The sequence below is a fragment of the Leptodactylus fuscus genome, chromosome 7 (genome assembly GCF_031893055.1).
Source record: "Leptodactylus fuscus isolate aLepFus1 chromosome 7, aLepFus1.hap2, whole genome shotgun sequence".
NCBI classification, from domain to species: domain Eukaryota; kingdom Metazoa; phylum Chordata; class Amphibia; order Anura; family Leptodactylidae; genus Leptodactylus; species Leptodactylus fuscus.
Window position 1 is genome coordinate 152,268,286 of NC_134271.1, and position 60,948 is coordinate 152,329,233.

The window sequence follows — 60,948 nt, forward strand, 5'->3', positions numbered from 1 at the left end:
TAGATCCCCATTCAAAAAAGGCTAAAATATTCTGTATTTGGTTTGATAATCAGCCCATTCAAAAGGCTCTGAAAATTTTAGCCTGGTGGGGGATACAATCTTCATACAGCCCATGGTAGTCTTTATCCATCCCTGAACACCCCTTAATCTACAATACAGTGAACCACATGGTCTCTTACACACCCACATCTCATCTTCTTATTTATACAGATTGGATAGTAATGCTCTACCAGACACTTCCTGCACCCAGTTGGCCTCTGTAATAAGGAATAACCAGTCCCTGAAGAGACTTGACCTGTCCTATAACTTTCTGTCCGGTCCTTACTTCAGTGACTTGATGGCCGCTCTGTCCAGTCCAGCCTGCAGGATAGAGGAATTACAGTGAGTATAAGAGATGTGTACAGGAGGAGACATGTGCGGACAAGTTATACATGGATTTTATTCTATTTTATGCTCCTCTGCACCATTGTTATGTCTCTTTACATCACTTCTTCTATTGTTACTCCACAACTGTATATAGAGTCTTATGACCATGGAAGAGCCACATTACATGGACACACAATGGGGACTTGTGTTCCAGTGATGTCTTTAAAATATTTTGTGTATTTAACCCCTTCCCGCCGATGGCATTTTTTGATTTTCATTTTTGACTCCCCTCCTTCTAAACCCCATAACTGTTTTTATTTCTCCGCTCCCAGAGCCATGTGAGGTCTTAATTTTTGCGGGACAAATTTTTCTTCATGATGCCGCCATTAATTATTCTGTATAATGCACTGGGAAGCTGGAAAAAAATTCAGAATGGGGGGGATTTGAAGAAAAAATGCATTTCTGCGACTTTCTTATGGGCTTCGGTTTTACGGCGTTCACTGTGCAGCCAAAATGACCTGTCCCCTGTATTCTGTGTTTCGGTACGGTTCCAGGGATACCAAATTTACATGGTTTTATTTACATTTTGACCCCTTAAAAAATCCAAAACTGTGTTAAAATATATTTTTTCTAAAAATCGCCATATTCCGACAGCCATAACTTTTTCATACGTCCGTGTACGGGGATGCATAGGGCGTCTTTTTGTGCGGGGTCGGGTGTACTTTTCAGTTCTACCATTTTTGGGAAATGCTTTTGCTTTGATCACTTTTTATTTAAATTTTTATCAGAATCAAAATCATGAAAAAACGGCGGTTTGGCAATTTTGACTATTTTTCCCGCTACGGCATTTACTGAACAGGAAAAATATTTTTATAGATTTGTAGAGCGGGCGATTTCGGACACGGGGATACCTAATATGTGTTCTAGGGAAAGGGGGGTGATTTTAATTTTTAATACTTTTTATATTTCTTTATAATTTTTTATTTTTTTGCATTTGTTGAACCCCAGGGGGTCTGATCACTAATGCAATGCATTACAATGCTAATGCATTGCAATAACTCATCATTTCTATTGCAGGCTGCATAGACCAGCCTGCAAAAGAAAGAGGCTGCAGACCGATCGGGGAGCCTTGGAAAGGCTCACGGCTGTCATGGCAACGTGACGTCGGCCCTGCCGCAAAATGGCGGCGCCCATGCGCCGCCGGGAAGATGGCGCTTCCGACCGTGGCGCCGGAGGGGTTAATGCCTCCAATCAGTCCAAGGACCGATCGGAGACCTTAGCGCCGGTTGTCTACTGCTTAAAACGGGCGGTCGCCATAGTTACACACCCGACATGCGCCGTACTATTACGGCGGATGTCGGGAAGGGGTTAAAGTTATCATTCTCCAAAAATGCAATAATTGTAATAACTGTGTAATCCGACTGCAGTCCACTCATCTTTCAGAACTTGAAGGAACTAGTCTCAATAATATTGCAGACAATCAGAGCATAGAAGCCATATTGAGGGGGGGGGGGTTCCCTAAAGAAATACAGGCAAAGAAAATAAATAATCCAGGCTCAGACAGAAATATCTCATACTGTAGATCAAAACCAAATTCATTCTAAATTTGTACACAGACAAGACAACACCTGAAAAAAAAACAAATTATGCTCCATATAACATTGTCACCCCTCGTGATCACCAACGTGGCTTACACCTGTGGGGGGCTAAAATTGTGTATTGGGTGATGCTATCTTACAAGGCATGGGGACAGATCGTCTGGAACCAGGGGCATTGTTAGGAAAGGATCAAAGACCAAAGACCCTTTTAAAGATAAAGGGACAAGAGAAGGGTAATTAAGCTAATTGTCTCCAACAAGGATGTCTATTGTCTTTAGAATACCATGAGATAGACATCTAGGGTGTGTATTTGAGACATGTGCTGATGGCTGCCATTTTGATTGATACCATGCGGCCACCATGTGGTCACTGACTCCATTTCAGAGTAGAGCTAGCCCTCAGGGGGGTGTGACCTCTCTCCAGTTTCTTATCCAATAGATATGCATCAGGGCTATTGTTACAAACTTCTCCACCAATAGATGTTAGGCTAATTATACTAGCCAATCCTGTTCTGTCTATGCCATGTGATATATACTTTGTTCTAGCCACCATTAAAGCAGAATCCATTTTAATACACCACCACCATGTGTCTTCGTGATTCTCCAGGTCAAAGATCGGCTGTAGCCAATCTTGGCCTGTTAATTAATTTTCCTTTATAGACAGCATATCTCTGGGGTATTATGATTCCCCCAACACACCCAAACACCAAAAATTAAGCAAAATAACTGCCATATAATGTGCCCCATACTACATGGTGCCTCTGACCCCTCTGCGTTGTGCTCTTTATAGATGAGGTCACCCTTCCCCTGTTCTGCTGGCTGCCTGGGTTGTGTAGAAGGCGCTCCCATACATGACAAGAAGGCTTGAGGTGCCCGACACCATATATGCCACTTATCCACCTCCATCGCGCCTGCGCTCCTTTCCAGAGTGCAATGTGTGGCTACTAAAGAGGCTGAGTTATGTAATAGTCACATGCTCCTCTAGCCGCCACTATATTATGGCTGTGGGCACCGTCCACACAACCTGGGCAGCCGAAAGAATGGGGCCGGGGTGGCGTCATCTATAAGAAAACGGTGCAGAGGAATTACGTGCATGAAGTGGCTGCTCCTACTCATATACAGACCTCAGTGCAAATTTAATTTAAGGGCCAAAAAATGTTTGTTTGTTTTTTGTAAATGTCTGTTAGTTCTACTATAGGATTAATAAAAACGCCCATATACCTTTAGCCGTCTTTTGAGTGATTTCTGGGTGTCTCTGGGAGTTCCTGGTGTCTCCTGCTTTTTACATGCTCAGCTACCTGCTATGTAACTTCCTCACTAAGCTCTCTCATCCTTCCTCACTCCTGCCCCCTCCCTGTCTCTCTAGCTATCCCGACCTTCCCTACCTAGTCAGCCCAACCCCCAACCCATATTATATACTTACCATCCACAATTCTTCCTGTGAGCGTCTCCTCCTCCTGTACTGATTCAGTCTTCCAGCGACGATCCATCTCCTGCGCATGCGTGGATTCCCAGTAGAGGTGAATTACTGGCAGCTGCGCGCACAGTGGAGAAGAGCGCCCGAAGGGTAAGTATAATGGGGAGGGGGGAGTAATGGTAATGATCCATTTCTGGAGATGGAGAAACAGGTCATCACCCAATAATCAGAAAATGTCCCCGAAGTAGTCACATGACCATGCCAGGGATATGGGTAACTATCCATTTTTGATAAATTATGTTATTTAGAACGTAGGTGGGGGGAGGGTGTTTAGATTAGTGTAGGGATTTCTAGTTATCCTGGACACCCTTTTAAAGAGGACAACCCCTCTTAGGCTATGTCTCTAAATAGCGAAACGCAGAAATATAATAATGCGGATAAAAATGTGGCCGATAATGCATCACATTTTTTTCCCCAGAGTTTTTCATTGTGTTTCGCAGAGTTTTCCTCTGTGTACTTTCTGACCTTATTATACCTATGATTGACAGATATCCAAAGACATGTGGCGAGAGAGGTGCAGAAGAGTGGACGTGGCACAAGAAAGCGCAATGTGCCACAGATGCACCCGAATTACACTACTACACCAGACTGGCATAGAAGGGTTGATAACGGTTTTTTTTTTTAGCCGGACACAAGTCCTGCATGTCCGACTTTATGTCCGGCTAAAAAAAAAACATTTTCCCCACGGACGGGCCGCAAGCGGTCACCTTTACAAACCCATTCAAGTGAATGGGTTTTAAAACTGACCGCCGGGTTTCCATCCCCTGTCCAGTTTTGTCGTGGCTGAAAACAGAAACCCGACACCGCAAGTGTGAACCTCTCCTAACAAGATATGTAGTAACAAGTAGTATGCGTTGTATTCCACGTGATAGTGAGGGGTCCTTCATGATCAAGCCGGCTCTACGTCAGCCCTTTGAAATGAATGACAGGAGTTGGCTCCTCACTGGCAGCTCACTTAGTTCTGCCCCCTTTATAAATAACCCCGCCTCCAAACGGGTCACTTAGTCTCCTTATAACCTAACAGCATGACGTCCTATGTCTGACAATTGCCAATGGGCATTAGGTTAATAAGAGGTGGATGGGGGTTTCTGAGTGTCTACATGTGGTAGGCAATAATAATTTATAAGGAGACCTTTGAGAGGCGAAGGAACCGAATCTTTTCAGTGAGTGAAACCAAATGATCTAAATCACTAAAAAGAGCCAAAGATCCCATCACTACCACATGATGGGGCACATTACTGATCTATGGCAGGCTGTACCTGGAAAACCCATGTAATTTACCTACATTATTATACCAAATACTATCTCTTCCCTGACAACTCCAGACGTGTGGTAGTTGTCAGAGGTATTATTATGAGCATAACTCACTGAATCACATTAGAGCGGTTGTCTACAGGATATACCATAAATGTTGCATATATGCGGGTCTCACCTGTCTCTAGGAATAATTCCCCCCCCCCATCCGACCTTATTCAATTCTACTGACAACCAATTCCAGGCTGCCAGCAGTTGTCGGCTTTGCAGTAACAGCCCAGCTTACTTGGTTCTGTTATTTCTGTAATGTCTATGGAAGTGACTGGAGAATGGAAGTTATAGACACAGCACAGGGAGCTACATGGATTCTGTCACTTGTGAGGCAGGAAACAGCGTAACTCACATTCACTTCTATGGGAATTAGGGAACAGCGTGACACGGTGAGCTCAGCTGTCTCTGTAACCCCGACCACCACTGGCAGCTTGTATATGGCCGTCAGCGGGATCAGATGAGGCTGAATGGGGCTGAGGGGTTTATTTCTGGATATAGGGGAGACTCTCATGGGACAATTTCCTGTAATAATATTCTAATAGTTGTAATAACATGAAACCTGGTCACACAAAATAAGAGGAAAATGCTGAAATGTGCAAAACAGTCAGTGCTGAAAGGGTTAACCATCCCCTGCCCCTTTATTACTCCTATGTGTGACACATAATACAGGGGCAGCAATGGCTGCTGGGATTTCTTCTCCCCTCACACATTATGTGACTGTATTCCTCCCCTCTGACTGCAGAGACATCATCTGCCCCATCAGCTTCTCCTCACATCTCCCCTCCATGTCTCCTCAGTCCTCTCCTCACATCTCCCCTCCATGTCTCCTCAGTCCTCTCCTCACATCTCACCTCCATGTCTCCTCAGTCCTCTCCTCACATCTCTCCTCCATGTCTCCTCAGTCCTCTCCTCACATCTCCCCTCCATGTCTCCTCAGTCCTCTCCTCACATCTCCCCTCCATGTCTCCTCAGTCCTCTCCTCACATCTCACCTCCATGTCTCCTCAGTCCTCTCCTCACATCTCACCTCCATGTCTCCTCAGTCCTCTACTTCCCTCCATGTCTCCTCAGTCCTCTCCTCACATCTCACCTCCATGTCTCCTCAGTCCTCTCCTCACATCTCCCCTCCATGTCTCCTCAGTCCTCTCCTCACATCTCCCCTCCATGTCTCCTCAGTCTTCTCCTCACATCTCCCCTCCATGTCTCCTCACATCTCCCCTCCATGTCTCCTCAGTCCTCTCCTCCATGTCTCCTCAGTCCTCTCCTCACATCTCCCCTCCATGTCTCCTCAGTCCTCTCCTCCATGTCTCCTCAGTCCTCTCCTCCATGTCTCCTCAGTCCTCTCATCACATCTCACCTCCGTGTCTCCTCAGTCCTCTCATCTCCCCTCCATGTCTCCTCAGTCCTCTCCTCCATGTCTCCTCAGTCCTCTCCTCAAATCTCCCCTCCATGTCTCCTCAGTCCTCTCCTCACATCTCCCCTCCATGTCTCCTCCTCTCCTCACGTCTCCCCTCCATGTCTCCTCAGTCCTCTCCTCACGTCTCCCCTCCATGTCTCCTCAGTCCTCTCCTCACATCTCCCCTCTATGTCTCCTCAGTCTTCTCCTCACATCTCCCCTCCATGTCTCCTCAGTCCTCTCCTCACATCTCCCCTCCATGTCTCCTCACACCTCCCCTCCATGTCTCCTCAGTCTTCTCCTCACATCTCACCTCTGTGTCTCCTCTCCTCCATGTCTCCTCAGTCCTCTCCTCACATCTCCCCTCCATGTCTCCTCAGTCTTCTCCTCACATCTCACCTCTGTGTCTCCTCTCCTCCATGTCTCCTCAGTCCTCTCCTCACATCTCTCCTCCATGTCTCCTCAGTCCTCTCCTCACACCTCCCCTCCGTGTCTCCTCAGTCCTCTCCTCACATCTCCCCTCCATGTCTCCTCAGTCCTCTCCTCACACCTCCCCTCCGTGTCTCCTCAGTCCTCTCCTCACATCTCCCCTCCATGTCTCCTCAGTCCTCTCCTCACATCTCACCTCCATGTCTCCTCAGTCCTCTCCTCACATCTCCCCTCCATGTCTCCTCAGTCCTCTCCTCACATATCCCCTCCATGTCTCCTCAGTCCTCTCCTCACATCTCACCTCCATGTCTCCTCAGTCCTCTCCTCACATCTCCCCTCCATGTCTCCTCAGTCTTCTCCGCACATCTCACCTCTGTGTCTCCTCTCCTCCATGTCTCCTCAGTCCTCTCCTCACATCTCTCCTCCATGTCTCCTCAGTCCTCTCCTCACATCTCCCCTCCATGTCTCCTCACATCTCTCCTCAGTCCTCTCCTCACATCTCACCTCCATATCTCCTCAGTCCTCCCCTCACATCTCCCCTCCGTGTCTCCTCAGTCTTCTCCTCACATCTCCCCTCCATGTCTCCTCAGTCCTCTCCTCACATCTCCCCTCCATGTCTCCTCAGTCTTCTCCTCACATCTCCCCTCAGTCCTCTCCTCACATCTCACCTCCATGTCTCCTCAGTCCTCTCCTCCATGTCTCCTCAGTCCTCTCCTCACATCTCCCCTCCATGTCTCCTCAGTCTTCTCCTCACATCTCACCTCCATGTCTCCTCAGTCCTCTCCTCACATCTCCCCTCCATGTCTCCTCAGTCTTCTCCTCACATCTCACCTCCATGTCTCCTCAGTCCTCTTCTCACATCTCACCTCCGTGTCTCCTCAGTCCTCTCCTCACATCTCCCCTCCATGTCTCCTCAGTCGTCTCCTCACATCTCCCCTCCATGTCTCCTCACATCTCCCCTCCATGTCTCCTCAGTCCTCTCCTCACATCTCACCTCCATCTCCCCTCCATGTCTCCTCACATCTCCCCTCCGTGTCTCCTCAGTCCTCTCCTCACATCTCCCCTCCGTGTCTCCTCAGTCCTCTCCTCACATCTCCCCTCCGTGTCTCCTCAGTCCTCTCCTCACATCTCCCCTCCGTGTCTCCTCAGTCCTCTCCTCACATCTCCCCTCCGTGTCTCCTCAGTCTTCTCCTCAGCGCTCCGCACATCACACACTCACTAGCCCCGCCCCTTCCTCTTTCCCGCGCTCTCCTCTCATTGGCTGGTTACACCCGGCGGCCATTTTCCTCTCCTCCCAGCCGGAACATAAAATGGCTGCTGTCCTCAGATCTCCTCCTAGTGCCTGGGATATGAGAACCTGTAGTAAAGAAGCCGCAGGACACCCAGAGGAGGAGACGGAGCCCTCTCTCCTCAGCAGGAAAGCCTCCCCGCGGTGCTGTCCTCTGACAGGAGGAGTTGTCATAGGAGGAGCTGACTGGCTGCAGTGCTGAGGAGGGAGATGAAGCTGATGAGAGCGCCCCGCACAGGACATACAGGTGACTGTGTATATAGGATTGTATATAGGACTGTGTATACATCTGTATATAGGACTATATATAGGACTGTGTATACCTGTGTATATAGGACTGTGTATACCTCTGTATATAGGACTGTGTATATAGGACTGTGTATACCTCTGTATATAGGACTGTGTATACCTCTGTATATAGGACTGTGTATACCTCTGTATATAGAACTGTGTATACCTGTGTATATAGGACTGTGTATAGGATTGTATATAGGACTGTGTATACCTCTGTGTATAGGATTGTATATAGGACTGTGTATACCTCTGTATATAGGACTGTGTATATAGGACTGTGTATATAGGATTGTATACAGAACTGTGTATACCTCTGTATATAGGACTGTGTATATAGAACTGTGTATAGGATTGTATATAGGACTGTGTATACCTCTGTATATAGGACTGTACTGCTGACAACTATTCACAAGCCGCTTCTTTTCTTGCACGTTTATTACCCCCATGACATATTTACTGTCCCGCCATCTCTTGTACTTCATTAACCCTTTATGACTGGGGGTATTATGGGGCAGGATGACAAGAGCACAATATTACGATTTAATAACTTTTATTATTATTTTCTTATTATTAATTATTATTTCTTCTTATTATTTTATTAATATATCTCATCTTTCCTTCCACTATTCTTATTCATCATTGTCGATGCTACAGCAGAAGACTCCAAGGAACCTGCAGGAGAGAAGACCAAGGTGAGAGGGGTCTTGTGGTGACCCCGGTGACTGGTGGTAGGAGGGGGATAGATCCTAGAGACATGAGATGGTAATGGGGTGTCCTGCTGCTGGGTCCCCCCGGAATCTGCCGGCATTACCTGAGGAAATATTTGGGAACATGAAGTGCTGACTGTAGGGGTGAGAATGTCCTGTAAGGTGAGAGCAGCTGCTGGAAATGTCTGTGTGTTATAGGTAATAGATGTCCTCATACTGATGGGGGGCCCCTCTACCATTACCTCTATATGGCCAGGAGTAAGGGGCTCATCCAAAGTCTTGTATTTACCTGCTCAGTTGTCCGGGCGCTCTGTTACTTCTGCTGTGGAAAGATAAGAAACGATTATAAATCCACTGCATGGCCAAGAATAGGGTGCACCTAATACCCAGAACACCCCCAGCCCTGAAGCAGTTCATTAAACCACCACTAGAGGGGACTAGACCGATCTATACTCTACAACAGGCTCTGTACAAACCCCTATGCAGAGAGCTCCCTCTAGTGGTGACTGCAGGTAGACTGAAGATAAACTGTCACTTACATGTTCCTCGCTTTTGGCCTTCTGAAGAATTTTGGAAGCCACCACTTTCTTCTTGTCCTAGGGGTGAGACCAATGTATGGACTGTGATGACATCACTGCATCTATGTACAATGTCTGTATATAATCAGATATCTGGACTCTGTACTCACCGGCTTGTGCTCTCCGATGTGTTTGCCTTCTCCAGCTGTTCAGACACTTCCTCCTCCTTCTCTTCATCCAGATGTTTCTCTGTTTCCTCCTCTTCCTCCAGATGTTTTTCTGCTTCCTCTTCCTCCTCCTCCATGATGGTACTCAACTCTAAGATATTGTCCACGTCCCTCATAATCTCCTCCTCTTCTTCCTCCTCCTCCACAATGATGTTTGTTTCCTCCAAAATCTTTTCCACCGCCATCCAAATCTCCTCCTCTTCTTCCTCCTCCTCCTTAATGATGTTTGTTTCCGCCAAAATCTTTTCCACCTCAATCCAAATCTTCTTCTCCTCTTCTTCCTCCTCCTCCTTAATGATGTTTGTTTCCGCCAAAATCTTTTCCACCTCAATCCAAATCTTCTTCTCCTCTTCTTCCTCCTCCTCCTTAATGATGTTTGTTTCCTCCAAAATCTTTTCCACCTCATTCCAAATCTTCTCCTCCTCTTCTTCCTCCTCCTCCACAATGATGTTTGTTTCCTCCAAAATCTTTTCCACCGCCATCCAAATCTCCTCCATGATGTTCTCAGTTATTTCCTCCACCTCCAACTCTATCAATCGCCTCTTTCTGCTCAGTCCTATGAGTAAATAACACAGTGTAGGTCACCATGTACACCATGACATCTCTACACGGAAACATATATACAATAGACATCTCTACATGGAAACATATATACAATAGACATCTCTACATGGAAACATATATACAATAGTGTGCCATGACAGGAAAGCCTAGGATGGGGCCTAGCATGTACCATAGTGGAAATCGGCCCTATAATGTTTGCATTGTAGTGCAGGATTTAGGATGATTTCAGATATGGCTCCCACTAGGGGGAGCTCTAACTATTTACATTTCCTTAGTAGGAGTAGACAATGACAAGTTTGTCAGCGTCATGTAGGCCACGCCCAGTTTTACAAGAAATTGCTTCAGAAAATGATGTAACAGGATAATCAATACAGACAATTATTGCAGGGGAAATAAGGCGAATATTACTTTAATTTTTTTATTTTATTTTTTGCACTTTTTATTGGATTTACCTCAATATCACTCGCTAACTCTCTCTCTCTCCAACCTGCAGAAGAAGAAAAGTAAAGAGGCGGCCATTACTGAAGAGGAGGAGACAAGATAGAAGAGAAGAACAGGAGCTGAAGACACAGACGACTTACCGCAACCGCAACTACAAACCCTCAACGGAATGTCAGCTCTGCAGCTCCGTATATAACATGGATGACGTCATAAGGTGAGGGGAGGAGCCAATAGTCTCAGCATTCCATGACATTGTAAGAGATCAGGTGATTCCGAGCAGCCAATCACATTCCATATAGAATATTCCTTTTTTTTTTTTCTTAAATAAACTTTATGTATCTTGTTATTTTTATTTTCAGTCTTTTACCATTTTTGATAAAATTTCTATTATTTTGTCCGGGGGCCTAATAGGCATCTAGTCATGGGGGACATAGGTGCCCCAGCTGCCAGGGCCACCCATGGGCGTCTCTTGGGGCCCCGGCTGCCAGCATCGAGAGCAGGGTAAGGCCACAGCGCCTAACATTGAACCCCAGAGAATATGTCACACCATAGACTCCAGTTCCCACAAGTCACCGAGACTAAACAAAAGCCTAAAAATAAAATATTAACTGTATTCCGAAAACCTAATAAATTTCCATAAACTGCCATACTGATAAAATAATGGCGACCTATGTGATTCCAGGTGAAATATGAGTCCATGTAAGATGTTTCACCGCCCACCTACATCGAGATCCATCGCCATTGTTTGCATATAGAGGATAGAAATCGTCCTATGGCTTAAAGGGGGGCTCTATCATTGGGAAAAGTTATTTTTAACTAATCACCTCCTTGCATAGGCTTTAGAAAGGCTATTCTACACCTACCTTTAGTATGTAAACTAGCTGGTACCCGCGACTTCATCTGCGGTGATTGTAGAAGAGGGTATATACAGGCGCGGGTAAGGTTTTCGTACTGTGTATAAGGTATGGGATGTGACATGTAACTGTGTATCTTGTTGTTGCTGTAATTCTGAGAATACGTGAGACTTTTGTGATGAATGTAATTTGTATTTGAGCTGCTATATATATGGTGTTGGTATAAACTTTACATAGTGACTTTGGGACAGAGGGATTACAAGTGAATATACCTCGATATACGACATTGTATGATTTGTTATTTTCTGCCACTAGTGTGTTGCCATATTCTGACAGCAGTCACTTTGTTATTTGTCTGTGTCGGGCGATGTCTTTTTTTTGCGGGGCCGGGTGTAGTTTTTAGTTGTTGCATTTTCGGGAAATGCTATTGGTTTGATCACTTTTGATTGATATTTGTATGATAATGAAAATAGTGAAAAAACAGGGGTTTTGGACTTTTCAGTATGTTTGCCGCTACGGGGTTAATCGTCCAGGCAAAATATTTGTATAGCTTTGTAGAGCGGGCGATTTCGGACACAGGGATACCTAACATGTATGTGTGTTTCACAAACTACTTTTATATGTGTTCTAGGGAAAGGGGGGTGATTTAAATTTGTAATACTTTTTATTTTTCATTTTTGTCCTTTTTTTGTTTTTGCATTTATTAGACCACCTAGGGGTGTTGACATGGGTGGGCGGTGTCGCGGATTGTCAGAGCGGTGGGAATCTGCAAACATGGCTGCTCCGGAGCGTTAAAGAGAGCCTCCTGGAGTATCGTTAAGGTGAGGGGCAAAGTGGTAAAGTATATGTATAAGTGATTGTGTGGGGTTAGGGCCGAGGCTGTAGAGGGCAATGTGAATTTTGGGGCTTGCTATGGTCCAAAGTGTGTGAGATTGCAGAGATGGTAATGTGAGTTTGGGTTATGTGGGGGTCCTGGCACAAACATATGTGCGCTATTGTGACGAAAAGTAGCCTATTGCGCAATCTTGTGTAGTAACTATGTTTGTGGAAAATTTCAGCCAAATCGGTGGAGTGGGTTTTGCGTGATTGAGGAACAAACATCCAAACCCACAAACTCACTTTATAACATTAATAGGATTCCCTCAGTGGTTTGTAAATAAGTCCGTTTTTATTCATATGCTAATGAGCTGCCAGCCAGCACAGGAAGTTCCCAGCAGCACTCGTCTCTGCTATTATCTCCTATGTGTGTCAGTAAACAGGAAGCTGAGTCAGCAGCAGCCTCTCATAGGAAACAATAGCAAAGGGTTGCACGATCTATTGTGCACCAGTCTAATTAGCATATGAATAAACGGACTTATTCAGAAACCACTGAGGCAATCTACATACTAAAGGTAGGTGTGGAATCGCCTTTCTAAAGCCAATGCAAGGATGTGATTAGTTAAAAATGACTTTTCCCAGTGATGGAGACCCTTTAAGCTGTGTTCACACCATGTCACAGATTCTGTCATAAACAGCTTGTGCACTTTGTGTAGTAAATTTCTGCGCTTCCTAATAAGAACACTCAGTGACTTATTACAGAGGTGTCTCCGCCATTGTGTCGTAAAACGTGACTGCATGGCGAGGGGCAGAGCGGAGGAGCGGAGCTAGCGGGGGAAGGGGGGCAAGAGGGATGGCGGCCCCGGGCCCACTGAGAAGGTGGGGCTCACTACCTATCAGTTACGTCACTATGCGCTGCTCGGCGTTCTGATGTTGAGCTGGTTCCTCACTTGGTTGCTACTAGCTGAGCAGGCCAGTGAGGAACCAGCCCAGGATATGGAGCCCTGAGCAGCAGCACATCGCAGACTGTCACAGCACTGGCCCTGCTAAGCCTCGCTTATTGATGGCTGACTGAGGCTGAGCAGGGAAAGGTACCAGCAGCTGATAGGAGCAGAGCGTGTCACATGACTCACAGCAGACTAAAGCTCCGCCCCTGGCCCCTCCTTCTGCTCCATGTGGTAGCTGATTAGAGCAGAGCGTGTCACATGACTCACTGCAGACTACAGCTCCGCCCCTGGCCTCTCCTTCTGCTCCATGTGGTAGCTGATTAGAGCAGAGCTTGTCACATGACTCACTGCAGACTACAGCTCCGCCCCTGGCCTCTCCTTCTGCTCCATGTGGTAGCTGATTAGAGCAGAGCGTGTCACATGACTCACTGTGGACTACAGCTCCGCCCCTGGCCCCTCCTTCTGCTCCATGTGGTAGCTGATTAGAGCAGAGCGTGTCACATGACTCACTGCAGACTACAGCTCCGCCCCTGGCCCCTCCTTCTGCTCCATGTGGTAGCTGATTAGAGCAGAACGTGTCACATGACTCACTGTAGACTACAGCTCCGCCCCTGGCCCCTCCTTCTGCTCCATGTGGTAGCTGATTAGAGCAGAGCGTGTCACATGACTCACTGCAGACTACAGCTCCGCCCCTGGTCCCTCCTTCTGCTCCATGTGGTAGCTGATTAGAGCAGAGTGTGTCACATGACTCACTGTAGACTACAGCTCCGCCCCTGGCCCCTCCTTCTGCTCCATGTGGTAGCTGATTAGAGCAGAGCATGTCACATGACTCACTGCAGACTACAGCTCCGCCCCTGGCCCCTCCTTCTGCTCCATGTGGTAGCTGATTAGAGCAGAGCGTGTCACATGACTCACAGCAGACTACAGCTCCGCCCCTGTCCCCTGCCTGTGCTCCATGTGGTAGCTGATTAGAGCAGAGCGTGTCACATGACTCACAGCAGACTAAAGCTCCGCCCCTGGTCCCTGTCTCCATGTGGCAGCTGATTCTGCAAGGAGCAGTAACAGGTCCTTCTGCAGCTATCCCTCACATCAGGTCCTTCTAGGCCCGGCTGCAGGATCACCAGTGGTCAGTAATAGTCTATTAGGATAGCTCATCAGTATCACATAGCTCAGGTCACAAAACTGAGCCCTCACTTTTTCACTGTTGCTCATTTTCACTTGAATAGGAACAGATCTTCTTTCGGGGGCCACATCAGTCAGAAAGTGGGGGTTCAGTTCTGGGACCTGACCTATCTGATATTGCTGAGTGATCCCAACAAATATCATCAGATCAGGAAAACCCCTTTAATGTACAGTAGATAAATGTATGTACACAGTAACTGTACCAGCAGAATAGTGCGTGCAGCTCTGGAGTATAATACAGGATGTAACTCAGGATCAGTACAGGATAAGTAATGCAATGTATGTACACAGTGACTGTACCAGCAGAATAGTGAGCGCAGCTCTGGAGTATAATACAGGATAAATAATGTAATGCATGTACACAGTGACTGCATCAGCAGAATAGTGAGCACAGCTCTGGAGTATAATACAGGATAAGTAATGTAATGTATGTACACAGTGACTGCACCAGCAGAATAGTGCGTGCAGCTCTGGAGTATAATACAGGATAAGTAATGTAATGTATGTACACAGTGACTGTACCAGCAGAATAGTGAGCGCAGCTCTGGAGTATAATACAGGATAAATAATGTAATGCATGTACACAGTGACTGCATCAGCAGAATAGTGAGCACAGCTCTGGAGTATAATACAGGATAAGTAATGTAATGTATGTACACAGTGACTGCACCAGCAGAATAGTGAGTGCAGCTCTGGAGTATAATATTAGAGATGGGCAAACCTATGAGACAACACTCTTAGGGCTCCTAGGAACCTATCTATAAAACATAGTTTGCAATGCCCTTAAGTGCTCCTAGGAAACTATAAAACAAATTGGAGATTACTCATGTTTATTTCTAATAATGAATGATGTGATATTGTCCACCACGTGCTAGGTGTAGAATGGATGTGGCCTGCCTACAAAGATGAAGGGAGGGAAGGAATGGAATCTGTTTGGAGATCTTGTATCTTCCCATTGATTTGCCATTTGATATTGTACAAAAATTTTTCCCATACAGGAGATGACTGCACATTACTGCTGCTGCCTAAACCAGAATCATGTCCACCCCAGGCAGGTCTTTTGGATGTTGGAGCTACACATTGGCTGGAACTACAGTCCTATGAAAAAGTTTGGGCACCCCTATTAATCTTAATCATTTTTTGTTCTAAATATTTTGGTGTTTGCAACAGCCATTTCAGTTTGATATATCTAATAACTGATGGACACAGTAATATTTCAGGATTGAAATGAGGTTTATTGTACTAACAGAAAATGTGCAATATGCATTAAACCAAAATTTGACCGGTGCAAAAGTATGGGCACCCTTATCATTTTATTGATTTGAATTCCCCTAACTACTTTTTACTGACTTACTGAAGCACAAAATTGGTTTTGTAACCTCAGTGAGCTTTGAACTTCATAGCCAGATGTATCCAATCATAAGAAAAGATATTTAAGGTGGCCAATTGCAAGTTGATCTCCTATTTGAATCTCCTCTGAAGAGTGGCATCATGGGCTACTCAAAACAACTCTCAAATGATCTGAAAACAAAGATTGTTCAACATAGTTGTTCAGGGGAAGGATACAAAAAGTTGTCTCAGAGATTTAACCTGTCAGTTTCCACTGTGAGGAACATAGTAAGGAAATGGAAGACTACAGGGACAGTTCTTGTTAAGCCCAGAAGTGGCAGGCCAAGAAAAATATCAGAAAGGCAGAGAAGAAGAATGGTGAGAACAGTCAAGGACAATCCACAGACCACCTCCAAAGAGCTGCAGCATCATCTTGCTGCAGATGGTGTCACTGTGCATCGGTAACAATACAGCGCACTTTGCACAAGGAGAAGCTGTATGGGAGAGTGATGAGAAAGAAGCCGTTTCTGCACGTACGCCACAAATAGAGTTGCCTGAGGTATGAAAAAGCACATTTGGACAAGGCAGCTTCATTTTGGAAACAAAAATTGAGTTGTTTGGTTATAAAAAAAGGCGTTATGCATGGCGTCCAAAAAGAAACAGCATTCCAAGAAAAACACATGCTACCCACTGTAAAATTTGGTGGAGGTTCCATCATGCTTTGGGGCTGTGTGGCCAATGCCGGCATCGGGAATCTTGTTAAAGTTGAGAGTCGCATGGATTCCACTCAGTATCAGCAGATTCTTGAGAATAATGTTCAAGAATCAGTGACGAAGTTGAAGTTACGCTGGGGATGGATATTTCAGCAAGACAATGATCCAAAACACCGCTCCAAATCCTCAGGCATTCATGCAGAGGAACAATTACAATGTTCTGGAATGGCCATCCCAGTCCCCAGACCTGAATATCATTGAACATCTGTGGGATGATTTGAAGCGGGCTGTCCATGCTCGGCGACCATCTAACTTAACTGAACTTGAATTGTTTGTCCAAAATACCTTCATCCAGGATCCAGGAACTGATTAAAAGCTACAGGAAGCGACTAGAGGCTGTTATCTTTGCAAAAGGAGGATCTTTATAAATAAATAAAATAAATATTAATGTCACTTTTCTGTTGAGGTGCCCATACTTTTGCACCGGTCAAATTTTGGTTTAATGCATATTGCACAATTTCTGTTAGTACAATAAACCTCATTTCAATCCTGAAATATTACTGTGTCCATCAGTTATTAGATATATCAAACTGAAATGGCTGTTATAAGCACCAAAATATTTAGAACTAAAAATGATTAAGATTAATAGGGGTGCCCAAACTTTTTCATAGGACTGTATTGCAGTTGCCACCACCCTCTTACTCATTTGGTCACCACATCTGTACTAGAATTATCATCGAAATTCTATAACACCATCCCTACTTTCTTGTGATTCCTCATGGCAACGTGATTTCTCTATGCCCTCTCAATTCATAACATATTCCCCCCTACAAGCACTACCCCCTGTAGCACACCCCTTGCCACTACTACCTCCACTGACATGCCTTCCACCTTTACATAAAAAAATAAATACATGTTCAGAAGGAACACCTAGAGCCCTTACTCCATGTTTGTGGTGCTCTGTTTTCAAAAAGGTCTCCTATTCTCAGGAGGTATAACAACACTGCAGCTACTGGGATTGTCAAGATCAGAAGTAGTGTTGCTGTTGCCTTACACATTCTCATTGTTAGTACTAACAAGTGTTTTATTCTTCCCCCTTTTTTCCTTTTCCATTCCTGTTTTTCCCTAGAAGAAATCCTGTTTCCCCCTGTTCTTTTTTTTATACTTCAGATTACAGCAGGAATGTTTTTCAGATTAGCAGATGTTAGACTGTATATTGAGTGGGCTCACAAAAAAGATTCTTTTTCACATTAGCTTAAGATCCATTACAAGTACCACTACTACTGTACTGATTGTAATGTATATCATGAATTATCTACATACAACATGCATACAGAGAAATACTTAAAATACCTTGTTGAAAATAACAATGCTTCTTCCCACTGTGGATGGGTCAGATACCAGACTAGAGCAGAAAAAAAATCTTAAGTTCTTTTTTTAAGATTTGTTTGGCTATTGTTTCTTTTAGATGAACTCAAGAAGCTGTCTGTATATAGCAGGGTTATCTTTTTGAGATTTGCACAGAGCTGTTTATTGGGTGTACAACAACAACAACAAGAAACTGCTTGTATATAACAGGTTTTTTTTTTTCAGATTTTCGCAGGGTGCTATAGTTGGTGAAAAAAAAAAACCCAGCTTGTATATAAGTTAACAGTTATTTTTTTAAGATTTGCGCAGGAAAAATCAGCAACACTTTTATGCTAAAACAGCAGCATGTATGTAATAAAGAACTTTAACTTGTGCCCCAAAAAAGTACTAAGCAAAACATTTTTCACTAACAGGATTGTCTTTAGTTAAAGAAAAGTATACACGATGATGTACATAGTCATAGAAAAAAGCAAAAAAGAAAGAAAAAAGCATCAAAACAGGTCATGTATGGCATATGATGCTATCTTTTCAAAAATACACCTCTATCGACAATATTAGATTATTAGCAATAAAAGGGTTAAGACCACAGATACCAGTCACTCACTGTATGAAGTGACTGTGTCCTATCTAAGTTACTAATCTGCCTGGGTATAATTGTTACATTCTCCAATAACTATTACTGGAATTCCTCAATCTTCTGACTTGTGTTTCCTATAGCCTAGCTATGGTGCAGTGAGAGAAATCACAGATCTGTCTGCATGTCCGCCATTGTACCAACTCAAACTGATCTGCAGTGTCCACATTTACACACCATATGTCATCAGCACTGTAAGGTCTGTCTATTGGCTGAGACTCTTAGATGTTGCTATCACTTGATGTGTCAGTTTTTGACATGCTTTGTATTTTCCGGTCAAAGACGTGGTGTCGGCTATTTTCTCAGACGGCGGCCATTATTGTTCATCTGTAGCGAATCGCTATTTGTTTGGTTTTGTTAAAAATTGAACAATTTGGAATATTCAGGATGAGCCCATCTCTAGTAACTACCTAGTGTTCATTTCAATGAGAAAAAGGTCAATGGCACAGTCACCTCTGCTACATCTATACAGACACACACAGTGATCTAGGTAATGGCGGTACATATGTGTACAGTATTACACACATCTATTATATTATCATTAGTCAGATGTTAGTGAGGATCTGTGATATTCTCAGCTGTGACGGTGTGGTAGATACAAGTAGAGCCTGACGTCTCCGGAGTCTCTTCACCCGGATCGATCTGTATAGTTTCTCCAGAACTTCTAACCGTAGAGTACAAAACCGTAACCTGGAGAGAAAAAACACAAAAACTCAACACAAATCTGTAGAGCACGTACAATGATACAAGGCTAAAATGTAGATGGAGATCTACTAGTGTCATAAAAAACAGTCAAGGTTGTACGGTATAGACAAGTGGTGGCCGTATTATCTCCCTGTATACTCACATTCTCTCTTGTGGCAGTGGCTGGACAAGAGGGAGGAGCTAAAAAGAGACACAAATAAGAGAAATATCAATGGTTGTCAGATTGTCCATGGCTTTCTCATTTTGTGTTCAGGGTTGGATTTACATTGGTGGGATCCATGGGCTTAGACCCCTGACACTCCGAGCCGTATCCCATCTAGTAGTCACAAGATTCCTTACATAGCTATAAATAAACACAAATGTATAGACACGACGAAAAGAAACAAATTCATAGAAAATTTACTTAAAATGAAACTGTATACAACAGAACACATCGTAACACTGACCTTGTACAGCTCTGACAGTGATGTAGGTGTAACCCTCGTCTTCCTCATATATATTCTCCTGTTGTCGGACTGTCAATAACAGTGATTTAGTTAACCCAGTATTTCTATACATGTATAAATTACTATGCCAGTATGTAATCTATAGGGTCACACTTAGTTCCATATAGCTTACACACCGATATTGAGTTGGCAACAGAAGGAAAAGATATGGAAATAGAAGAAGAGAAAGTGACGTGAAAGGAAGCAAAAGGGAAGGAAACAAAACAAAATGAAAGAAATATAAGAGAAAGTAAGACAGCGGGAAAAAAATTAACAAAAAGCAAGAAAATAAAAGAGAAAGGAATTAAAGAGAAAGTGAAAACTTTGGAATAGAAAGCGAAACAAATCTAAGAGAAAGTGAAAAAGATCGATGAATGGGTGAAAATAATGGAAGAAAAAGACAAAGGAACATACAAGACACTGGAAAGAATGGAAGAGAAAGTGAAAGGATTGGAGGAGAAAAAAATCAATAAAGAATTAACATTTTGCTATTTCTCTTACCATTTTCGTACACGACCTCAGTCCCGCTTGTAGTATTCGGTTTGTCTACATCTTGATTATTCTGCTGTGTGTTCACACCTGGAGATGAAACAATTGTGTCATCCTGTTCTAGGACCTAGTTCAGACTCCATCTATTGGTATTCTCAGCAGATTTACCCCAATAACCTGTTTACACCGCTGAATAGGTGGCTGGTTATAAAGATCCCCATATGTGTAATAATAAATGTCTCCATGTTCAGAAGAACAAGCAAACTGGAGACAATGATCTTTAATCCATTCACTCGCCTTGTGTTTATGACTCATTGAGTGTCCACTCACTCTGCTTCTACCTCTGAAGTATCTCTAGTTATCTGTGTCAGACCCTCCAAACCCCTTCCCCTTTCTCATGAGTGTCATTTTCCAGAATTGACATTAGATAAAGCCGTCTTTGGGGGTCACATCTGCTGACAGACTCCCTGTAATATACAGTGTAATAAACTACAACAGCTTATAGTGGAGAAGATGGGTCTGTGTCTGATGGCAAAAACATACAAACATAAAAACTGCCTAAAAAATAAAGCCCTATATATCACCGAAAAAGACACAAAAATTATTTGAATATCCTAAAGGAAAAATATCATAGCCCTCATAACCTCATGTACAAAAATCCCTAAAAATTATGACCAGTCCTGAGCCCGGGAAGATGGTCCAACCCTGAAATGGTTATGGATGAAGAGTTAGGTGCTGTGTCTTGTGGAGAACATAGATGAATATACAGTAGGTGGTGACGTGTTTGTACGGTTTGTGGTTTATATATTACATATATGTATAACAGAAGGTACAACCTGTAGGTGGAGGCTTCTTACAACGCCCGGCAGACACAACTTTGTCCCAGTAGGTGAAGATCAGGCCGACGGCAAGGATGATGAGAAGCAGCAGAATCCCGAGCATTACCCACTGAATACTACGGCCTTGGGAAACAAAGAAGTCACAAGGTGAGAAGAAAGTCAAAAGTGATAGTAATTGTAAGAGGGATAATGGGAAGTTTAGGAAAAAGTCAAAAAGGAAAATTGATGGGACCAGGAAACCACGGTAGGTGACGAGCTGTGGTGATAAAAGTGACCACAGCGAAGAGATCAATGGAGGAGACCAGGAAAAGAATATGTAGGAGACAAGAATCTAATGAAGAAGAAGACAGTGAAGGAGACTACAAAGTAGAGGTGAAATACAAAAAACCTACAAAGCTGCAAGAAGAAGGCAGACTCCTACAACATGTATTAACCTATAACCGGCCTTACCAATAGAGCTCAACTCCAAGATGTGGACCTTTCGGATCTCACTTTGCACAGAGAAATTCCTCTTGGCCGAGAGTTCATTGTTGGCATGACACCGGTATGTTCCTTCATGGTGGTATTGTAGGGAAGGTATGTACAAGACTTTCCCATCATCTTGCAGATGATAGATCTCAGAACTTTGCTCCACCATAGTCTCATTGTGCAGCCAGAAGAAAGAGATGGAAGTTCCTCGCTGGACGGAGCAGTTAAATGTTAAGGATTCTCCAAGCTCAAAATCTTCACCTTCTTTATCTGTGGTAATGGTAATGTCGGCTACCGGCTCTGTGGGAAGGGGAATGTGATACCGGACAATCACTAATAATATACAGGTAGGATTAGATAGTCTCGGGATCTTCAGCTGGTACCTGTGCATGCCGCAAGTACTTATCAACATCAGAAGGTGTCCATTGATTTCCATGGACTGGTGATCACTCATGGTCTCAGTCCTGACTTTTCTCCATGACAAACCCTTCTATTCTTTTTATGGGACAAACAACAAGCTGGTTCACCAAAGCTTTTTTCTGTGCTATTATCATTCTCGGGGGTCTCTTCAGATGTTAGAGTATAATAAATGGACCGCCAGGAGGGGCGTGCTAACATAATAAACACTTCTACTCATTGACTCCTTCGAAACATCCTTTGGCCTCTTCTAACCTTTTTAGTAATGTCACAGACCTTGGGATAGCGGTGATGTCTGTAATTGGGTCTCAGTGATCACATGGGGGGCATCACTAATACCAGGCATCTGTAGTCCTCTGGGGCCCATGACATTACCCAGGACTCCAGACGAGGGCTTCAAGATTGCCCAGGAGAGGAAGAAATATTTGAAGTTTTTGGAAGGTTCCTAGATAACATATTCATGATAAATTCTATAAACTTTACTCACATTTATACATAAACGTGTAGTGGCTACTTACCCATCACCAGCACACTGGCTTCATCACTATGTTGTGGTTGGGTTTGGATATCATTGTATGAAGCACAGTAGTAGGAACCACCCATGGTCAGTGATGTAATGGTCATTGGTAGCTCTGCTGCCTCCTTTTGGTGTACAGTAATATTACCTAACAATGTGTGACTGTGATAGAACTGGTAGTATATAGGGAGGGAGCCTTTAGTGGACTCACATCGAAGAACAATGTCATCTCCCACGGCCGCCATGTTTGGTGAGGGCATTAGGTGAGGTTTATTTACAACAGCACCTATGGACAAGGAATATATAGGTCACAACATACAGGGTTATAATATTCTTATCTACACAGGCTTGAGGTAATAAATAAAATAATTTTTCCAATATTTCCAACCCAATATCCTGAGGATCTGATGATATGTATTTACTTAAGACTGCAAGGGGGTCGACACACAACCATACCTCCTCTTCCAAAATGAGTGATAGATATACCAAACTGTGAGAGTCGCAACGGCTTGTGATAGAGTCTGCACCATCTTACACCCATTATTACGGGTACTAATAAGGAGGCCATGGCCACCATTCTGCTGGCTCAATACCGAATTAGCCTCAGAACTGATAGTATTAGATGGTTAGATATTTTCAGGAGTGAATCAATATACATATCAGTGTAAGTTTGTCTTATTTGGGCTTTGGTTTTATTTATTTTTTGAGATTTTACATTTTAGCTTTAATTTATGAAAAAGACACAAAAGTGCAAAAATTGACATCATCTCGGTAGTTACTGGATATCTCAGAAGGGTTGTATGAGATTACGGAAAAAGGTGTGCGTTTGTAAAAAAAAAAAAAAAAAACTGCAAAAAAATTACAAAAACAGACAACTCTATTATGGTTTAACTTCTTGAAGGGTCTTGATACAAGACAACAAGAGACACCTATGGATGGCTAGTACATAAAATAGTTTTTCCAATATTTCCAACCCAATATCCTGAGGATCTGATGATCCTCAAGGGACTGACGATTGACTTACATGGTAGCCACCTATCGATGGTGTTAGAGATGGGCCCATATATACAGATAGTTAGACAATGTAGAGATACTCCAGATTTAGCAATGGATGATGCTGGATGATAAATTTGGGATATCTCTAGACTGTCTAGTCTAAGTTTAAAGCAGTTCCTTGACTGTCCCGTGACTATTCAGGCATTAGGTCTTATGCTTTATAAGTTTGTAAGTTTTAGTTTGTGTCGGGTCTCAAAAAAAACAAAAGTAAGTGATAAGTTCAAATACAATGTGTGACCCCAGACCAAATCCCAGTGGTGGTTCGGCAGGGCACATGACCAATAATGTCCAGGGCCCCGATCACTCTCAGCTTCCTTGTACTAAAATAATTCTGAGAGCCAATTCATGAAAGAGTTGTCAAGGGGAGAATTTTCTCTTTTTCTAAATCTTTTATATTCATCCATCTTACAAGCGTACCAACCTGTTATACTGATATATGATGTGTCGCTCATCTTTATCACAGTGCCTGATGGAGTCCGCACCTCGCAGGTATAATACCCAGAATCCTCCAGCTGAGCGGACTGGACGGTGTATGTAGAAGATGATGAGATCTTCTGCACTATCTGCTCATTTCTGTAGAAGATGAACTTCAGGTCTGTGTCCTCTCTCAGGGGGCTACGTCTCGTGTCACACGTCACCGTCATGGTGTCGCCTTCTATTATATTGGAGGGCGCTTTTAATTTTGGACTTGTAAAGAGATCTGAAACATTATAAAAAAGGATCTTATTGTTGTGAACCCATAACTTATCTTTAGGACTTTACTTTGAAGGGTCAGACTTAGAAAACCTTGGGACATGTATTAATAGAGGACATTACCCAGTCCAGGTCATTGATATCACTGGGTGCCATGTAGGGCTTTATCTGGGTGGGGGTGGATGGTGGATACAGTTGCAGGACATAATGGGACCAGTTTACGGTCAGTGGAAAATTTGGTGTTTGGGACGTTGTTCTCAAGTTCCAGAGTTTTATTCTCATCACACAGCACAGAGACAGTGATATAGAGTAAGTCTAGCAGTGGTGTATATAGAGGGCTGGGGTAATATAAAGGTAAGAATAAGACTGGGTTCACATTTCAGGAGAAACATCCTGCACGGAAGTATTTGTGAGACTTCACTTATGGGTCAGATCCGGGGTCTAGATGAACCTGTGAATCTGATGTATTCTGGTGTCCAGTATGAAGTTTGATGCTTTCCTTGCCCCCATCTTCCATATTTACTTATGAAGTCTGCAGGATCACCAAGTTCTCATCAGTTTCTGTCACTTTTTAGCTACGCCCCTACTCTTTCCATTCTTCCCCTTTACAAAACCTTGTATCCTTCTACCTGGATCCTCTGAAGAACTGGGGGGTATTAGGACCCTGTAAGGAGAATATTTCTATGTTACCTTCATGTGGATTTACATCCTGGTAGTTCTTCCTGATCTTCTTTTATATGGTTAGTGTTCTGATCCCTTTCTCCTCTACTGGATTGGGGAATATTACTTTTACCCATGTTTGTATACACTGGGGTTTATAAGCTGTATACTGCATTATATCTACCATCTATGTGATCTGGCCTAAGAGGGGGAACATATATTGCATGATACTTTCTATTGTGTTACCGCCCTATACCCACACGTACACAACATATACTGTATATATTTATTATATTTTTTTATATTTTGGTTTTTTTTCTAGATTGGTACCTGTGACTCTATATTTGGCTTCCTTTACATAGACTGATACTCACCATGTACCAGGACCTCTATCTCGCTGCTGTACTTATCGAGACCTCGATATGTTAGTGAACATTTGTAGTTTCCGGCATGTTCCTCAGAGGCTTTAGGTATCACATACTTATCATTGTACGAGTAATATTGTACAACTTGTGAGTCTCTGTAGAACGTAAATGATGGACTGTAAAGTCTTTGGGTTTGCTGACACTCCATCGTCACTTTGTCTCCTTCATGAACTATTTCTGGATTGATTTGTATTTCCGGCCTCCTGAACAACTCTAGAAAATATTTTAGCACAATGAAGAATTGTAATGTCTAGTAATAAAATATTCCACAAATCTTCAAAAACCTGAATTACACAAATACGGCGCGACCATTCAGGTAGTAGGTCTTATTCTTTATACTCTAGTTTGTGTCGGGTCTGGAGAAACAAAAGAAATGAAAGTGACAAGTTCTCTTCAAATACAATTTGTGACCCCAGACCAAATGCCAGTAGTGGTTCGGCAAGGCCCATAACCGTTGATGTCCAGGTGCCAAGATCACTCTCAGCTTCCCCTGCACTAAAATAATTCAGAGAGCAAATCCTATAAAGAGTTGTCATGTGGATCTGGTGCAGACCAAGACTTACCATGCATTGCTACATTCGTGGACAGTCCTTATAACAGTAGTGACTTACTACTTATCAGTACAGTCATGACTGTAAGTGTTGGCACCCCTGAAATTTTTTCAGAAAATGAAGTAGTTATCCCAGAACATTATTGCAATTAGACATGTTTTCTTTTACATGTATTTATTTTCTTAGTATCAGAACACAAAAAATAGAGCAAAAAAAAGGCAAATAGGACAGAATTTCACACAAATCTCCAAAATGGACTGGACAAAATTGTAAACAGCTTTTCAAAGTGGTGGATAAATAACTTCGTTTCAAGCATGTGATGCTTGTACATACTCACCTGTGGCAAGTAACAGGTGTGGGCAATATAAAAATCTCACCTGAATCCAGGTAAAAAGCAGAGAAGTTGACTTAATGGTTGCATTGAGAACAGAAAAAGGAGAGAACTATCCAAGGCGACAAGTCCATCTCCAGAGATCTTGATGCACCTTTGTCCACGGTGCGTAACATAATCCAGAAGTTTACACCCCATGGCAATGTAGCTAATCTCCTTGGATTTGGATGGAAGGGGAAAATTGATGAAAGGTTGTAACGCAAGATAGTCCAGATGGTGGATAAGCAACTCCATTCAAGTTTCAAAGCAATTCCAGCTGTCCTGCAGGCTCTCACATCAGTGTCAGCGCCAACTATCTGTCCACATTTGTATGAAATGAAGCGCTATGGCAGGAGAGCGAGAAGGACCCCACTTCTGACACAGAAACATAAAAAGCTAGACTGCAGTTTGTCACAATGTTCATAAGTAAGTCAAAATTCTTCTGAGAAATCGTCTTCTACTATTCTGCTGTTTACCAAAAATTGAATGAGGCCTACAAAGAAAAGAACACAGGGCAACAGTGACATATGGTGGAGGTTTGCTACCTCTGGCACTGGGTGCTTTGACCGAGTGCAAGGTATTATGAACTCTGAAGATTCACAAACGATTTTGGGTCTCAATTTAGGGTCCCATGTCAGAAAGCTGTGTCCTAGGTCATGAGTCTTCCAGCAGGAAAATGACGCCAAACAATTCAAAAAGCCCCCAGAAATGGATGGAAACAAAGCTCTGGAGAGTTCTGAAGTAGCTAGAATTCCAGATCTAAATCCCATTGAAGACCTGTGGAGAGATCTTACAATTGCTGTTGGGAGAAGAGAAGGCGCCCCCCAAATATGAGGGACCTCGAGAAGTTTGTAACAGAAGAGGCTTATATAGGTTATGGTTATACGAAGCCATTAACCGCAGTTATTTTTTTCCAAAGGGTGTGCAGCCAAATATTAAGATGAGGGGCCAGTAACTGTACGGCCCATATTTGGAGTTTTGCATGAAATTATATCATTTTTGGCTTTTTTCTGTTTTTTTTTTTTGTGTATAACAAAACATGTGTAATTGCAATAATTTTCTGGAAAAATTGCAGGGGTGCCAACACTTATAGCCATGATTGTATTTGTTTTTACATTAAATTGACAGGCAATTGACTTAATTTGTTGAAGGTAAGCCCCATTTTGGTAAAAAAAAATACCCCAATGAACTCATGCCAGATATGAGCTGGGGTCAAGATAAAGAAAGGTATAACATGACTAATGATATAATATCCTGTATTATATCCTGTATTGTACTATATCCTGTGTTATATTCTGTACTATATCCTGTATTATATCCCATATTATATCCTGTATTATATGTTGCATTATATTCTATCCTGTATTCTATCCTGCATTATATTCTGTATTCTATTGTTTATTATATTCTGTATTATATCCTGTATTATATTCTGTATTCTATCCTGTACTATATCCTGTATTGTATCCTGTATTATATTCTATCCTGGATTGTACTATATCCTGTATTATATCCTGTATTATATTCTGTATTATATTTTGTATTATATTTTATCCTGTATTCTATACTGTATTATATTCTGTATTCTATCCTGTACTACATCCTGTATTATATCCTGTATTATATCCCATATTATATCCTGTATTATATCCTGTATTATATCCTGTATTATATCCCGTATTATATCCCGTATTATATCCTGTATTATATGTTGCTTTATATTCTATCCTGTATTCTATCCTGTATTATATTCTGTATTCTATCCTGTACTATATCCTGTATTATATCCCATATTATATTCTGTATTATATCCTGTATTATATTCTGTATTATATCCTGTATTCTATCCTGTATTATATTCTGTATTATATCCTGTATTCTATCCTGTATTATATTCTGTATTATATCCTGTATTATATCCTGTATTATATTCTGTATTCTATCCTGTATTATATTCTATCCTGTATTATATCTCATATTATATCCTGTATTATATTGTGTATTATATTCTGTATTCTATCCTGTATTATATTGTGTATTATATTCTGTATTCTATCCTGTATTATATTCTATATTCTATCCTGTATTCTATCCTGTATTATATCCTGTATTCTATCCTGTATTATATTCTATATTATATCCTGTATTCTATTCTGTATTCTATTCTATCCTGTATTATATCCTGTATTATATTCTATATTCTATCCTGTATTATATTCTATCCTGTATTATATCCTGTATTATATTCTGTATTCTATCCTGTATTATATTTTGTATTATATTCTATCCTGTATTATATTTTGTATTATATTCTATCCTGTATTATATCCTGTATTATATTCTATCCTGTATTATATCCTGTATTATATTCTATATTATATTCTGTATTCTCTCCTGTATTATATTCTGTATTCTATCCTGTATTATATCCTGTATTATATTATATCCTGTATTATATTCTATACTATATCCTGTATTATATCCTGGATTATATTCTGTATTATATCCTGTATTATATCCTGTATTATATTCTATATTATATCCTATATTGCATTCTGTATTATATCCTGTGTTATATTTTGTATTACATCCAGTATTATATTATGTATTATATCCTGTGTTATATTCTGTATTATATTCTATGTTATATCCGGGATTATATTCTGTATTATATCCTGTATTATATCTTGTATTATATTCTATATTATATCTTGTATTATATCCTGTGTTGTATTTTGTATTACATCCTGTATTGTATCCTGTACTATATTCTATATTATATCCTGTATTATATTCTATATTATATTCTGTATTCTCTCCTGTATTACATTCTGTATTATATTCTGTATTCTATCCTGTATTACATTCTGTATTCTATCCTGTATTGTATTCTATCCTGTATTCTATCCTGTATTCTATCCTGTATTATATTCTGTATTATATCCTGTATTATATTCTGTATTATATCCTGTATTATATTCTGTATTATATTCTGTATTATATTCTGTATTATATTATATCCTGTATTCTATCCTGTATTATATTCTGTATTCTATCCTGTATTATATTCTGTATTATATCCTGTATTATATTCTGTATTATATCTGTATTATATTCTGTATTATATTCTGTATTATATTCTGTATTATATTATATCCTGTATTCTATCCTGTATTATATTCTGTATTCTATCCTGTATTATATCCTGTATTATATTCTATATTATATCCTATATTGCATTCTGTATTATATCCTGTGTTATATTTTGTATTACATCCAGTATTATATTATGTATTATATCCTGTGTTATATTCTGTATTATATTCTATGTTATATCCGGGATTATATTCTGTATTATATCCTGTATTATATCTTGTATTATATTCTATATTATATCTTGTATTATATCCTGAGTTGTATTTTGTATTACATCCTGTATTGTATCCTGTACTATATTCTATATTATATCCTGTATTATATTCTATATTATATTCTGTATTCTATCCTGTATTACATTCTGTATGCTATCCTGTATTACATTCTGTATTATATTCTGTATTCTATCCTGTATTACATTCTGTATTCTATCCTGTATTGTATTCTATCCTGTATTCTATCCTGTATTATATTCTGTATTCTATCCTGTATTCTATCCTGTATTATATCCTGTATTATATTCTGTATTATATTCTGTATTATATTATATCCTGTATTCTATCCTGTATTATATTCTGTATTCTATCCTGTATTATATCCTGTATTATATACTATATTATATCCTGTATTATATCCTGTATTACATCCTGTATTATATCCTGTATTATATCCTGTATTATATTCTGTATTATATTTTATCCTGTATTCTATCCTGTATTATATTCTGTATTCTATCCTGTACTATATCCTGTATTATATCCTGCATTATATTCTATCCTGTATTCTATCCTGTATTATATTCTGTATTCTATCGTTTATTATATTCTGTATTATATCCTGTATTATATTCTGTATTCTATCCTGTACTATATCCTGTATTATATCTTGTATTATATCCTGTATTATATTCTGTATTATATTTTATCCTGTATTCTATCGTGGGTTGTACTATATCCTGTATTATATTCTGTATTATATCCTGTATTATATCCCATATTATATTCTGTATTATATCCTGTATTATATCCCGTATTATATTCTGTATTGTATCCTGTATTATATTCTATATTCTATCCTGTATTCTATCCTGTATTATATCTCATATTATATCCTGTATTATATTATGTATTATATTCTATCCTGTATTATATTGTGTATTATATTCTGTATTCTATCCTGTATTATATCCTGTATTATATTCTGTATTCTATCCTGTATTATATTCTATATTATATCCTATATTCTATCCTGTATTATATTCTGTATTCTATTCTATATTATATTCTATCCTGTATTATATCCTGTATTATATTCTGTATTCTATCCTGTATTATATTCTGTATTCTATCCTGTATTATATTCTATCCTGTATTCTATCCTGTATTATATTCTGTATTCTATCCTGTATTATATTCTATCCTGTATTATATTCTGTATTATATTCTATCCTGTATTATATCCTGTATTATATTCTATCCTGTATTATATTCTATATTATATTCTGTATTCTCTCCTGTATTATATTCTGTATTCTATCCTGTATTATATCCTGTATTATATTATATCCTGTATTCTATCCTGTATTATATTCTATACTATATCCTGTATTATATCCTGTGTTATATTTTGTATTACATCCAGTATGATATTATGTATTAAATCCTGTGTTATATTCTGTATTATATTCTATATTATATCCGGGATTATATCCTGTATTATACCCCATATTATATTCTGTATTATATTCTATATTATATCCTGCATTATATCTCATATTATATCCTGTATTATATCTTGTATTATATTCTATATTATATCTTGTATTATATCCTGTGTTGTATTTTGTATTACATCCTGTATTGTATCCTGTACTATATTCTATATTATATCCTGTATTATATTCTGTATTCTATCCTGTATTATAGTCTGTATTATATACTGTATTGTATTCTATCCTGTATTATATTCTGTATTATATCCTGTATTATATCTCATATTATATCCTGTATTATATCCTGTATTATATTCTATCCTGTATTATATCCTGTATTATATTCTGTATTCTATCCTGTATTACATTCTGTATTCTATCCTGTATTATATTCTGTATTATATCCTGTATTATATTTTATCCTGTATTCAATCCTGTATTATATTCTGTATTCTATCCTGTATTATATTCTGTATTATATTCTGTATTCTATTCTGTATTATATTATCTATTATATTCTATCCTGTATTATATCCTGTATTATATTTTGTATTCTATCCTGTATTCTATCCTGTATTATATCCTGTATTATATTCTATATTATATTCTGTATTCTATCCTGTATTACATTCTGTATTCTATCCTGTATTCTATCCTGTATTATATTCTATCCTGTATTGTACTATATCCTGTATTATATCCTGAATTATATCCATATTATATTCTGTATTATATCCTTTATTATATTCTATATTATATCCTGTATTATATCCTGTTTTATATGTCATATTATATCCTGTATTATATTCTATCCCGTATTATATTGTGTATTATATTTTGTATTCTATCCTGTATTCTATCCTTTATTACATTCTGTATTGTATCCTGTATTCAATCCTGTATTGTATCCTGTATTGTATCCTGTATTATATTCTGTATTATATTCTATCCTGTATTATATTGTGTATTATATTCTGTATTCTACCCTGTATTATATCCCGTATTATATTGTGTATTATATTTTGTATTCTATCCTGTATTCTATCCTTTATTACATTCTGTATTCTATCCTGTATTATATTCTATATTATATTCTGTATTCTCTCCTATATTATATTCTGTATTCTATCCTGTATTATATCCTGTATTATATTATATCCTGTATTCTATCCTGTGTTATATTCTATACTATATCCTGTATTATATCCTGTGTTATATTTTGTATTACATCCAGTATGATATTATGTATTAAATCCTGTGTTATATTCTGTATTATATTCTATATTATATCCGGGATTATATCCTGTATTATATCCCATATTATATTCTGTATTATATTCTATATTATATCCTGCATTATATCTCATATTATATCCTGTATTATATCTTGTATTATATTCTATATTATATCTTGTATTATATCCTGTGTTGTATTTTGTATTACATCCTGTATTGTATCCTGTACTATATTCTATATTTTATCCTGTATTATATTCTGTATTCTATCCTGTATTATTGTCTGTATTATATACTGTATTGTATTCTATCCTGTATTCTATCCTGTATTATATTCTGTATTATATCCTGTATTATATTCTGTATTCTATCCTGTATTCTATCCTGTATTATATTCTGTATTATATCCTGTATTCTATCCTGTATTATATTCTGTACTATATCCTGTATTCTATCCTGTATTCTATCCTGCATTATATTCTGTATTATATCCTGTATTATATCCCATATTATATTCTGTATTATATTCTATATTATATTCTGTATTATATCCTGTATTATATCTCATATTATATCCTGTATTATATCCTGTATTATATCCTGTATTATATTCTGTATTCTATCCTGTATTACATTCTGTATTCTATCCTGTATTATATTCTGTATTTTATCCTGTATTATATTCTGTATTATATTTTATCCTGTATTCTATCCTGTATTATATTCTGTATTCTATCCTGTATTATATTCTGTATTATATTTTATCCTGTATTATATCCTGTATTCTATCCTGTATTGTACTATATTCTGTATTATATCCTGTATTATATCCATATTATATTCTGTATTATATCCTGTATTATATTCTGTATTAAATCCTGTATTATATTCTGTATTATATCCTGTATTATATTCTGTATTCTATCCTGTTTTATATTCTGTATTATATTCTATCCTGTATTATATTGTGTATTATATTCTATCCTGTATTATATTGTGTATTATATTCTTTATTCTACCCTGTATTATATCCCGTATTATATTGTGTATTATATTTTGTATTCTATCCTGTATTCTATCCTTTATTACATTCTGTATTCTATCCTGTATTATATCCTGTATTATATTCTGTATTGTATCCTGTATTCTATCCTGTATTATATTCTGTATTATATTCTATCCTGTATTATGTTTTGTATTATATCCTGTATTCTATCCTGTATTACATTCTGTATTCTATCCTGTATTATATCCTCTATTAGATTCTGTATTCTATTCTGTATTATATTTATATTATATATTATATTCTATCCTGTATTATATTCTATCCTGTATTATATCCTGTATTATATTTTGTATTCTATCCTGTATTATATCCTGTATTATATTATATATTATATTCTGTATTCTATCCTGTATTACATTCTGTATTCTATCCTGTATTATATTCTATCCTGTATTCTATCCTGTATTGTACTATATCCTGTATTATATTCTGTATTATATCCTGAATTATATCCATATTATATTCTGTATTATATCCTGTATTATATTCTATATTATATCCTGTATTATATCCTGTATTATATGTCATATTATATCCTGTATTATATGCTATCCTGTATTATATTGTGTATTATATTCTGTATTATATCCTGTATTATATCCTGTATTATATTCTGTATTAAATCCTGTATTATATTCTGTATTCTATCCTGTATTATATTTTGTATTATATTCTATCCTGTATTATATTCTGTATTAAATCCTGTATTATATTCTGTATTCTATCCTGTATTATATTTTGTATTATATTCTATCCTGTATTATATTCTGTATTATATTCTATCCTGTATTATATTGTTTATTATATTCTGTATTCTACCCTGTATTATATCCCGTATTATATTGTGTATTATATTTTGTATTCTATCCTGTATTCTATCCTTTATTACATTCTGTATTCTATCCTGTATTCTATCCTGTATTGTATCCTGTATTGTATCCTGTATTATATTGTGTATTATATTCTATCCTGTATTATATTGTGTATTATATTCTGTATTCTACCCTGTATTATATCCCGTATTATATTGTGTATTATATTTTGTATTCTATCCTGTATTCTATCCTTTATTACATTCTGTATTCTATCCTGTATTATATCCTGTATTATATTCTGTATTGTATCCTGTATTCTATCCTGTATTATATTGTGTATTATATTATATCCTGTATTCTATCCTGTATTATGTTTTGTATTATATCCTGTATTCTATCCTGTATTACATTCTGTATTCTATCCTGTATTATATCCTCTATTAGATTCTGTATTCTATTCTGTATTATATTATATATTATATTCTATCCTGTATTATATTCTATCCTGTATTATATCCTGTATTATATTTTGTATTCTATCCTGTATTCTATCCTGTATTATATCCTGTATTATATTCTATATTATATTCTGTATTCTATTCTGTATTACATTCTGTATTCTATCCTGTATTCTATCCTGTATTATATTCTATCCTGTATTCTATCCTGTATTGTACTATATCCTGTATTATATTCTGTATTATATCCTGAATTATATCCATATTATATTCTGTATTATATCCTGTATTATATTCTATATTATATCCTGTAATATATCCTGTATTATATGTCATATTATATCCTGTATTATATTCTATCCTGTATTATATTGTGTATTATATTCTGTATTCTATCCTGTATTATATTCTGTATTATATCCTGTATTCTATTCTGTATTATATTCTATCCTGTATTATATTCTGTATTATATTCTATCCTGTATTATATTGTGTATTATATTCTATCCTGTATTATATTCTGTATTATATTCTGTATTCTACCCTGTATTATATCCCGTATTATATTGTGTATTCTATCCTGTATTCTATCCTTTATTACATTCTGTATTCTATCCTGTATTCTATCCTGTATTGTATTCTATCCTGTATTATATCCTGTACTAGCAGTACCCGCGACTTCTTCCACGGCAGCGTTGTGGCGTTGGGCGACCCACCGGCAGTGCGGTTCGGCGGCCTTCCCATTGTCCGGTGTGACTTCTCCCCACCACCGACCCTGTTTCCACTGACTACGGCCCCCTTTTCACCACCCACCAGTACCCGCGACCCCGTGCTCCCCCCTTTTCCACCCTGTTCTGCTACCCCGAACCCCCGCGCACAATGACCCTGCCTCCCTCTCCTCTTCCCCATACTCCGGCCCCCCTTTCCAGCAGTATTTCCCGACCTACCCCCACGACCTCCTATTAACCCCCACAACCCGGGATTCCCTTTCCACTTCCTTGAACCCTGGGCCCTGTGCCAGTACCCCTTCCTCCCCCCCCCATTTCTGCGACCCTCGGTGTAGCAGAGAAACCCCCCCACCCCGGACCACATTGACAGATTCCCCCCCCCCCCCCGCGACCACCGTTACATTAACCCCCCACCCGCCAGGGTGACTTACCACGTACATTGCAGCGGGGGATGGGTGGTGTGTGAGACACTGGCACGCATTGGCCCGGGGGCGGACAGTTGGCGGGTTTGGGCGGCAGATGTTGTTGGGGCCGGGAGCGCTGCTGAATGCCACGCTGGGCTGAGGCAGTGTGTGGGCGGCCGGCATGTCGGCGGCGTGCGGAAGCATGAGGGCAGCCAACATGGTGCGGAAAGGGTCCCTGCGCGATGGCCACGCGCACAATTCGGGTGAAACCTATGGGGCCGCTGTGTTGGCTCCCTATACCACCCACACAGCGGCCTGCGCCAATAGGAGTGGCGTTTAACTACCTGCGCTGACGTCATGCCCGGACCGACAGTGGAGCAGGAGGCAACTTTTGAGTGTCGTGGTGGCGTTTTGGGGTGAGTGTGACACTTTTAAAGTAGCCTATCAATCCTTCCTGGCCAATATGTAGGTGTGTATGTGAAATTTCTAAGAAATCCAATGTACCGTTCAGGTGTGATTGAGTAACAAACATCCAGAGACATACTTTCACATTTATATTAGTAGGATTTATAATATTAGTAGGATTCTATTCTGTATTATATTATATCCTGTATTCTATCCTGTATTCTATCCTGGATTATATTCTGTATTATATCCTGTATTACATCAGGTATTATATCCTGTACTATATCCCATATTATATCCTGTATTATATTCTGTATTATATCCCATATTATATCCTGTATTATATTCTGTATTATATTCTATATTATATCCTGTATTATATCCCATATTATATCTTGTATTATATTCTATCCTGTATTATATTCTGTATTATATTCTGTATTATATCCCATATTATATCTTGTATTATATTCTATCCTGTATTATATTCTGTATTATATTCTATATTATATCCTGGATTATATCCTGTATTACATTCTGTATTATATTCTGTATTCTATCCTGTATTATATTCTGTATTCTATCCTGTACTATATCCTGTATTATATCCTGTATTATATCCCATATTATATCCTGTATTATATTCTGTATTATACCCTGTATTATATTCTGTATTATATTATATCCTGTATTCTATCCTGTATTCTATCCTGTATTATATTCTATATTATATTCTGTATTATATTCTGTATTATATCCTGTATTACATCCTGTATTATATCCTATATTGCATCCTGTATTATATCCCGTATTATATCCTGTATTCTATCCTGTATTATATTCTATATTATATCCTGTATTATATTCTATATTATATTCTGTATTCTATCCTGTATTATATTATGTATTATATTATATCCTGTATTCTATCCTGTATTATAGTCTATATTATATTCTATATTATATCCTGTATTATATCCCATAATATATTCTGTATTATATCCTGTATTATATTCTATATTATATCCTGTATTATATCCCATAATATATTCTGTATTATATCCTGTATTATATTCTATATTATATTCTGTATTATATCCTATATTATATCTCATATTATATCCTGTATTATATTCTATCCTGTATTATATTCTGTATTTTATTCTATCCTGTTTTATATTCTGTATTATATTCTATCCTGTATTATATCCTGTATTATATTTTGTATTATATCCTGTATTATATTCTATATTGTATCCTGTATTCTATCCTGTATTATATTCTACCCTGTATTATATTGTGTATTACATTCTGTATTCTATCCTGTATTATATTCTATTCTGTATTATATTCTATATTATATTCTGTATTATATTCGGTATTATATTCTGTATTATATCCTGTATTATATCCACTGGAGCATTTTGATAGATTTAGCAGAATTTTCTCTTTTTATAAATCTTATACATTCATCCATCTTACAAGCGTACCAACCTGTTATACTGATATATGATGTGTCGCTCATCTTCATCACAGTGCCTGATGGAGTCCGCACCTCGCAGGTATAATACCCAGAATGCTCCAGCTGAGCGGACTGGACGGTGTATGTAGAAGATGATGTAGTTGAAGAGATATTCTGTCCAGTTCTGTAGAAGATGAACTGCAGCTCTGTGTCCTGTCTCAGAGGGTTACGTCTTGTGTCACACCTCAGAGTCATGCTATATCCTTCTGTTATGGTAGAGGGTGCTATTATCTTTGGACTTGTAAAGAGATCTGAAATATAATAATAATAATAATAATCCTATTATTGTGGATCCAGAACTTCTCTCTAGGAATGACCTCACCTTAGATGTGAAATGAAAGAAATTTTTTGAGAGAAGTCCTCAGTAGTTGATACCTTTTTTAATGGCTAACTTAAAAAGTTTTTTTATGACATATCGAGCTTTCGGGACTACTATAAAAGTCCCTTCATCAGGATGGTATAACACAATTTCTGAAGGTAGGCATATATATACACAGAGGAATGGGGTGTTAGATGCAAAATAGGTCGAAAACAGGACATGTAAATAAACAGTAAAACACATATATATCAGTTCACAGGAAAGTTCCCTGGGTTTATAGCTTCTTTGATCAGTGACCTCAGATCTCTTAGCTTAGATGGTCAGACTTAGAAAACCTTGGGACTTCTATTTATAGAGGACATTACCCTGTTCAGGTCATTGATATCACTGGGTGCCATGTAGGGCTCTATCTCTACAGCTGGGTGCGGGTGGATGGGGGATACAGTTGCAAGATGTAATGGGACCATTTTATAGTCAGTGGAGAATTTGGTGTTTGTGACATTATTCCAGAATTTTCTGAGCACAGAGATAGTGGTATACTGTAGAGTAAGTCCACTCGCAGTAATGTGTATAGAGGGCTGGGGAAATATCACAAAGGTAAGAATAAAGTTGGGTTTACATTGCAGAAAGCACCGAAAATCATCAGAGAGAAAAGTCCTGCACCGAGGGATTTGTGAGACTTCACTTATGGGTCTGTTCTGGTGTCTAAATGAGTCCAGGAATCTGAATATATTCTGGTGCCCAGTATGAGGTTTGAGGTTCCTCCCCTCTAAAATATCTTGTATCTTTCTACCTGCCTCCTGTGAAGGACTGGTGGTATAAGAACCCTGTAAGGAGAATATTTCTATGTTACCTTGGACAAATACAAATGTTTCTTCTGCCTGAAATAAATCTTCATTTGGAAATATTTTATCACATTGGTAAATCGCACTCATGGATTTCTTCACATTTGGCAGATGTAAGATGTGTCCTGATGACTGGATAATGGCGCCGTCCTTGTAAAATCTTGTATCCTTCTCCTCCTCATAGCCCGGAGAGCTGTGACATCTCATATCCGGGGAGTCGCCCTCCACAATATCCGGGGGAGTTTGCAGGATGACTTTATAATAGTCTGAAAATGAAGACATAGGAGATATTTCCATCATAGATCTCTGTACATATAGATTCCTCCTAGTCATACTTGACCATAGCTGAGGAAGATACTCACAATCTGTGTCGACATCGAGTCTGACAGGGTAACTGGTGGGACTGCTTGTACTCCGTTTTCTACATCTATAATCTCCCTGGTGATTACGATCTGCCTTCCAAATTGTGATAGATTTTCCATAATTCTTGAGTTCCGTCTTGTACTTGTACCATGTATAGTACTGGTTTTGTGATGTAGAAGATTTTAACTCACAAGATATAGTCATCGTCTCCCCAGGAAATATTTGTCTGTAGTTTGGACTGAAGGTCACGGAGGGTCTGTCCTTTACATCTTAAAGACAAAATATTTTTAAAAAATTATAAAATCAGCAGCGGATGTGTCCTCTTATCACCACAATATACCATGCACACTGGGCACATGCAGAACAGAAAGAACCGATTGTATCAGAATTCCAAGAAATGTCTTTTATCTACCGGGAGGAAGATGGACAGAAGACCGAAGATTAGATGGAGGAGGAGCTGTGTAGAGTAGACCAAAAGAGACATATATGCATCATGGTACAGGTGTAGGAGTTGGGGTGTCCCTTTAGGTACAGAATATTATGGGTGTGTGGTTTTGGAGAGATTCTCTATTCAGGGATGGCAGAAGGCCTGATATGGAGGCAGTGGTAGGACAGTAGTGGTGGATCTTGTAGAGCTCCAGAGAATTTACACTATAAGGGGCCGTTCACACGGCATTACACGGCGCTCATTATGTGCTTATTTTGGCACGGAGCGCCGCGTAACGCTAGCATATACGCCACGTTTGCGCCTGTAAAGTGTGCGGTGCAAACGCGGCGTATACGCTAGCGTTACGCGGTGCTCCGTGCCAAAATAAGCACATAATGAGCGCCGCGTAACACCGTGTGAATGGCCCCTAAGGTTATGGTGAACTACAAAAGCTCTAGCTTTTCTGGGCGGGAAATTTGACTCATTTGCTGCAATAGTGGAAAAAGACGACTCTGTCTATTGTTAAGACCCTTTATATGGCACAGTAGTGATAAATCTACTAATATTATAAATGGGAAAGTTTGTGTGTTTGGATGGTTTTGTGTTTGTTCCTCAATATCGCAAAAACGGCTGAACAGATTTGAATGAAATTCGGCACATAGATAGATTGTAACCTCGATTAAAACAGGCTACTTTTTACAACGGTAAATGACATGGCTTCACCACTGTTATGAATTTATGTTCACATACTATATTACACTGCTCTTGCAGCAGCTTATCTCAGCTTCTGATAAAGCCAAGGCTGTTATCTCTCTGTGTAAACACACAGCTAGCCCTCAGTACATTGTGTACAAGCATTTGCATATTATATGATCTGCTCCAGGCAGTGCTGACACACTGGATGGGAAAACCGCTTTAATCCAAATTGGCAGCTTGCCAATTTTAAACATGCCTAGAAAAAGAAAATCTAATTTGTCACAAACAACAAGAGCTATGAAGGTATCCAGAAGTCACAGAGTTCTCCTCAAGCGGAGCTGAGGGGGATCATTGATGCCAACAACACACTCATTATTTGGCGTCCCAGCGAGCTTCTGAGTCGCCAGAACAATCACAGGCACGGCATGAGGAACAAGTTCAGCAGCAGGCCAGCTTGAGAGCTGCGAAAATGCTGGCTGGCAAACCATCGGTAGCAGCAATTTTCTGAATACAGGGGGAACATCAATGCCAACAACCCACTGATGAAGTCGCAGGCAGAGGCTAGTCTGCTAATAAAGTGCTGATAGTCAGAGATTCATTCTGCTTGTGTGTTATATGATAGTAGGAAGATAGGAATTTAGATAATGGAGTTTAGATTTTAATTTTTCCCTACTTTTATGTGTAAACTGAATGGTGTGAGATGTCTGAACGACATTTCCTGGTCAGTGATATGCCGTCATCACCACTTGTCACGCTGAAAAGACCAGAATCCTGGAACCAGAGACCTTGGTTTATCACTCCGGCTGATCGGATACATGGCTAGGCTGAGATGTCAGCGCTGGTCAATGTTGTGAGTCCTGGGAGAAGAACAACAATGAACTGGAATGACAGTAAGAGGTGAGCGGCAGTGACATCTGTACGGATGGATCTTCTGATTGAGAGAATGTCCCGTAGTGACCTGTCCTGTACTACAAGGGTGATTATGGGTCTCATTCCAAACCTAAGGTGGCAAAAAGTGTGGACACGAACCAGTGGGGGGGGGGGGGCTTAATGTACAGCAGTCAGACCCCTTTAGTTTTAATTTCAGGTACACTAACAGCTTGGCATCTCACTGATTTTCTCATAGGACCAGTAGTACGGCCATTTCTCCAAAGTGACCTACAGATGGTACCATGGGCTTCAGGGGCCCCAGACATATTGATCACATCTGAGATATCATTGGTCGGCAATCACAAAGGATCTACCAACGGCCAATCCTGACGATTTGGGTGCCCAAGTGTGTGCTAGAACATTACATTGTATTACATGCCAAGTTGGGTGAGTGCGGGGATTTCTGCTTGTGGTGCTGATACTTGACACTGAATAACTCAAAACATTGTGAATATTTTGTTTTCATTTCCATTATTCACATGTAGATCTGTTGTGGGATTTTTGGAAATTCAAGACTTTTCCTTCTTGGTGTTGCAGTCACAACAATAAGGAATGTACATAGGAAGACAGACAGATAGGAGACTAGGAGATAGATAGATAGATAGATAGATAGATAGATAGATAGATAGATAGATAGATAGGAGATAGATACTGTATATAGATATGAGGTAGATAGATAGGGGATAGATAGATAGGAGATAGATGGATAGATAGATAGATAGATAGATAGGAGAGAGATAGATAGGAGGTATATATATAGAGAGAGAGAGATAGATAGATGATAGATAGGAGATAGATGGATGGATAGATAGATAGATAGATACCGTGTTTCCCCGAAAATAAGACATCCCCTGAAAGTAAGGCTTGGGGGAGGTTTTGTTAAATTGCCTAATATAAGGCACCCCCCAAAAAAATCATTGCAGCCGGCTGAACACTATGTGTGATGTTCCGTGTGCTCTGGAATGGTGGCTGCTGCCTCTTCTGTGATGCCACTGTTCCTGCTTCTGTGGGATGAGCTGGGAAAGCATCATATGCTGTGGGGAGTCCACTCTCCCAGCTCATCCCACAGCAGCTGGACCAGTGGTATTACAGCAGAGGCAGCAGCCGGCATTTCTGTGCACATGGAGCACAGCGTTCAGCCGGCTGCAATGCCCACTAAGTGAGGCTCTCCGGCGCATCCGCCGGAAGCCTCACTAAGCCCCACCAACCACTTCCTCTGCCGCGACCAACTGCGCTGCTACGAAGATGGGGAAGGTAAGTAGCATACCTCCCCTCACCCTCACTTCCTGCACTACCTACAACCGGCAGTCTAGCCGGCGCTCCGCTAAGGAAGCGCCAGAATGAGTGCCGATTGTCCCCCGTTCCAGCCGCTCCATAAGACATCCCCCGAAAATAAGACAGGTCATATATTTCAGAAGAGAATTTAATATAAGACACTGTCTTATTTTCAGGGAAACACGGTAGATGTATTATATAATCTCTTCTATTGAGGTTGGTTTTTACCTTCTTGTACATATAATGTGAGTGGATGACTGTAACCACCAGATCTGATCCAACATTCATAATTTCCTGTATCACCACTTCTTGTCCAGCTAATAGTAAATTCAGGATTTCCTTCTGATATCTTTGTATTATCTTTAAACCAATAGACTTTATAATCTTTACTGGTTTTCTTTGACCCGATGTCACATATTAAGGTCACAGACTCCCCTGTGTATAGATGGTTCCAGGGACTGCAGGTGACAGTGGGGCGGACTGAATCTCCTGCAAGAGACCATAAGCAGGAAGGTGGTCAGAGAACAGGACAAAATATCATAAGATGTTATTGTAATATCACAGCTAATAATCTGCAACTAAAGCATAGGAGAGGTTGTCACAGCCCCGCCCCCTGTTACTGACAACCAGCCTGTATATATCATGTCTGAAAGGTTGTCACAGCCCCGCCCCCTGTTACTGACAACCAGCCTGTATATATCATGTCTGAAAGGTTGTCACAGCCCCGCCCCCTGTTACTGACATCACTGATATAATGACATGTGATCAGACATGAGCTCCGCCCCCTTATACTACAGTAGAGCTATTCATCTATTACTACTGACAACCAGCCTGTATGTATCATGTCTGAGAGGTTGTCACAGCCCCGCCCCCTGTTACAACCTGCCTGTATATATCATGTCTGAGAGGTTGTCTACTTGCCTCAACTCCCCTAAGCAGTAGGGAAGCAAACCGAGGTCAAACCAGAGAGGCAAAACAGTACCAAATCACAATCCAAAAGAGTAGTCAATAAGACAAGAAGCAGAGGTCAGTAAATACAAAACAAGAGCAAGGACAAAGCAAGGTCAGAGACAATATCCAGCAAACATTTAAAGGGGTATTCCCACGTCGCATACTCACCAGTCTTCACTGCTGTAAAATCTTCTTTCTTCCTGGTTTCTTGCATCATTTGGTGGGCGGGGTTTCACATGCAACCTGCCATTTAGCTCCGCCCACCCATATTGGACTATGAAGTACAGGCAGCAGCAACTCCATTCTGTGTTACATACAGACACTGCCTGTCTCTGCCATAACGAACACAACTGAATTAGCTAGCCTGATAACTGGGAGAACAGAAGAAATGAAAGCAGCTCCTCTCCTCTATCTGATAGCAGGGAGCTAGGTCACATGTGGTGTAGACACAGGAATAGCTAGAAACACAGGCTCACTCCCAGCACTTAGCCCCTCCTCCCTCCCCCCTGAGAGCAGCTGTCACAGTCAGGGCTGTGGCCACAAAGAAGTGAATAAAGTAAGATAGTGGACGAACAAAGCAGTTCTGCTGAAGCAGTGTATTTAGGAAAAGTCTCACATCCACATTAACAAGCAGTATAGATAGGATCCTTGTGATGGGACAACCCCTTTAAGGAAGCCCAGAACCCGCCTCAGGCTTGATTGGCAGATAAGCTTTCAAACACAACGCAAACACCCCTTAGGGGCCATTCACATGGTGGAAAGTGGCTGAATTTGGTGTGGAATCCGTGACAGATTCAGCGCTGAAAAAAAAGCCTCCCATTGACTTCAATGGGTTCCTTTTTCTGCAAAGCAACCCATTGAAGTCAATGGGAGGCTTTTTTTAGCGCTGAATCTAACGCAGACCAAATTCACCGGTATTTTCCTCTGTGTGAATGCACCCTAACAATAACAACACAATGACAAGAGACCGGGAGCAGGTAATCCTAAACAGACAGGCCTCCTGCACTGTACAATGCGGCAAGAGAATGGTGCAGGAGTTCGAACGGGTGAGGACGTAACATGAGTATAATTTTTCTTTATAAGTGGTCATTCACATGGAGTAACGCCTCGCGTGTATCAGAGGCGTACATGCCGGCGTTACGGCAGGGCTGCCGAGCACTTCCCATTCACTTCAATGGGAGCGCTCGTAGCACCGCCGTTACGGCGGCATTATGAGTGCTCCCATTGAAGCGAATGGGAAGTGCTCGGCAGCCCTGCCGTAACGCCGGCATGTACGCCTCTGATACACGCGAGGCGTTACTCCATGTGAATGATCCCTTATGCTGTGTTTTTTTTCTCTTTCAGGTTACGATAATCCATTGGATTATGTTGGATTCCATCGATGATCATCATTTTTGTTTTATTTTTTTTAAATTCTTTAATAAAATGGTCAACGATTTGTCTATTTCAATAAAAACAAATTTCTTTCATGTCTGGAGTTTTTATAAATACTTTCTTACCTCTTAGTAATGGCGATTGATAGTCAGCATCCATTACTAAGGTGTGGCTTAGCATTAGTGGTGAATATTCTAGCATTAACCCTCCAATTATTACCCCGATACCTAATGCTGAGAATTGGTTATCATCCAACACCCGGCTGTTTAATAGAGACTGCTGAGGATTGGGGCAGTCGCAGGCTGGAATTATTGTGTGCACTGACCCTTAGGCTGGAAAAGGCTGAAAACAACAGGCTGGTATTATGGCTGAGAAGGGCCAAAACCATGTCCTTTCCACCCTTGTAATGTCAGGATACTGCTTGTTGTATCTGACTGGCTCAGAAATATTGGGGGGACCCTATGTTGCTTTATAATTAGAACAAAAATGACATAGGGTCCCCCCAATTTTTCATAACCAGCCAGATATAACAAGCAGCAGCAGCCTGACATTACAAGGGTGGTAAGAGCCATGGTTTTTGGCCCTTCCCAGCCTTATAATACCAGCCTGCGACCACCCCAATCCCCAGCAGTCTCTTTAGACAGCTGGGTATTGGACGATACCCAGCTCTTCCCGGCACCCCTGATGGTGTTGGGTACCGGGGTAATAATTGGAGGGTTAGTGCTAGAATATTCACCAGCTAACACTAAGCCACACCTTAGTAATGGATGCTGTCTATTAGACAGTCGCCATTACTAAGGGGGTAAGAAAGTATTTAAAAAAAAAATAAATCAAGAGACATGAGAGAATTTTTTTTTACTGAAATAAAAACTCCCTCAGACAACCCTCGTTGACCATTTTATTTAAAAAAAAAAAAAAGACGATCATTGATGGAGTCCAACGAATCCGATGTAATCCAAGCGATCCATCATAACCTGAAAGATTAAAAAAACCCTGTATGACGGAGAGATTGCCGCTGTTGTGAACGTAGGATAAGGCTATGGCTACACTACTACTTCCGTCATGCAACCAGTGTCACTTTGGGACTCTTTCACATTAGTGAATGGAGTCGCATTGGGTCCCTCAGATTGCAATGTGACTCCATTCACTAACATGAGTGAAAGAATCACAGGGCGACACATCTTTGGTTGTATGACGGAAGTTAGAGTGTAGCCATAGCCTAATGCTAGGTTCACAACAGCGGCAAGCTCTCCGTCATACAGGTCCACCATGGGACCAGAATGACGGAGAGGTGGGCTGTCAAAATGGCGGTTACACCCAGACAGTGGTAGACCTCATTAACATAATGAGGTCTGCCAGGTGTCAGCCATTTTCAAAGTAAAAGGCAGATACCCAAGTCCTCAGTGATTTCTGAAACTTGGGTATTGTTATGCTGGAGCCCTAGAAAAGGGCACCGGCATAACATGTGTGAGAGGTTGTCACAGCCCCGCCCCTGATACTGACATCACTGATATAATGACATGTGATCAGACATGAGCTCCGCCCCCTTATACTACAGTACAGCTATACATCTATTACTACTGACAACCCGCCTCCTTATAAATGACCCCCCAGAAGTTATCGCTACCACAGTCTTTACTAATAGTATCTAAATACCCCCCCCCCTTTATGTAGTAAGTAATAGTTCCCCACAACCTTATTAATAATAGTCACTGTTCATATATAAGTGCCCCCCTTTTTCTTTTCAGGGGAGTGGGCCGTTATCTGAAGTGGCTGCCTCTGTGTCCCAGAGACCCTCACTCATTGTCACCAAGTAACCTTGCACAGGGCATACTCCTTGCTGGCACTGGCAGGTAAAGTGGAGGAGCCAGCGCTGCCCTGCCAGTAACTCTACAATCTGCCGCCTGAGGCAAGATACTCATCTCACCTCATGGCAGATGAAGCCCCGATCAGGGTTTATTGTCCTCCTTGTCCATCGTATCACTGACCCCGCTGGTATTATTAACCTTGTCCAGTCTGCTGTCTGTCCAGAGTTGGGGAACTTTCCTACACCCCATTTCCTGATTTACGCCAAATCCATAGTAACATGGGGGTCCCCACTATCTCCATTATACAAATCACCAAATACATCATGTCCACATATATCTATCACTATACAGACCAGATAGTTTGTAGATATTGGTGTAGATGGTGCTTCGTATCCTATCGAGGTGTCCATAACAAGACTAAAATTAGAGATGAGCGAACGCTGCTCGGATCAGCCGATCCGAACAGCATGCTCCCATAGAAATGAATGGAAGCACCTGTGATGCCGGCCGGCCACCGGCAAAGTCAGTGTAACAGGTGCTTCCATTCATTTCTATGGGAGCGTGCTGTTTGGATCGGCTGATCCGAACAGTGTTCACTCATCTCTAAAGACGGTACATTACAGAGATTATAGAGGATGATGTCATCAGAAGGTCTCAGTAGTGCAGACTAGTCACAGCAGTCATTGTATGACACCTTTATAATACACCTCTAGGATATGCCCCAAGTGTCACATAGGTGGGGATACAATGGTGGAGTCTCTGACCACAACAGAAGCCACTATCACAGAGGATAAGAAGTGGGGTGACCTGGTCACATGTATGTGCGGCTTCTATTATATATTCAGTGCAGATTAATTTCTTATCATATCTTTATAGCAGTTACTATTTCCTCATTCAGTCCAGTATATAATATGTACATGTTCTATTACTACATCTGAATACTTATTGGTGAATTATTTACCTGAATTTCCCGTTATCAGACCTGAAATAAAACCAGAAATAGAAATTACTAATAAGTAGGGAAATTACACCACAGTCCCATCTATAATAGTGAGATACCAGTATACTGGAATACATGTATAGGGAATAGTGAGGCCTAGTCTTACTATATAGGACAGGATATATATGGAGCCGCCCAGACCAGCAGAGAGATCCTCATGGGCAGATCAGACATTACTGATAGATATGTGGTAGGATGAGACATTACTGATAGATATGGGTAGAATTAGACATTACTGATAGATATGTGGTAGGATTAGACATTACTGATAGATATGTGGTAGGATCAGACATTACTGATAGATATGTGGTAGGATTAGACATTACTGATAGATATGTGGTAGGATTAGACATTACTGATAGATATGTGGTAGGATCAGACATTACTGATAGATATGGGTAGAATTAGACATTACTGATAGATATGTGGTAGGATTAGACATTACTGATAGATATGTGGTAGGATCAGACATTACTGATAGATATGTGGTATGATTAGACATTACTGATAGATATGTGGTAGGATCAGACATTACTGATAGATATGTGGTAGGATCAGACATTACTGATAGATATGTGGTAGGATTAGACATTACTGATAGATATGTGGTAGGATTACACATTACTGATAGATATGTGGTAGGATTAGACATTACTGATAGATATGTGGTAGGATCAGACATTACTGATAGATATGTGGTAGGATCAGACATTACTGATAGATACTGTATGTGGTAGGATCAGACATTACTGATAGATTTGTGGTAGGATCAGACATTACTGATAGATATGTGATAGGATGAGACCTTACTGATAGATATGTGGTAGGATCAGACATTACTGATAGATTTGTGGTAGGATCAGACATTACTGATATGTGGTAGGATCAGACATTACTGATAGATATGTGGTAGGATCAGACATTACTGATAGATATGTGGTAGGATCAGACATTACTGATAGATATGTGGTAGGATCAGACATTACTGATAGATATGTGGTAGGATCAGACATTACTGATAGATATGTGGTAGGATCAGACATTACTGATAGATATGTGGTAGGATCAGACATTATTGATAGATATGTGGTAGGATCAGACATTACTGATAGATATGTGATAGGATTAGACATCACTGATAGATATGTGGTAGGATCAGACATTACTGATAGATATGTGGTAGGATCAGACATTACTGATAGATATGTGGTAGGATCAGACAGTACCGATAGATATTTGGTAGGATCAGACATTACTGATTGATATGGACCATGGTTTTCGTATTTTTCGATATTGGGTATAATTTTGACTTCTCTTTCCTGACTTTCGTTCTTACTATTACTTGCAGTGAATATAACAAGGGGCGGTGAAGCTGAAAAGTGAGAAGATAATAATAGAAAACACTGATGGAAACTAGAAAAATAAACTTCCGAGAAAGGAAGATAAGTGAGCTAACAGAACTAAATTTATAGACAACAAAATTTTAAAAAATGAACAAAAATGTGAAATATTTAAAAGGAAAATCTATAACGAAATGATACAACAGAATAATAATTATATAATATATGATAACAGATATTTTCATGATAATAGAAATTCCTTGATCTCTGTGGGAATAGTCAGATATATCCTCAGTATAAGATCTACGTGTGACTACTATAGGGTTGGGGGTCAGCAGATCATGGTGGGTCATCTGTTGTCCTGTGGCCACTATATGGGATATGATGGCAGATGACGGCCCCTCCATATAATACACAGTGACGCCATATTTGCCGTTCTCCTCTTTAGGTCATTGAGGCGAGTCCTTTAATACCCTATGGAGATGGCGGCTTATATAGGACAACCATTTATAGTATAAGGACTCCACACACTTAGGGACTAATGTAACATATTACAAACAACCCACAACCTGGTAAAATTTATAGGACCACTAGAAAGTTCCAGATGAGCCAGGACCGAACAATTACCCACAATCCCTCCTGGCCAGGCGCCACTATAGGGTCACTGACAACCTATGATAGATAGTGGAGGATTTACTTACAGATGAGGGTGAGGAGGGTCAGGACGGCCATGGTGCTCTGCTCTGTGCCCCGCAGCTCTCTATGTAGATCTCTGTGGGTTTCACTTCTCACTTCCTCTAATTGTTATATCATTTATTTGAAGGGGGAGGAGGGATTTTAGGCTTTCAATATTACACAGAGCACCACAGCAAAAAATTTGAAAATGGGGAGTGACAACTAGAAGCCGGTGGTATTAGGGAAATGTATATTGAGATCCCATATCTAGTATCTGCTCAATAATACTAACACAACCCTTTTATGTAGGTGAGAAATGGAGGAAGTAAAACCAATTTTGTGCTTGTTATTCTCCCTATAACCAGTCTTGGATCCCATTACAAGTGTCTTGAAGACAACCTAGGTATACGACATCTACAGAGGTAGAGAGGATAAGACCAACGGTATAGTAAATATGTGGCCATAGAAGACATTGGCACCACTTATATAGACATTCCCCCACACTTTCCTCCATCTCCTTATGCCGTACTTCTTATATATAGACAGATAAACTTCCACGTCCGAGAACAGTCCACAAAAAGAAAAGATGCCCCTGGAGGACTCACAATGAAGGTCATCTCATCGCCAACCACCATCGTATCTGAGATCAGTATTAGCTGATGCTCTGACTACAAGGAGGAGATACTGTAAGTCACAAATAAAGTTTTTTTTTCCAGGTTTTCAGCACTAGGAAATTATGACCCAGACCTGAAAATATTCTTATATCCTAAGTCCGTCTTCTCTATGTGGCTCCTCTACAATCTGGCAGACATTGGCCTTACCTGAGACTCTTCCCCACAGCCCTGAATGTTAAAGTGACCTCCAGTTATAAAACCACTTGTCATAAATGAATAGTCCAGATGATTATAAGAAACTTTGTAATATATCTTATTAAAGAAATCCGCCTCCTTCTCCACTTCTTATGCTCCCCTCCCATCTCCATAGACTTCTATGTAAAAGCTAAGTCAGCCTAATAAATGGAGAAGGAAACAGATTTCTGTAATAAGATATGTTACAAAGTTTCTTGTATTTGCCTGTCTTATTCAGTTATGACAAGTTATTTCATATTTGGAGGTCACATTAAGAAACAGAGGTTATCGGAAGGTACAATGGGGCTAACATGGGTGTTGCTGGGTCGCTCCCCGTGTGGGTGCTGCATTGTGGTGGTCCTTGTGTAGTGCTGCACCCTGTACATAAGGGAGCCGCTATATGGAGGTCGCTGTGACGTGCTATACACCTTCATCAATATATACACTAAGAACCTTGTTTTCATTTCTGTAGCTGAGAAGCATTAGATAAATGTATAAGATCAGGATGTACTGTCCATGTCTGGTTGTCTTTTCTCCAAAATGTGGAATATCTTTAAGTGTAATTGACCAAAGCAAAAATTTGGCAAAACTATAAAAAAATTTTTTTTAATAATATAGATGTTAATCCAAGTATGTTCCCACACAATGGATCATCTTAGGGAGAGTTCATGGGTGGTACTGACATTACACCCTCCCATGAGGTCTCTGGAGCTCGGCTTCTTATATTCTGTATAACATACAGATTTATTTTGAGGCACAGAAAATGAGTCCATTAAGATAAGATAAGATAATCCTTTAATAGCCCCACAATGGGGAAATTTCAGTGATACAGTTTCATAGATGGTACAGTACTATATAACAAGAGAGAAACACATACAAGCTTATGGCAGATAGAGAAATCCTAGGAATCATAGCAACTAAAAAGGAAAGAAACACAGACACACTGCAGGATCATTTAGTTCTTTGTGTGAAGTGATGTTAATAATACAGCCTACTGCGGTTGTAGGACATGAGGAGGGGGGGGGGTCACAGCATGTAGATATAACAGGCAGAAACGGTTTTTTGCAGAGGTGGGGGACATATGCAGCTATCACGATAACATGTGGTAGTTCTTTGGTAGGTGGTGAGATCTCCTGCTCACAGCTGATAGTTTGGTATCTTGTATCAGCACTATTGTCCATTAACCACAAAAAATGCCCCAAATGTCCTTCATCACAAGCCCTCCTCCTCCTTTCTTCTCACCACTGTGTTCTACTGCCCAGAGAGGTCTGAAGCCATCCAGGTAGACAGGGTGCTGCTCTCTTGCCAAGCTTCCATAAACTCATGGGGTAGGTTGGTGATGGTAGGTTCCCAGGCTGTAGCAGAGTCCCACATGTCCACAGTAATAGAAAGAAATACCAGTCAGCTGTAGGTATCTTCACACATCAGCAATAGACGCCAAAAATAATCTCCTTGAGAGAAGAAGTCCATACATCCATGCAGGTTTCTCCTCCATGCTTCATGGTGAAACATCCTGTCCTTAGCTCCTGGGGGGATGGTAACAGGCACATGTGCAAACAGGAAAACTCCAGCTGATTCAGGTCTTGAGTCTTGCCCATGCTTAACAATAGAAACAAAAGGAAAAATATACTCCATGGGGTCTTCCATTCGATTTATAGTTGCTAATTCATAGTGCTAGTCTGCTTGGTTAGAGGAATCTTGAAGATACAGACAAAAAAGAGTGAAAAAGGAAGATAAAGGTTGCTCTCAACTTGGAGCTCTGCTTTGAGGCAGCCACTCAAGGCGGCGCCATGATACGATACCATGATAAACATTTATATAAATGCCCAAACGGGTAGATTAAGGGCACCAGGACCCCGGGCTCTTCAGAAAGCACAGACCCCTCCCCCAAATGACACCAAAGCTCCCTGTGACATAATGATGTCCGATATCGATCTCCACACAATATAATGTCCCATAGTGGCCTCCACAAAGTGTAATGTCCCATAGTGGCCTCCACACAATATAATGTCCCAATATGACCTCCACAAAGGGTAATGACCCATAATGGCCTCCACAAAGTGTAATGGCCCATAATGGCCTCCAAACAGTATAATGTCCCACAGTGGCTTCTGCACAGTATAATGTCCCATAGTGGCTTCCGCACAGTATAATGTTCCAAAGTGTCCTCCACACAGTATTATGTCCCATAGTGGCCTCCACACAGTATAATGTCCCCTAGTGGCCTCTACAAAGTGTAATGGCCCATAATGGCCTCCAAACAGTATAATGTTGCAAAGTGTTCTCCACACAGTATAATGTCCCATAGTGGCCTCCACACAGTATAATGTTCCAAAGTGTCCTCCACACAGTATAATGTTCCATAGTGGCCTCCACATAGTATAATGTCCCATAGAGGCCGCCACACAGTATAATGTCCCATAGTGGCCTCCACACAGTATAATGTCCCATAGAGGCCGCCACACAGTATAATGTCCCATAGTGGCCTCCACACAGTATAATGTTCCATAGTGGCCTCCACATAGTATATGTCTCATACTGTAGTGGCCTCCACATAGTATAATGTCCCATAAAGGCCGCCACACAGTATAATGTTCCATAGTGGCCCCTCCAAATAATAAAATGTGAGTTTGAGGTGGAGAGAGTCTCTTTTATGAGCGGACACCATTGTCCAACCATCCTGACTTGATGTGGGTACAGACATGTTTTGTGATATCGGACATCAGTCAGCTTCTCATGTCCAGGCTTTAGACGACTCTTCTAATCCAATGTGACATCTTTGGCCAATCTTGGAATTTTCAGTCTTGAAATGATAAATCAGTATAGAGAGAGTAGCAAGAAATATGGCGGCAGAGAGGGCCAGGCGGATGTGATTCTCAAGGCGGTGATTTCCTATGGGAAAAAGAAAATTTATTACAATTATATCTGACTTATTAATTTATGTAATTGATTATAAAAATAAATCTGAAGATAAAAAAGTCCAGGACCATCCATGGTCACTGATGTAATGGTCATTGGTAGCTCTGCTGCCTCCTTTTGGTGAATGGTGACATTACCTAACAATGTGTGACTGTGATAGAACTGGTAGTATATAGGGAGGGAGCCTTTAGTGGACTCACATCGGAGAACAATGTCATCTCCCATGACCACCTTGTTTGGTGAGAGCATCAGGTGAGGTTTATTTACAGCAGCTGTGGATAAGGAATATATATCTTCAGTAATATATCAATAAAAATTGGGGAAAGCAGCTAATATAGACATAGAATCTATCTAGTATACAGTATATAATCCAGATCCTGCCATGATGGTTGACCATGATTTGGATATTGTGAGCGGGTTCAGACCTTTAGTAGATTTATTTATGAGTTAAGGGCTGACATTCTTATACAGGTTTCCCCTTTTGCTCAGCTTTAGCTCACAGACACCTTGGAATTTCTTGGAATTTTTATTTCAGTAAGTTGAACTTCGACCAAAGATGACTCGCCCAAAGCCATGTCCATGACCATCAGCATGTTTGAGGGTTAGGATGAGGTTCTTATGGTAAAATATTTCCCCCAAATATAACATGCAAAAAAATAAATAAATGGCCGACTCCTTCTCCAGGTAACTTTCTAGGTCATCTAGGTAGTATTGTACAGTACAGTATATGGCTACATTTAGATGGCCCCTGATATTCTTCTTGGAATGAAGTGGCTCCCACCCTGATACCCCCATGCCTACCATTTGTTCTGTGGTTCATTGATACTATGGTCATAAGCATGGACCCTAAGGCTGTTGACACAGTGATTGTTTTTTAGTGGATTCCACCCCCACATCAGCAGCAGACTCCTTCCTAATTCTGCTGATCATCTATCCCATCGTATTCATGAGACGCAGAGATCTGAACAGTATACTGGAATAATAAGTCTTCTGCTCAACCTTGCCACAGATTCATTTTCCACCTGAAGATTCATATTTACTTAAGACTGTAAGGGGAGTGAAATGCAGCTGTACCCCCTCTTCCAGAAACGTATCCTATGCAATCCTAATCTAAGATTCCGTTGCTATTGACCCTGTTATGTTGGCATGTAAAGATTGGGGTTAGCACCTAATAGAGTAATTGATAACTTGCAGGATATCATTAGGCCTAGCAAAAGGATGTAATCACAGATGGGTATACCGATTCATTTTCAACCCAAATATGTCACATAAACACGCCAAACGTCATGTTCTCATGTCACCATTGAGGCCAATCAGAGGCCCGATTGGTGACCCCCAGGCACATGATGTCACTAAGAAGGTGGAGAGAGAGCACCAGATGCGGCAAGGAGGCATAAATAGGTAATGGAAGGGGAGTATGAATGTTTCTTTATTTTTTTACACCTCCCCTGGGCCTCCACTTATTATACTCTGTGGTCTGAAGAGAACCCAGACAATAATAATGTCTTTAACATAATTTCAACTGTTTTTAGAGAGCTAGAAGTTGGATATATAGGTTCCTAGGAGCCCTAAGAGTGATCTACACTATGTTTTATAGATTGGTTCCTAGGAGTCCTGACAGTGTTATAGACTATGTTTTATAGATAGGTTCCTAGGAGTCCTAAGAGTATTCTACACTATGTTTTATAGATAGGTTCCTAGGAGCCCTAAGAGTATTCTATACTATGTATTATAGATAGGTTCCTAGAAGTCCTAAGAGTATTCTACACTATGTATTATAGATAGGTTCCTAGAAGTCCTAAGAGTATTCTACACTATGTTTTATAGATATGTTCCTAGGAGTCCTGACAGTATTCTACACTATGTTTTATAGATAGGTTCCTAGGAGTCCTAAGAGTGTTCTACACTATGTTTTATAGATATGTTCCTAGGAGTCCTGACAGTGTTCTACACTATGTTTTATAGATAGGTTCCTAGGCGCCCTAAGAGTATTCTACACTATGTTTTATAGATAGGTTCCTAGGAGCCCTGACAGTGTTCTACACTATGTTTTATAGATAGGTTCCTAGAAGTCCTAAGAGTATTCTACACTATGTTTTATAGATAGGTTCCTAGAAGTCCTAAGAGTATTCTACACTATGTTTTATAGGTAGGTTCCTAGGAGCCCTGACAGTATTCTACACTATGTTTTATAGATAGGTTCGTAGGAGTCCTAAGAGTATTCTACACTATGTTTTATAGATAGGTTCCTAGGAGTCCTAAGAGTATTCTACACTATGTTTTATAGATAGGTTCCTAGGAGTCCTAAGAGTATTCTACACTATGTATTATAGATAGGTTCCTAGGATCCCTAAGAGTATTCTACACTATGTATTATAGATAGGTTCCTAGGATCCCTAAGAGTATTCTACACTATGTATTATAGATAGGTTCCTAGGAGCCCTAAGAGTATTCTATACTATGTTTTATAGATAGGTTCCTAGGATCCCTAAGAGTATTCTATACTATGTATTATAGATAGGTTCCTAGGAGCCCTAAGAGTATTCTACACTATGTTTTATAGATAGGTTCCTAGAAGTCCTAAGAGTATTCTACACTATGTATTATAGATAGGTTCCTAGGAGTCCTGACAGTGTTATAGACTATGTTTTATAGATAGGTTCCTAGGAGTCCTAAGAGTATTCTACACTATGTTTTATAGATAGGTTCCTAGGAGCCCTAAGAGTATTCTACACTATGTTTTATAGATAGGTTCCTAGGAGCCCTGACAGTGTTCTACACTATGTTTTATAGATAGGTTCCTAGAAGTCCTAAGAGTATTCTACACTATGTTTTATAGATAGGTTCCTAGAAGTCCTAAGAGTATTCTACACTATGTTTTATAGGTAGGTTCCTAGGAGCCCTGACAGTATTCTACACTATGTTTTATAGATAGGTTCGTAGGAGTCCTAAGAGTATTCTACACTATGTTTTATAGATAGGTTCCTAGGAGTCCTAAGAGTATTCTACACTATGTATTATAGATAGGTTCCTAGGATCCCTAAGAGTATTCTACACTATGTATTATAGATAGGTTCCTAGGATCCCTAAGAGTATTCTACACTATGTTTTATAGATAGGTTCCTAGGATCCCTAAGAGTATTCTATACTATGTATTATAGATAGGTTCCTAGGAGCCCTAAGAGTATTCTACACTATGTTTTATACATAGGTTCCTAGAAGTCCTAAGAGTATTCTACACTATGTATTATAGATAGGTTCCTAGAAGTCCTAAGAGTATTCTACACTATGTTTTATAGATGGGTTCCTAGAAGTCCTAAGAGTATTCTACACTATGTATTATAGATAGGTTCCTAGGAGTCCTAAGAGTATTCTACACTATGTATTATAGATAGGTTCCTAGAAGTCCTAAGAGTATTCTACACTATGTATTATAGATAGGTTCCTAGGAGTCCTAAGAGTATTCTACACTATGTATTATAGATAGGTTCCTAGAAGTCCTAAGAGTATTCTACACTATGTATTATAGATAGGTTCCTAGTAGCCCTAAGAGTATTCTACACTATGTTTTATAGATAGGTTCCTAGAAGTCCTAAGAGTATTCTACACTATGTTTTATAGATAGGTTCCTAGAAGTCCTAAGAGTATTCTACACTATGTTTTATAGATAGGTTCCTAGGAGCCCTGACAGTATTCTACACTATGTTTTATAGATAGGTTCCTAGGAGTCCTAAGAGTATTCTACACTATGTTATAAACCAGTTTACTGTGTGGTTCGTTTGTTCAACACAAAACGAAACTTGGAAGTTTGCCCATCTCTAGATATAATATAAAATACTTTTCATGGACACTTTTCTAGTGATATATAAAATGGGGCTAAGTGCCCTACAGGGAGTTCACCACCAAACTGGTGATGATGTAGCACCAGCCTCCTAAATCACCATTAGCTAGTGATAGGGTATAGTGACACTTGTGCATTGGTGTACTTCCCCAGGACTTATATAGAACCCAGATAGGGGTAAGCAAAACTATAATTCATAATAGCCCCACAGTGTATTGGTAGTGTTGTGCAGGGGCAGCCTGGATTACTAAGAAGACAAGTGGTGACTCTATTTCTGGCTTCTTGTACGGAGACTGATACTCACCATGTACCAGGACCTTTATCTCGCTGCTGTTCTTATAGATACCTCCGTATAATAGTGAACATTTGTAGTTTCCAGTGTCGTCTTCTGAGGCGCTAGGTATCACATACTCGTCATTGGAATCCTCATATTGTACAACTTGTGAGTCTTTGTAGAATGTAATTGGATTATATTTATAACTTAGGGTATGTCCACACTTTATGGTCACGTTGTCTCCTTCTTGAACCATTTCTGGATCAATTTGTAGCTCTGGTTTGCTGAATAACTCTAGAAAATATTTTAACACAATGAAAATGTGTTATATCTTGTACGAAAATATATCAAGAGTCTGCAGAAAGCCATAGTTGTACAGTACATCGGAGGTCAAGGAAAAGAGGGATGAGGAGGAAGCTAAGCTGGATTGGAGTCTAGAGAAACATGTCCCTGAAGTCACCAGCAGCTAGTGTATTACACACAGTATTGACACCAGCACCGACCATAACCAATGGCACTTCATCTCTTCATCTGTAGACCCCAGACTATGATAAATGGAGGCCGAGAGGATGTGCGAGAACATTATAAACACATACTCACCTTACCTCACCTCTCGTAGGATCTCTTGTGACATCCAGCAGTCCTTTGGCTCCTCTTCTGGTATCTTCCAACCTCTCGGGTGATATCAGGGGGCCAGTGGGACCTCTGATTCCTGTGATTGGACCTTACTGGGGCATGCCCCACGTGAACATGTGAACATTGGGTCTCAGTCTTATGAGGCCGTGAGCTCCCCCAGAGGTGAATCAAGGTAAGTATATGTTATGTTTCCTTGCCTCCCCTGGACCTCCACTTATTATACTCTGGGGTATAAAGAGACTCCAGTGTATAATACTGGCTTCTATCACCTGAAAATTTTAGAAAATTTGGGACAAACTGCATTGCATAACCTTACAGCTTCCTTATATATGTTACATACCAACCTGTTATACTGATATATGATGTGTCGCTCATCTTCATCACAGTGTCTGATGGAGTCCGCACCTCGCAGGTATAATTCCCAGAATCCTCCAGCTGAGCGGGCTGGACGGTGTATGTAGAAGATGATGTAGATGATGAGATATTCTGCACTATCTGCCCATTTCTGTAGAAGATAAACTGCAGCTCTGTGTCCTCTCTCAGGGGGTTACGTCTCGTGTCACACCTCAGGGTCATGCTATGTCCCTCTTTTAAGTTGGAGGACGCTGGTCCCACGCTTCGGATTTGCTCCAGGGGCCTTGTTCGCTCCACTCTCCTCCCTAAGGATTCCGCTCTTTTCCCAGTGCTGGGCAATCCTGCATTTCCACCTGGAATGTTTGACCGAGTTTTTCGTAATTGGCGCCGTCATGGGATTTTCCGTGCCTGTCACTTCCAGGACGCTGGGGGATGGACTACACTTCTGAATTCCCAGGCCCCTCCTGAGCTGCCCCCTTTGGACGCTTGGCGGGGGATGCAACTTCGTCACTTTTTACATTCTCTCCCTGCTCCTGCAGAGTTCCGCGTCGAACCTACCCCCTTGGAGAAGATTTTTGTTGGTGCTGGCCCCCTTCGCCACTCCCTCTCGCTCACTTACCGGATCCTGGTTGAACCTCCGGAGGACTTTGTTCCGCCGTTCTTGTTGAAATGGGAATCTGACTTATCCCTTTCCCTCTCTCAGGAACAGCGTAGGCGCATTTTTCGCCTTTCTCATACTGCTTCCATCAGCTCTCGCCACCAGGAGGCCAGCTACAAAATCTTGTCCCGATGGTATAGGGTTCCTACGAGACTCCATGCTATGTTTCCTCAGGTCTCCCCATTATGTTGGCGCTGTGGCGACGAGGAAGGCACGCTGCTACACATTTTTTGGTCCTGTCCTGCCCTTTCGTCCTTCTGGGAGGGGGTCAAGCGGATAACCCTCCAGCTTACTGAAACTTCTCACCATTTGGGCCCTGCCCTGTTCCTCCTTAATCATTGTGAGTCTTCTGTAAAGGTCTTTAAGCGTTCCCTACTTAGATTCCTGATCCTCGCTGCCCGGGCTTGTATCCCCCTTTTTTGGAAACGAGTGGATCCTCCTCCTCTCTCCCTCTGGATTTCGAAGGTCAACAAGATAATGCGCATGGAAAATCTCACGTCTTTCCTGCATGGCACGACTGAGGCGTACATCAAAACCTGGTTCTACTGGTTCAGGTTTCAACAGTCTGCAGAGTACCGGACGCTCCTGGGCTCTGACCCCTCCTCTGATTGATACTCTTGTTGTTCGTCTCAGGTATTTGACCAGTGGTTGCTCCCGAGCCCTTCCCAACTGGCTGTGGTATGGATGACCTGGCGAGCGCTCTCACTGGTTTCCTGACTGCTGACACTCACCCCTACCTACCCTTTCACCCCCCACATTTAGTCCTCTCCCCCACTCATCTGTCCCACTAACCCCTCCCTCCCCCCCCCCCTTTTTTTCCTTTTTCTTTTTTTTCTATGTTGCTTTCTTTGTCTTTAATTTTTTTTTTTTTTTTTTTTTTTTTTTTTTTTTTTTAATTTTATTCTTCTGATTGTATTTTGTGTTGCACTGTGTGCTTTTTCTGTTCGCAGGGCGGGTGTTCGCCTTGTAACTTGTAATTGTTTTTTCTTTTCTTATTGTTTAAAAAAATTTTCAATAAAAATTTGAGTTATAAAAAAAGTTGGAGGACGCTTTTATTTTTGGACTTGTAAAGAGATCTGAAACATTACAATGATCATCAGAACTTATTCTCAGGGCTGACCTTACCTTGGATGGTCCCTGTGCAGCCCAATGTACAACTACCCATATCATACAGTGGCTAAATACTAGTGCCGTGTAGTAAGGAGAGCAAATACTAAAACTATCATAATAAAGCCTAGGATGCCTAAATAGCCAGACTAGACAGTGCTGCCACCCCAACTCACTGCAAAAATAACATACTACACAGTACTCAGGTAACACCGCATGATAATACTACATACCTACATACAGGGACTCAGTAGCAGCTACAGGCAGGAAAGTAACTAATAAAGTCTTCTAATGAAAACAATATACTTTACAGGATTGTCACATTTAGAAAACCCAGTGACTTGTATTAATATGGCTATCTGCTCTTTGGGTCTTTGATTACAATGGGCACCATATAATCCTACATTACAATTGGGTGATGGCGGACATAATGTGATCCATGTATTGTCTGTGGATAATATGGTGTGCGAAAATAAGAAACTTTGTGATATATCTTATTTATAAAATCTATTTCCTTCTCCACTTATCAGTCTGCTCTCCTCCTCATCTTCACTCAGACTGTTTGTTTACATAGAGATCCATCTCTATTCTCCTCCCACATAGAAAGCTATGGAGAGGAGAGGGGGGAGGAGGATGTTAATTGATTTATTGCCTTATTCTGTGCACCGGCAGCTTCTTATC

At 40.2% G+C, this 60,948-nt stretch overlaps 2 protein-coding genes across 2 annotated transcripts; both read right to left on the minus strand.

The window, feature by feature from the left end:
• Positions 1–19,003: 19,003 nt before the first annotated feature.
• LOC142214644 (Fc receptor-like protein 5) lies at positions 19,004–50,265 on the minus strand. The gene is made up of 13 exons (XM_075283583.1): positions 50,160–50,265; positions 48,886–48,987; positions 47,577–47,597; positions 42,786–42,971; positions 39,154–39,423; positions 38,800–39,057; positions 23,849–24,127; positions 22,373–22,657; positions 21,420–21,737; positions 20,967–21,092; positions 20,143–20,220; positions 19,299–19,336; positions 19,004–19,141 (listed from the first exon to the last, which is right to left on the minus strand). The coding sequence occupies exons 1-13, from the start codon at positions 50,263–50,265 to the stop codon at positions 19,004–19,006; spliced, it is 2,205 nt and encodes a 734-aa protein (XP_075139684.1).
• A 2,947-nt stretch (positions 50,266–53,212) lies between these two features.
• Positions 53,213–58,724, minus strand: LOC142214645 (Fc receptor-like protein 2). Its single transcript, XM_075283584.1, has 4 exons — positions 58,493–58,724; positions 57,543–57,806; positions 53,466–53,669; positions 53,213–53,370 (listed from the first exon to the last, which is right to left on the minus strand). The coding sequence occupies exons 1-4, from the start codon at positions 58,722–58,724 to the stop codon at positions 53,213–53,215; spliced, it is 858 nt and encodes a 285-aa protein (XP_075139685.1).
• Positions 58,725–60,948: the final 2,224 nt, after the last annotated feature.

Coding starts and splice junctions, on each gene's coding strand:
- LOC142214645 (XM_075283584.1), bottom strand. CDS start 58,724: ATGACCCTGAGGTGTGACACGAGACGTAACCCCCTGAGAGAGGACACA. Junction 57,807..58,492: donor ATCATATATCAGTATAACAG/GTTGGTATGTAA, acceptor AATATTTTCTAG/AGTTATTCAGCAAACCAGAG. Junction 53,371..53,465: donor TACATCAGTGACCATGGATG/GTCCTGGACTTT, acceptor TTTTTCCCATAG/GAAATCACCGCCTTGAGAAT.
- LOC142214644 (XM_075283583.1), bottom strand. CDS start 50,265: ATGGTGGTTGGCGATGAGATGACCTTCATTGTGAGTCCTCCAGGGGCA. Junction 19,337..20,142: donor TGAGGTCGTGTACGAAAATG/GTAAGAGAAATA, acceptor GTCTCTTTTTAG/CTCCTCCCTCTTGTCCAGCC. Junction 19,142..19,298: donor CCACTGCCACAAGAGAGAAT/GTGAGTATACAG, acceptor TTTTCTCTCCAG/GTTACGGTTTTGTACTCTAC.